Source organism: Aegilops tauschii, chromosome 3 (assembly GCF_002575655.3).
Source record: "Aegilops tauschii subsp. strangulata cultivar AL8/78 chromosome 3, Aet v6.0, whole genome shotgun sequence".
NCBI classification, from domain to species: domain Eukaryota; kingdom Viridiplantae; phylum Streptophyta; class Magnoliopsida; order Poales; family Poaceae; genus Aegilops; species Aegilops tauschii.
Genome location: NC_053037.3, coordinates 626,819,396 through 626,891,484, shown reverse-complemented (window position 1 = coordinate 626,891,484; position 72,089 = coordinate 626,819,396). Strand labels below are relative to the sequence as shown.

The following is a 72,089-nucleotide window of genomic DNA, read 5'->3' as shown; positions in this document are numbered from 1 at the left end:
TTTGTTACACACTTGTAACTAGAAATTGACTTGGACCTTGCTGCCTTTTTCTTCCACTTGATCTGAACCCTCTAGTCTTGTTGCTAGCTAGCATGCCCTGCGACTGACGATTGTTCAGAGAACTCTATCTGCACTTTGTGTTATGATTTTGGATACACAATTTATGAAGAAAGATTTGCAGTTTTGGCAGAGTTGGTTGATCTTACATGTTTGTTTGTACCATATTTCTCTTCACTCATTTATGACTATCTTGAACCTTTTGATGGGCCTTGTTATTAAAACAAGGCAAGCTAGTAGTGGGATTACACTTCTTTAGCTTAGTAGATAACTGGATATTGCTTGTGTGGAATAAGATGAACATCATTCTGCATAGTCTTTTGCTTTAAGCTTCTTTGGCATGCAAATTAGCTCGCATGTGTTGGCAGTTCTTTTTTTTTTAGTTTTGTCGAGATGAAGAGCTACTAGCTGTGAAACGCAAGGAAGAGGAAGGTTTGTTCTCAAACTCAAGGCGGAGGCATCACCAAGGGAGGCAACTAGGCTGGCTGTCCGCAACCAGGCACATGGGACCTGGATGGAGCTGCCCCTGACAATGGCCGTTCCTTGGTGTATGTAATCAAGGGCCTGTCTGTTGCATTAGGCGCCGGGCCCGGAGTAGCGCCGGCGCAGGGGAAGGGAAGGGGGCGCTCAGGGTATCACAGGGGAAGAGCCGTTTGACTTCTAGTGGTTTGGTTTACAAGGTTGGCTTGCATGCCCGTGCGTGGGGTTTGAGTTAGACTAGGAAAACAAACATGTTGTATCCGTATAGGTTTGTGAAGCTTGTGTCGGCTTACTGCAGGAATATATAGTTGCCTGAGTTATATAACATCGTGAAAAAGAGAAAAGAAATAAAGAAGAGAAGGCACGTCATCTGCCTTTGGCTGAATTTTTGGACCCATGTTTTGATGTGATATTTGAAACATATTTTTTAGGAAATTGCATGATATTTGAATTTTTTCTTTTGAGAAACAATCTTTCACGTGTGATATTTAAATATATTTTTTGAGTCACACGTGTGATATTTGATGTGATCGATCCGTTGACGAATCCGAACACCTTTTGAGGCCCATTGAGCCGGGCCCATGAGTAAATTATTAGGGTTTGGTTCCTCTACTATGTTCCCTCCTATATATAGATCGTGAATTGAGCAATCAATCAACCTATCGTCCACAGGAGAAGAAGAAACGATGGCCAAGAAGAAGAAGGGGAAGTCCAGACGTGCAGCGCAGGGGGCGCCGTCGGACGGCGAGACAGCGATCGGCAGAAATAAGATGCAGACGGGAACTGATCCGCCTTGTGCTATCATCAAGCATCGCATCCCCGAGCACTACGTGCGGTTCATCCTGGACCAGACGAGCGAGGCGCCCATGGAAGAGGAGGAGATCTCGTACCTACGGAGGAACCCGTCCCTGCTCCCTGGCTGCTCCGTCGACGAGGTGGCCGCCCGGCACAAGAGGATTGACGACGGCTTCGAGCGCTTCCAGACCCAGGTCCGCGACCAGTGGTTCGTCAAAGGGTACGTCGAGGTGGACTACGACTACGTCGGGCACATAGCAGCGGCGGAGGAGGAGGACAGGGCGCTCTGGCAGGAGCTGAGGAGGAAGCGAGGCATGCCTAACCTCAAGTACGCCGACCCCAACGATCCCGTATACGCCGGCTTCTACGATGCCTAGGCCCTGGTTAGATAGGTTCATCTGTCATGGCGTACTTTGGGCCGATTTCGTTAGGGTTCATAGCTATATTATAGGGTAGTGGTACTAGGAAGATTAGGGGTGATTTAGTTTTTTATGTTTGCAGCTAGGGAAGATTAGGATGTCATGGTGTATTTGTTTCATGCATGCAATTAATTATGACTAGGGATGTGTATGATAGGAAAGCAACACTGGAGTTGGCTTCTATCTGGGATCAAACTATATTTCTTGGTTATCCAACAAACACAAGGTTTTAGCTATCTCGTCATGTGAGGCAGGGTGAGTATATTTCTAACTGCTGCTGCAGCAGCAGCTGCATGTACTGGCGTCATCATCCAGCCATCGTCACCAAACGGTCGTAGCGCCGCCGGATTTGAGACTCGCCCCCGCCCCACCACGTCATGAGTCATCATACCTTCCCTGGTCATCGTCCTGCGCTGGAACCCAGCACCACCTCCTCCCACCATTTACCACCTGGTCATGGGCAACCCGCCCGAGCTGCAGCAACGGATCAGGGACAACCTTATTGGATTTCTACCTCCAGAGGGACGGTACTATTCAATCAACTCACATGTTTGTCTATGTAGTATTGATGGCCGCACTACAATATGATCAATGATACTTATGACATATCTAGATGTGCTTTAGCAAAACTGTTTATACAAATAGTACAATGCGCTTAATAAGAATTGAACCTACAGTTTTCATGTCAAATCTTTGAAAGTTTTTATATTTGTTGACATAGGGAGTACCTTTTAAGTATTAAACCTAGGACCCTGATAAGTGTCACACGTGTGGCACGAAACAATTTCGCCCTGACGTTTTTTGATGGCTACATTAGTTACCCGAGGATGAACTTTTTTTTTTAGGAAACACTACTAGGAAAAGGGCTATAGGTGAAATGGCCACTAATGACGCACCAGACATGTGGTGCGCTACTACTATATAGCAGTGGCGCACCATGTGCTGGTGCGCCATTAGTGTGAAAGACACTAATGGCGCACCAGACACACGGTGCGCCACTAGTAACAATTTTTTTATTATTACTTTTCCAAACATACTAATGGCGCACCAGGGCACAGTGCGCCATTACTAGTTCTAACTAGTAATGGCGCACCAGCCTCATAGTGCGCCACTACTATATATTTTTATTTTATTTTTGCAAAACTACTAATGATGCACCAGTGTATAGTGCGCCATTACTAGTGGCGCACTGTGCCCTGGTGCGCCATTAATGTATATTTTTTATTTTCTTTTTTTGCGAAACTACTAATGGCGCATCACCAGCAGGTGCGCCATTAGTAACCAGGGACCAGCTAGATATTTTGGACAGCCACACCTACCCACTCACTTTCCCCACTTCATTCTCTCCACCTCCTTCTCCAAGCTTGTCTCAGCTGCCTCCTCCTCCTCACCTCATTTGCACCATAAATTCATCCAAATTAAGTGGTTAAATTACCTTTTTTTGATAGGTAAGTAAGGGGGAAGCTATCTTTATGTTGTTCTCCTCCAACAACGTGCACATGCACTTTTTATGGCCTAGCTAGATCTATGTATGTTTGTGGTGTTGCATATGTTTGTGGTGTTGCATATATGTTTGTGTTTGCAGGTACCGGTATTTGAAATGCGATAGTTGCCAATATTTTGCCGGAATGTTGATTCATTTCCGTTTCGGCGAGAATTTTGGCACTATGCATTCTTTTTGGTCCTATTTTTAGGGAAAGTCATGCCAAATTTTTTCTTGGTTTTAAAATATCGTTTTGCTCTACCCCGTAGGCGAGCATGGTCCGCACGATGACCGAAGGCATCGTGAATAGGTTTTTGAGCTCCGCGAAGGCCGAGATGCTTCAAAAGAACGAGACGGAGATAAGATGTCCGTGTCGAAGATGCAAGCTGAAGAGCCTTATTGCGGACCCGGATTCCGGGCAGGTGTGGGACCACCTGCTCTTGCGTGGTTTCATGGATGGCTATCGGTGGCAAGGTGATGAAGATGACTATGAAGTCGTCCATGGGGGCCGGGTAAGAAATGAGGAAGGGCAGCAAGACAACCACCGCGGCTCGGGCGGGCGAGAAGACGAAGAATCTCCAGGACATGATCACGACGGTGATGCTGTACACGGTCATCATGTAGAAGATGCCGGACATGATGATGAGGAAGATGCCGAAGCAGACGAAGGGCATGATCATGAAGATGAAGATGCCGGCGGAGCAGACGACGATGGACCATCGATGGGCTGGGTGCAGGACCCTCATATTCAAGAGCTGCTTCTCAAGCAGACGGATAACGCAAGAGCTGCCGCCCGAGAGAAAGCCAAGCTGGATCAACTAGAGATAGACGCGGTTACTCCATTGTATGAAGGATGGTGGCCCGAGGATACCCGCCTGAAAGTAACGCTCATGGCTCTGTAGATGAAGGTAAAACACAAAATGACCGACACATGCTTCGACGAGAACATGTCATTCTGGCACGAATGTCTTCCCAAGGGGAACAAGTGCCCGGCCAGTTTCGAGGAGGCGAAGAAAATCGTGTGTCCTCTGGATTTACCGCACGTGAAATACCATGTGTGCATGAACAATTGCATCATTTATCGGGACGAGCACGCGGAGTCTACCATATGTCCGGTGTGCGGCGTCACTCGATACAAGAAGAGGAAGAAAGCTCCTCGAAAAGTTGTGTGGTACTTTCCGATCACTCCTCGTCTGCAGCGGTATTTCGCGGACCCTAAGGTAGGAAAGCTCCTGCGTTGGCACGCGGATAGGGAGGAGAAGAAGCGAGAAGATGACGCAAATGATCCGGAGATAAATAAAAAAGACAAGATGCTGAGTCACCCTAAGGATGGGAGCGAGTGGCAAGCGTTGAACTTCGAACACCCAGAATTTGGGAAGGATCCCAGGAACATCGTGCTGGGCGCGAGCACCGATGGAGTCAATCCATTTGGCAGCCAGAGAAGCACACATAGCACCTGGCCTGTGTTTGTGTGGATGTACAACCTTCCCCCTGGTTGTGCATGAAGAGGAAGTACATTCACACGAGTATGCTAATTGAAGGGCCGAAACAACCAGGGAACGACATCAATCTGTATCTGGGGCTGCTGAAAGAGGAGCTAGATACGCTGTGGAAAACGCCAGCCAATACGTGGGACGCCGCAGAGAAAGAATATTTCCCTATGAGAGCCGCACTGCTCATGACGGTGCACGACTATCTCAGTTACGGATATCTCGCGGGGCAGGTGGTCCACGGATTTTCTGGATGCGTCAGGTGCATGGATGACACAACGTATCGCCAGCTAGATAGAGATCCCGGGTCTTCGAAAACCGTGTTCATGGGACATCGAAGGTGGCTTCGCTATGATGACCCATGGAGAAAACGCAAGGATCTGTTCGATGGTGAAACCGAACCCCGAAGACGCCCGCGTACAAGGAGCGGCGAGCTGTTGAAAAATTGGAAAGATTGCCCACTGCCGGGAAAGAAGCAAAAGGCGCCAGAGCCGGGAAAGAAGCGAAAGGCGCCGGAGCCGCTGCTGAAGGTATGGAAAACGAGGTCTGTTTTCTGGGACTTGCCGTACTGGAAGATCCACCGTGTGCCTCACAGCCTTGATGTCATGCATATCACGAAGAACGTGTGTGAGAGTCTGGTTGGTACCCTGCTCAACATGCCAGAGAGGACCAAAGATGTGCCGAAAGCAAGGGCAGACTTGAAATCAATGGGCATCAGGGAGGAGCTTCACGCTAATGATGATGATGATGATGAGGCGAAGCAGGACACGGAAAGTCGTCGCAAAGGCAAAAAGGCCAAGAAGACCGGAAATGACTTCCCTCCCGCGTGCTTCACTCTAAGTCAGGAGGAGATCGATCAGTTTTTCACCTGCCTCGTAGGAGTAAAACTTCCTTACGGTTACGCGGGGAAGATAAGCAGATACCTAGACTTAGCGAAGCAGAAGTTCAGCGGGATGAAGTCTCACGACTGTCACGTGCTGATGACGCAGATACTTCCAGTTGCAATCCATGGGATCATGGACGCGCACGTCCGTGAAACGCTATTTGGCCTATGCAACTTTTTCGACGTCATCTCTCGGAAGTCAGTTGGCGTGAGGAAACTCAGAAGGCTACAGGAAGAGATCGTGGTGATACTATGCGAGCTTGAGATGTACTTCCCGCCCGCATTCTTCGACTTTATGGTGCATCTGCTGGTCCATATCGTGGAGGATATCATCCAACTCGGGCCGACGTTCCTGCACAGTATGATGCCGTTCGAAAGGATGAATGGTGTCATCAAAGGATACGTTCGCAACATCTCATGTCCAGAGGGAAGCATAGCCAGGGGCTTTCTGACCGAAGAGTGCATCTCCTACTGCACGAATTATCTAGGCATCGAGAACCCCGTTGGTCTGCCCATCAACAGGCACCTCGGTAGGCTCGCTGGATGGGGTCACCGTGAGGGTCGCCGCGAAATGCATGTCGACTTCGAGGGTCGACTCGCCGACTTTGAAAGAGCAAACCTAGTCGCGCTACAACACATAGACGTGGTCGATCCTTGGGTGGTAGAGCACAAAACCTTTATTGAGAAGACGTACAATGACCGAGGCCAACAGAGGACGGACGGAGATATAATCAAAGAGCACAACTCATGTTTCACGCGTTGGTTCAAGCAGAAGCTTCTGTCGTACCCTTTACATGAGGATTCTTCCGCGGAAGAACAACTCATATTCGCTTTGTCACAGGGCGCCGAGCACAACCTGATAACGTATGAGGCGTACAATATCAACGGCTACACATTCTACACCGAGGACAAGGACATGAAGAGCGATGGTTATCAGAACTCCGGGGCAACGATGGAATCCTACACCGGTAACGACAAGGACAAATACTACGGAAGGATCGAGGAGATCTGGGAGCTGAGCTACGCTGGAGAGAAGGTCCCGATGTTCCGTGTCAGATGGGCCAAGAGCGTCATAAAAGAAGACCGGTATTTCAGCACCATGGTTATACCCGAAGCCAAATCAAAGACCACAGGCGCGAACATCACCGCGAAAAATGAGCCATGGGTACTGGCTTCCCAAGTGGACCAATGCTTCTTCATTACCGACCCGTCAAAGCCCAGTCGTGTTGTCGTGAGGAGAGGCAAAAGGAAGATCATCGGAATGGATGGAGTCGCCAATGAGCAAGACTTCGACAAGTACGGCGACCCGAAGATGGAACATGACGACGACGATGAAGTATCAGCATACACCACAAGAAGAAGCAGGACCACCCTACCTAAAGGACGTCCGTTCAAGAGAAGAACTCCATTTACGAAAAATAAGGGCAAGAAGATTGTGAACAGATAGCCAGCTAAGATCGATTGTATTTAAATTGTAGCCTTCATTTCTCGATTGTAATCGTAGTCTGAATTTGTTAATATTTTTTGAACTCATGAATATTTATAAATTTCATGGGCACTTTTTGAATTCATGAATATTTTTTGAAATTTTGATGATATTTTTTCATATTCATAAATGTTTTACCAATTCACAAATGAATGCAACTAAAAATCCAAAAAAAATATTGATGATATTTTTAAATAACAAATTTGATGATATTTTCAAATAACAAATTTGATGATATCTTCAATTAAAAATAAAAAAACAAATTTGATGATATTTAAAATAAAACAAATTTGATGATATGTTCTGTTCTAGTCCTCATGAAAATAATAAATTTGATAAAAAAACAAATTATTAGATGCAACAAAAAATAATGAAAAAAAGGTTACTAATGGCGCACCAGAGGAGGGTGCACCATTGCTATCAGAAAAAAAGAGTTACTAATGGCGCACCAGAGGGGGGTGCGCCATTGCTATCAGAAAAAAAAGTTACTAATGCCGCACCCCTAGATGGTGCGCCATTACTAACCTTCCCCCTTGTGTGTGTTGTCCATCTCGCGTTCGTCCTTCTCTCCCAATCTCACATCTCTCCGACCCACTGCGCCGCCGCCCCTACTGCACCGTCGCCCCTACTACGCCGCCGCCCGTAAGCCCCCCTCCTCCTCTGCCCGTCCTCCTCCGCCCGTAAGCCCCCTCCCCATCTCCGACTGCATCGCCTCCCGCGGCGGCAACATCCACAACGTCGACGTGTTCGTCCCCGACGACGCCCCCGCGTCCACCAGGAGAGGAGGCCCGAGCACCTCGCGACCTCCCCGCCGTCTATCCCCGCCTCCCCCAAGCTCGCCGTCTCCGCCCTCCGTCGTCTCCGCTCCGGCCACCACCTCATCGTGGTCAGGTAATCTTCATTGCCCTCCTCCCTCTGCCTCTCTTCCTCCTCTCCTCCCTCCCGGCCATGCCCTCTTCTTCTCTCTTTTGCTAGGTTTAGGTCAAATCCCTCTTGAATTTAGGTCAAATTAGGTTCAAATCCCTCTGAAGTTAGTATGTAAAGCTCACTGTTCTGAAGTTCTGATCAGTTGAGTACCTCAATAAGCAATAATACAAGCTTCCATACAAGCCAACAAGCCAAGAAGATACCTGCTACTACTATAGTGTTGATTCTGAATTTGTGGAGAGAGGAGTGCATTCAGAGAAGAGAAGAGAATACAAATGAATTGGCTTGTTTATGTCAAATACAAACGAATTGCTATTTGTGGAGTTTAGGCTCCTTTGAATCAAGGCAGCAATGTCAAATGAGCTCCTCTTCTTTCTACTCCTTACCTAGACATAAACTTGGCAAGTTTTAGCGACAAGAATACAAATGATAGTCACTGCAGCTGCACATGATCTCTGCTAGTTATAGAAATTCATTGCTTGTCCTATGTTTTCTGTCAGGGTATTGTTCAGGAAGCTTGCTTGAGTTTGTGTCCTTTAATTTGTAAATCTGCAGTTCTAGCCACTGTTTGTAGTTCTAGCCACTCCTTGCTGTTAGTTCCTCAAGGAGTTTTGCACAAAATTAGCTCAAAAAGTTGCATCTGGCTTTTACAAAGTTGTTTTGGCTTAAGAGGATAAGTTGTTGTATTTACTGTCATAAAGTTCAGCAAGAACAGGGCATCAACAGTGCTACTCTAGTATCTAGTTGGGGAGGGACAAATGGACAGGGCATCACTGTAGCTGTACTGCACAACAAACTATTAGTCTTAGGATTAACACTCCTCATATGATATGTCAGGATTTTTTTAAATGGCTTCTTGCAGTTTTGAAAATTCAGTTTATTCGGTTACTGGAAATTCAGTTAATTCAGTTAGGCACACAAATTTCAGAACTTTTGTGTGCCCTAGTACTTGGTGTTTGTAGAAAACCAGGAGTGTCAATGTGACTAGAATTCACTTGCTCTTATATGGGTGAAACTTCAGTTGTTTTTAGGCTAGTGCAGGGTGTTGCTTTATTCTGTCATCATTTGTAACTATGTCACAAATAAATTGTTCCATCTTCTGTATTTGACAAGTAATGACTGTTGATAAGCTGAGGCATGGATTAAGTTGTTTCTTTGCTGTAACATACTGTATATCACTCCACAATGAAATAGAGTACATATTGATGTGCTTTGTAAAACTTGTTCATGTACTGAACTACTAATGCCTTGTGATGCTCTGAATTACTTGTGATGCCTCTGAATTACTTGTGATCCCATTGAGAAAGACTTGTAAAGATGATGATCATCTTTTACAGAAAACAATTTCTGTAAACACGCCAGTAACTTTGCTAGTTTGCTGGGTTTTGTCTCCGACCATCGTGTCGTGATGATTTTGCAGGTACCCCGAGAGGCCCTTGAGTTTGCTGGAATGTCGATTAACTTCCATTCCGGCAAATTCGGGTACTCCATATGTCCTATTTTCAGCAAAGGTCATGCTGAAATTTTCCGTGAATTTTAGCATGACTTTGCTGAAAATAGGACATATGGGGTACTTGTGACTAATGCATGGGCCGGGGTCTTAGTACTTAATTAAGTAGGATCAACTGCCCCTTTATTCTTGCTGCATTAAACCATATGTGGCAATAGAGCCAAGTGATTAGGCCCAACTTAGAATTCTCCTTCCCAGCTTAGCTTTTAGGGTGCCTCGGTGTCGATGAGAACCTAAATGATGTACGCTTAGGCATTTAGGGTGCCTCGGCGTCGACAAACCCTAAATGATAAAAGCTTAGCTTTTAGGATGCCTCGGTGTCGACAAACCCTAAATGATGAGACCATGATCTTGTTCCCTGACAATAACCAACTTTTTGACCAAACTTTTTTCCTATTTAGAGCGAAACATGGCCCACAACGATGAGGCCGGCGGTTCGGGCGGCAAGCAATTCTGGGAGCTGTCCCAGGAGCTGGAGGAAGAACCTCTCTGCTATGAGGACGCCGCGGAAGACACCGATCCTGACTACACAACCCCTAGTGGCGTCGGGGATGACACCACTGATGGTGCCGCTGAGGATGCCACCACTGATGATGGCGGCGCACGCACAGATGGCAGCCAACCGAAGAGGCAACGGAAGGACCGGCGCCCGAGCGTGCTCGGCACCGTCAAGGAGGAATTTACTGAAGTGAACTCCGACGGGCATCCAACAGCGCCCAAACAAGTAGTCAAGGGGTACTCGGTTCAGCTCGGGTGCATTCTCTGGAGCACCGTCTGGATCAACACCGAGAACCTAAGGCATAAGGACCGAGGGAATTTGCGCAGCCTCCTCTTCACGAAGCTGCACGAATGATACAAGTTCCCCGCTGACTTTGCAAACACACGCCTTTCAGGGAATAAAGTGAACAGTGCCGCCCTCACGAGGATGAGCACGGCCCTGTCTACTTGTAGAAGCACGGTGAAGGCAATGATTGAAAAAGGTGATAGTTATGAGAAGATCAAGGCGAAATATCCTTTGATCAGCGAAGATGACTACAAGGAGTTCAAGATCAAGTGCGAGAGCAGCGCAACCTCCGAATCAAGTCAGCGGTGGAAAGAAATGCGGCAGTTGAACTTAGGGGTCCACCAACTCGGTCCCGGCGGTTACAGAGTGGCGGAGCCTATATGGGACAAGGAGGACGCGGAGCGTGCCGAGCAAGGCCTACCGCCCCGCTTCGAGAAATTCCGTGACAAGCAGACCAGGAACTTTGTGAGGGCCCGGTACAAGGAGGACCCGGTAACAAAGGAGCTTACCACGGATCCGAAGACCATGGCGCTTGAGCTTGTTCTGGTAAGGAATACACCCCCGCGTAATTAGCTCCATATGGTTGCATTCTAATTAATGAAGCCAAATTTCTAAATGGTTCACATTCCTTCCGCGGGAGGCTGAAAGCAGTAGCACGGGGTCGTCTCAGAGCTCCCCTTTTGACACCCCTTTAAATAGGGCGTTGAACGTAATGAAAAACAAGGATAAGCTCAGTAAGCCGTCGTCAGCTGGTCGTGTGGCCGGCAAAGGCTTGTCCACAAAATGGTCGTCATACTATACCGCTGGTGGGCGAAAGGAGAAAAAGACCAGCTCGGAAAGCCAGTCGCGCGAGGTTCAAGAACTCAAGGCACAAGTGGCGCGGATTCCGGAGATTGTCCAAGAGCAAGTGCAACAACAACTGGGAACGACGCTCACCGCCATGGTGCCTACCTTGACTCAGGGGCTGACGACGTGGATTGCGGGCGGCCAACAGGGGCCTCCCCCGGTTCCCAGCTTCACGGCCAGCAACTCGCACAACGCGCAGACGGCGCCATTGGTGTCTCTGGCGGAGGCGGTATTCGTGTCTCCGGCGCCGGCACGGGCATTGGAGCTTAATGCACCCGGGTGTACGCCGGCCGGCACCTCGCCAGCAAGCGGCCCCTCCGTCAGTTGCACGCCCGCCGTTGGCGGTGCCTCGACATTAGCCGAGCTCGACGGCATCACGGTAACTAAGCCTCTCGGCCGATGACTTCATCTCCTTGCTTTTGACTGGGCATCCCTGACGCCCTACATGTTTTCGCAGGGCGCCGCCGACATTCCTTGCACTCTCCTGCACTTCGTGGGCGGCGAGTTGGTCGATGTCGCCAAGGGCAGAATCGTTCAACCGGGCAACCGCGTGTTCCACGGTAATCCGATGCCACCCACCTTGTATAGGGTTGAACTGGTTCGGGTGCTGCCAGGCTGCGACGAGTTGTTACCTCCGATTCGACCCGCTGGAGCCGACGAAGATGATGTGATGACCCTCAGCGCCTGCGTAAGCTGGCCCCTGCTTTGGCCGAAGAGCCAGATTCGTTTGGGGGCGGGGGACACCACCCCACAGACAAGACCGCCAGTCGTGCCAGCGCCAAGCCATGGCAAGAACGCCGCAACGCTACCGGACATGCCGGACATCCCTATGGCACAGGATCCGGACATGCATATGGCACAGGATCCGGACGACGACGACAACGACGACGGTACATTTACCAACGTCGATAAGTACTTTGCCGAACATGGGTATGGTGACGAGTTCTGCGGGCCTCCTTCTCAAGAACCCAACCCTGAAAAAGACGACCGCGATCTAGCTGGTACGGCGGAGAAACCCAATTGCAACAGGCGTCGTCTGGTGTTCAGTTCTCAGGAGACGCCTCCAGCTGCCGCCTTCACGGAGCCTCAGATAGCTGAGGTGCGAAATATTATCAGCCCCAACACGCTCAAGAAGGCGGTCTGTGAGCAGAACTCGATCCCATTACAGCCGATCAGGAAGAAGGGACGGAAACGAAAGACTAACAAGGGCGCCGGTGCGAGCCAGCCGGCACCGAGTACGATCCGTGCTCAGGACGGGCCACCTTCACCTAAGGATATCTCGAGGAGGGTGCATGTGGCGGGTAGGGCGATGCTACCGACAAATATTGCAACCGGTGCTATGCGGAGTCTGCATGACAGTGTTCTTTCTTTGGAGAAGCGGTGTCTCAGAGAGAATGATGTGGCATACCCGGTTTTCGTGGCCAAGGTGCCAGAGGGCAAGGGCTTTGTGGATAGCGCCGTCGGGGGTACGATCGTCCTGCGGTTTGATAACATCTTTGCTATGTTTAACCTTCATCCGCTGCACTACACCTTCGTTCGGCTGTTTTCGCTGAGTATGGAGATGCGGATCATTAGAGACAAGACCCCGGACATTGTGATAGTCGACCCCTTCTACATGCGTGCCAAGATCTTGGGCAGCGCTGGGGACCGGCAAGTCGCGAGTTCACACCTCGAAGGCGTCATTCTGGCAAACCCAGATAAGGATAACTTCCTCGTGCCTTACTTTCCCGAGTAAGTCATCCCCTAACCGCCCCGTAACATATGATTTTTTAGATTTCGATCGTTCTTTTTTTTTCTAACATTTCGGGTTCTGTGCAGTGGCACACATTGCACACTCATCCTCTTAAGCCCGAAATATTCCATGGCCACGTATTTCGACCCGGACCGTGACTCCAAGATAGACTACACAAATATCAAGAAAGTTCTTGATGATGCTCTCCCCGGCTACGCCGCATCTGGAGGCACCTTCAAGAGGCCAGCTCGTAGGTACGGCAGGCACGTGTTCACCCACAATACGACGTTCCCCTGCGTCAAGCAGCCGCCTGGCAGTCAGAAGGATGCCTACTACGCCCTCCATCACATGCGGGCGATCGTACGGGGCCATAATCACCTTCTGCTACCAAATAATCTCAAAGATTGGGCCGCAAGCTTGGCGGCAATCCAGGACGCGGACATCCGACAAGAATTCTTTCACATCCAGTCGGAGTTTGCAGAAATCATCCATCAAGATGTCCTTCGTACCTCGGGGCAGTTCTACCTCAAATATCAACCGTCCAACAGTGAGATAGACACAACGCTACAAATGCAGGCTGACAACGCCCGCGAATTCATGACCATCACGACAGACGGCGGCTTCATCCACGCTCCGGTCCCATGAGTCGAGTCGAAAGTAGTGATGCTATGTGTAGTTCTGAAACATCGATTAGCTCATGTTGTAATTAAACTTTAATGAACTTGTATGTCTCTTTGGTTTGGACAGTCGTTCAACTTAGATGTAATCGATGCTATTTATTAGTAGGACCATGAATCGTGCTATTAATGTCTTGCTTTTCTCTTCCGATCCTTTTGTTGCATACTTATATATTGCTTATGTATTGTCTGTTGTTTGGCTAGTGCATAGAGATGCCGTCGTATGTCGTGTACAAGGGTAAGGTTCCCGGAGTCTACGATGACTGGGAGGAGTGTCGGAGACAGGTTCACCGTTTCAGCGGTAACAGTTACAAAGGGTACACCACTAGGGCGGAGGCGGAATCTAGATACGCGCGCTATCTAGCGGGTGAGAGGAGGGAGCGTTGGAGGAACCGGATGAAGACCAGTTTCATCGCGATGATGCTCATCGTGACGACCGCAGCTCTCTTCTATGTGATGGTAGTTTAGATGATCGATATCGACTTGTAATGTGAAGACAAACTCGCTACTCGCGGTCTCGAGACTTGTAATGTTCTATCTTTGTTCGGTCTTTTGAATTCGGAGACTAATATGATGAATTGTATTCGGAGACTAATCTTCTATTGTATTCGATGAATCTGCTATTGCTGTGTGGTGCTGTCTATATTCTGTCCAATAATATATTTTGTAACCTGTGCAAATATCAGAAAAGAAAAAAAATAATCCCTAATATTCAGACTAATGGCGCATCACCCCAACGTGCGCCATTAGTATGCCAAAGGATACTAATGGCGCATCACCCCACAGTGCGCCATTAGTATGGCAAAGCACATGTGTAAATATCGCCCCAGGGAGGCACACTAATGGCGCATGTTAGTCTATACTAATGGCGGACGGCGTGATGCGCCATTAGTATACCAGATACTAATGGCACACCAGTGATGCGCCATTAGTATTTAATACTAGTGGCGTGGTACTAGTGGCGCACCAGTAGTGCGCCATTAGTAGGCAAAACTGGTGCGCCACTAGTAGGCCTTTTCCTAGTAGTGAAAGCCTTCATGGCGTACTTTATTTCACTTGCATACAAAGAGATACATTATTTAATACATCAAAAACAATAAAACTAGAAGGGGTATCATCCCAAAAGACAGTAGAGTTTGAAATACTAGCATGCCTAGCTAAATTGTGCGCCACATGATTTGCTTCCCGGTTGCAGTGTTGCAAAGAAATATCACCAATCCAATGAGCTATTTGAAAACAGTTTGCAAGTATGGCCGCGTAAGGACTCCAAACCTTGATTGTGCCATTGAAAGCTTGAACATGTTCCAAGGAATCCGATTCTACAATGACTGGAATACACCCCAAGTCTTCAATGAGGTTTAAGCCATGTTGTAGTGCTTTAGCTTCTACTGTTGCTACATCTAACAGGTGGTGAAGAGGCCAACATGCACCAGCTATGGTCTCACCCTTATCATTTCGAATAACTGCTCCTGCACCTCCTCCGTCATCACTCCTAAGAGCAGCATCTACATTCAGCTTGTGCACATCATTTGGTGGTTTTATTCAAGTGATGTCTTCTTTCTTGCTACCTGAATGAATGCCCGCAAAATTGCTTACTAGAGCTTGAATTGTAAAAGATGTGCGAGGCAGCTGGGCTACAAGTCCACCCTTAACAAACTCCCGCCGCTGCCACCATACATACCATGCCCCAACTACAAACAGCTCTTTAAGACCAACATGACCAAGAATTGGTGATTTGTTACTAGTCCGACTCAGCAGCTCTTCCAACACAACGGATCTGGATCTATATATATGTGACGCTTCTTCAATAATTTCCAAAAGACCCAGGGCAGCCTAGACTTGCTTCACTCGTGCACAAGCAAACACAAGTGTAAAATGTCCTCCGGACCAATAGAACATACTGGACATTTTGGAGAAGTAGGGATGTGCCTATTTGCAAGCAGTGATAGTCCAGCGCCAGAATTTTCACTTTGCTAATGGAACTATCCCATGGAGAGCCTTCCACGCACAAAAAATCACTTTACTCGGTACCTGCAACTTCCATAGAATTTCCCAAACTAGGTTCTATGATGATGTACCTTGACCATCAGTATGGGTGGCAACTTTAGTTGTGAAGCATGGAAACTTCATTTGACTTATTTTGCGACTTAACGAAAATAAGTCAAATCTAGTAGGCTTTTAGACATTAGTTAAAAGCCTACTATATTTGACTTATTTTTGTTAAGTCGCAAAAGAAAGATTTCTGCCACATAAATCAGGAATGTGATGTTATAGATAACAACATTACCACTTGACGTATAGTCACAACATTACTTTCTCGAGTCTCTTAGTGTGGACCCGACCCTAGTGTTGTATGAAGCGATCGTGGATCCACTGTAAACGGGCGGCACCTTCCCTACACACCCGCTTTCACTCCTCGGTCAACTCCTCTGTGTCGCCGGGGAGGCATGGCATGTTGTACGGGTCGAGGGGGTCCTTTCTCGGCATGTCCAGGATATAACTCTCATATCGTTGGGATTTCATCGTGTTCTTGTTGGTTTCATCGGCAAGAAGGTCACATTCCCCAATTTTATCCAACTAGGCGCAACACCGACAGAGGATGTTGCCATTTCGCAGGATGCCGAGCCAGACACTACAATTCACAACTGAAACTGGTCGAAGGTAATCTACTGTGATAGTATGATTCAAACATGAGAATAGCTTCACCCACAAATTGGAGATGGGAGATGTCCCTAGCAATCAAGTGGTGTATAATACCCGTTAAGTGCCGCAAGCTTGGCCTTGTCAAGCATAAAGGACAAGGTGTCGCCTTGTTTTAGCCGCCTTTTGTTTATGAAGAAAAGGGTTGTTGGAGATTGTAGTCTGTCTGCTCTAGACCGGTTGCATCACATAGTGGATCCACGTCACATGAACACCTTAGGGAAAGATCTCTTTCGACAGAAACAATGAAGGCACCTCGTGGATGATTTCGTGGAGCGATAGGATCGCAAAGTGGTGATACCTAGCGGTAATACACCCACCACCAAGCTGCTTCGTGATTCATGTTGTTGCAGGTCCAATTGCATGACCTCCCTTTTTTACCTCATGTTTATACCAACTCGATGATGGGTCCCACTCACTCCCATGTATGGTCCCCTCTCTCTTCCCACTTCCACATACAACTAGTACACATGCACAGTGGGAATAGGACATATGTAGTCTCTCTCCTCTCTCACAATAAATCCACCATTTTATTCCACATTTGCTAATTAAATCATTCATATCTTCTAAACCATAATTTCATTTCTGAAACTTCTACATATTTGAAATCCTGGTGCCAAGACCTTTAGAACAAGACCAATTTTTCATATATTTCAAACAGGTTTAAATTTTAACATTTCAATTAATTTATCCCACTCAGTCTATTTCAAGGTGTGAAACATATTATCTTTACTATAAAGGGGAGTTGATAGTGCTGGCTCCACCCCCTCACAATTTGTTATATCGGACCAACGTAACTAGATTTAGCCAACCCATCTATTTAAATCGGTTTTTATCTACCAAATGAGATCAATCTACGGCATACTTGGTAACATCTTTATGGGAAGGAATCAATACCAATGAATCTTTGATCAATTTCTAAAGGTCAAATCAATATAAATCAGCCTTATCACTTTACAGTTATTTGGTAACACAAGGCAACATTTACAAAAACAAATCACTGGTGGTCTGTGCTCGGGCGTCGCCAATACGAGCTCCGCTGCCTCCTTTCCATGCAATCTTGTCAAAGGAAAGGACCCTATGGCGATGCCCCGGACTATTCGTGTGGTAGGCGCCGGATATCTTGAAAGGTGGGTCACACATATTTCTGAAGACCCCGGGGTAAAAAGGAAGAAAACGATAGAATATCGGAAATAGTCGATGCCAAAGTAGGGAGACTGAAAGAAGACTTGGAGAGGGATTTACATGCCAAAGAAAAAGCGATGGCAAAAGCCCAAATTACCAAAATGTGGTCGATATAGTTGAAGCCATGCCAAAGAATCGTATCAGGGCATCCAAATCCAGCACTATCAACCCAAATCTTCTCGGCGCTGGACAACATGAACCTGCATAGGGAGTCGTAGACTGAGCAAGCACCTCATAGTAGCCCATCCGGGCCAGAGAATGTCAACAACTGATATAGACGCCCTTACGGTAATCATTATCGCCGCCTCTACATGCACACACCTTTTTTCATGGTATGATTTTCTTGTTCCAATCTCTAACATTGACGAGGCAAACTTGTTTCACCCTCAAAGACCCTGTGGACTCTCCTAGTCGTGGTAAACGACCAACTAGCGGAGGTTGCAGCAGGTATTATCGTTGTCCCCAAAGAGAAAATTATGCACAATGTTTTGTTGCCGGACAACTTAAATAGGGTGGAAGTGTTTTTGTTTTTTCGAGGTTTCAAATATGTGATTCCTCTTGATTAGCCTCAATGGGCAGATGAGGGAACACACTATAGCCTTATACACTGTAACAGTTGGCAAATTAGGTGGCTAAGACACATATCCTTTTGGGGGCACACTCCCCGCACCAAACACCCTCGCCGCCGATGCTCCGTACAAATGCCCATTCATTGGGACCAACTCCTTTGGGCCAGTATAGTGAAGGAGTTCCAAATCAGGACAACATGGTGGCAAACGACGTGGCCGCTAACAATGATGATGTCGTTGTCTACTACAGTGAGTTTCAACACAAAGATTTCAATTTTTATTTGAATGATGAAATGTGGGATGAAGGCATGACTATTGCAGTGACTAACCCTAGTGTTGCTAAGAGTCTGTTTAACACATCGCGAACAGATGATACTCAAGGTGCTCAACATTCATGCAAGCTGATGGTGACCCGACACACCTTGAAAGGGTCGGTCCGAGAAGTTCTCACATGTACCCCAGCTCCTCAGCCCCAAAAAAGGAGGAAGACGCGGTCTCATAAGACGGATTACACGAACATGATAGATGCTGGGAGTCAGCTAGCGGTTTAGAAGAGACAGAAACCGGTTGAGTAGAAGATTGAGGATAGTCCTGCTGTGTCCCCAGGTTGTATACGGTTGTTTATGAACTTTTTGGACACGTACGGGTCCATACAAATATAAAATCACCCATTTTAATACGACACACAACAGAATAAAATCAATTTACAATAACATCCAAAATTAGTGACCACATACATTCTCACATGCAATTCAGGATAATATTTTTATTACTGGCTCACATCATAGCCCATTGTTTTACATCATGGCAAAGAGTAATGCTAGACGCAGAGGAGGCAAGAACAATTAGTATAATAAGGTCTGACGGGCTTGCAATCTGCTTGCTTGACGAGTTTCCCATATATAGATATGCATGTACTCAGGCAAGTATAAAATGCGCACAGAGTGGCCCCATAAGCAATTTGCGTTTTGCAATTTTCTGTACACAAGAAGATAAATCATTGAAAGAAGTTCAAATTGAAGAAGTTACAAAGAAACTCGTGCATGTCAACTACCAATATTACTATCCTCCAATCGGCAGGAAAATAGGTACATGAAAATCCATTTCGTACCAGCATAAGTGGAATTTCTTAGCAGCAGAAGCACCATAAGACAAAGAAGAATTGGTTTCCGCTCCATAATATCACTCACAAACTTCTTCTCGGTTGTTTTTTAGGTCCGGAAGATGCCGGTTATATTTGTAGGCTTGTAGCTAGAGAACATTTACTCCATGTTCAATCAAATAAGATCACAAAGATTTCCGTATCAGTGTCTTAAATTTGTACAAGTCATTCTATCTTCATGATGACATCCATTTACTGTTATCCTATACTTTGTCTATATCTATGCTTATATATATTTGGGAGATACTCTAAACTATGCACCACTATATGTGACTGGATCAAATCTATGGTATTAAATAAAGAAATCTCCTATAATTTGATGAGTCTTATTAATACTAATACAGAGAGGTGTACCTTGCTGGTTCTGGGCCGTAGTTTAACATAGAGACGTGTGATTATACAGAGATGTGTAATTATAGGAAAGCATTAGGGCATCTTCAATGCTGACTCCCAAATTTACTCCCTCATCCGTCCGCGGACAGGGAGCCGGCCATTCAATGTTGTCCGCATATGTCAGGTTACATTTTGGAAAAAAAAATAAACAAATCTTATGCCTATTTGAATGCACCTGACAATAACATTCATATTTGGATGATTTTTACATAAAAATGGACACTTTTCACCTAAATCAGAGCAAATTCATTACATTTAGACATGTTTCAATTAGACAAGACTCTCAAGCTAGACTAAAATGACCGCCACACCCATTTCCTATCTCCGGCTGGCCATGAGCCGCAAAAAATGAAGCCCCGCCTCCTCCACAGCAATGACACCTGGGAACTAAAGTTATCCGCCTCCTCCACGGCCAGAGCTGGCGGTGTCCTCGTCATCCTCACTGTTGCCAAACACCTCATCCACCACGTCACCCACCTCCTTGTAGGCGGCTTGTAAATCTACCTGATATTGGATATACCTCAAGAGATCGCGGCGGATTTCACGGGCGGTGTGGTAGGCGTCGCCCGGTGCCTCCTGCTCGGCCATTTACACGCTCGGCCCTATGGCCGTGCCGGCGGTGAGTAGTACTTCTGTGCGCCAGTTCTCGTCGAGGAGGCGGAGGTTGTAGGCCTGGTCGGCCTGCGCTTGCCGGAACGCGGCCTCCCGACTATGCAGTACCATGTCCTTGTGGTGGGCACGGGCCTCACCCATGGTGATGCCGACACGAAACGACGAGGAGGGTGGTGCCAACTCGTCCTCGGCTGCGTCCTTCAATTGGACGTCCGCAGTGCCGACCTCTGTCTGCTTGCCTGCCTGGTTGCAATGACGGCGATCTCTTTTTTCTGCTCAGACGTGAGGCTATTCCAGACGGCACTGGAGCTCGAGGAAGGCATGGTGCAGAGAGGAGGAAGGGAGCGGAGGATGATGGATGCGGCTATGGTCAGGCCTGCGGTTTATTGTTGGGGAACGTAGTAATTTCAAAAAAATTCCTACGCACACGCAAGATCATGGTGATGCATAGCAACGAGAGGGGAGAGTGTTGTCCACGTACCCTCGTGGACCGAAAGCGGAAGCGTTAGCACAACGCGGTTGATGTAGTCGTACGTCTTCACGATCCAACCGATCAAGTACCGAACGCACGGCACCTCCGAGTTCAGCACACGTTCAGCCCGATGACGTCCCTCGAACTCCGATCCAGCCGAGTGTTGAGGGAGAGTTTCATCAGCATGACGGCGTGGTGACGATGATGATGTTCTACCGACGCAGGGCTTCGCCTAAGCACCGCTACAGTATTATCGAGGTGGACTATGGTGGAGGGGGGCACCGCACACCGCTAAAAGATCAAATCAATTGTTGTGTCTCCAAGGGGTGCCCCCCTCCCCGTATATAAAGGAGTGGAGGAGGGGGAGGGCCGGCCCTCTCTATGGCGCACCCTAGGGGAGTCCTACTCCCACCGGGAGTAGGATTCCCCCTTTCCTAGTAGAACTAGGAGCCCTTCCAAGTAGTAGGAGTAGGAGAGAAGGAAAGGGAAAAGAGAAGAGAAGGAAGGAGGGGGCGCCGCCCCTCCCCCTAGTCCAATTCGGACTAAGCATTGGGGGGGCGCGCAGCCTCCCCTCCCTCTTTCCCCTAAAGCCCAGTAAGGCCCATATACTCCCCGGCGAATTCCCGTAACTCTCCGGTACTCTGAAAAATACCCGAATCACTCGGAACCTTTCCGATGTCCGAATATAGTCGTCCAATATATTGATCTTTACGTCTCGACCATTTCGAGACTCCTCGTCATGCCCCTGATCTCATCCGGGACTCCGAACTACCTTCGGTACATCAAAACACATATACTCATAATATAACCGTCATCGAACTTTAAGCGTGCGGACCCTACGGGTTCGAGAACTATGTAGACATGACCAAGACACGTCTCCAGTCAATAACCAATAGCGGAACCTGGATGCTCATATTGGCTCCTACATATTCTACGAAGATCTTTATCGGTCAAATCGCATAACAACATACGTTGTTCACTTTGTCATCGGTATGTTACTTGCCCGAGATTCGATCGTCGGTATTTTAATACCTAGTTCAATCTCGTTACCGGCAAGTCTCTTTACTCGTTCCGTAATACATCATCTCGCAACTAACTCATTAGTTGCAATGCTTGCAAGGCTTATAGTGATGTGCATTACCGAGTGGGCCCAGAGATACCTCTCCGACAATCGGAGTGACAAATCCTAATCTCGAAATACGCCAACCCAACAAGTACCTTTGGAGACACCTGTAGAGCACCTTTATAATCACCCAGTTACGTTGTGATGTTTGGTAGCACACAAAGTGTTCCTCCGGTAAACGGGAGTTGCATAATCTCATAGTCATAGGAACATGTATAACTCATGAAGAAAGCAATAGCAGAATACTAAACGATCGTGTGCTAAGCTAACGGAATGGGTCAAGTCAATCACATCATTCTCCTAATGATGTGATCCCGTTAATCAAATGACAAGTCATGTCTATGGCTAGGAAACATAACCATCTTTGATCAACGAGCTAGTCAAGTAGAGGCATAACAGTGAAACTTTGTTTGTCTATGTATTCACACATGTATTACGTTTCCGGTTAATACAATTCTAGCATGAATAATAAACATTTATCATGAGAATAAGGAAATAAATAATAACTTTATTATTGCCTCTAGGGCATATTTCCTTCAGTCTCCCACTTGCACTAGAGTCAATAATCTAGTTCACATCGCCATGTGATTTAACACCAATAGTTCACATCACCATGTGATTAACACCCATAGTTCACATCGTCATGTGACCAACACCCAAAGGGTTTACTAGAGTCAATAATCTAGTTCACATTGCTATGTGATTAACACCCAAAGAGTACTAAGGTGTGATCATGTTTTGCTTGTGAGAGAAGTTTAGGCAACGGGTCTGCCACATTCAGATCCGTATGTATTTTGCAAATTTCCATGTCAACAATGCTCTGCATGGAGCTACTCTAGCTAATTGCTCCCACTTTCAATATGTATCCAGATTGAGACTTAGAGTCATCTGGATCAGTGTCAAAACTTGCATCGACGTAACCTTTACGACGAACCCTTTTTTCACCTCCATAATCGAGAAACATATCCTTATTCCACTAAGGATAATTTTGACCGCTGTCCAGTGATCTACTCCTAGATCACTATTGTACTCCCTTGCCAAAATCAGTCTAGGGTATACAATAGATCTGGTTCACAGCATGGCATACTTTATAGAACCTGTGGTTGAGGCATAGGGAATGAGTTTCATTCTCTTTCTATCTTCTGCCGTGGTTGGGCTTTGAGTCTTACTCAATTTCGCACCTTGAACACAGCCAAGAACTCTTTCTTTGGCTGTTCCATTTTGAACTACTTCAAAATCTTGTCAAGGTACGTACTCATTGAAAAAACTTATCAAGCGTCTTGATCTATCTCTATAGATCTTGATGCTCAATATGTAAGCAGCTTCACCGAGGTCTTTCTTTCAAAAATTCCTTTCAAACACTCCTTTATGCTTTGCAGAATAATTCTACATTATTTCCGATCAACAATATGTCATTCACATATACTCATCAGAAATGCTGTAGTGCTCCCACTCACTTCCTTGTAAATACAGGCTTCACCGCAAGTCTGTATAAAACTATATGCTTTGATCAACTTATCAAAGCGTATATTCCAACTCCGAGATGCTTGCACCAGTTCATAGATGGATCGCTGGAGTTTGCATATTTTGTTAGCACCTTTAGGATTGACAAAACCTTCTGGTTGCATCATATACAACTCTTCTTTAATAAATCCATTAAGGAATGTTGTTTTGTTTATCCATTTGCCAGATTTCATAAAATGTGGCAATTGCTAACATGATTCGGACAGACTTAAGCATAGATACGAGTGAGAAACTCTAATCGTAGTCAACACCGTGAACTTGTCGAAAACCTTTTGCGACAATTCTAGCTTTGTAGATAGTAACACTACTATCAGCGTCCGTCTTCCTCTTGAAGATCCATTTAATCTCAATGGCTCGCCGATCATTGGGCAAGTCAATCAAAGTCCATACTTTGTTCTCATACATGGATCCCATCTCAGATTTCATGGCTTCAAGCCATTTTGCGGAATCTGGGCTCATCATCGCCTCCTCATAGTTCGTAGGTTCGTCATGGTCAAATAACATGACCTTCAGAACAGGATTACCGTACCACTCTGGTGCGGATCTCACTCTAGTTGACCTAGGAGGTTCGGTAGTAACTTGATCTGAAGTTACATGATCATCATCATTAGCTTCCTCACTAATTGGTGTAGGTGTCACAGGAACCGGTTTCTGTGATGAACTACTTTCCAATAAGGGAGCAGGTACAGTTACCTCATCAAGTTCTACTTTCGTCCCACTCACTTCTTTCGAGAAAAACTCCTTCTCTAGAAAGGATCCATTCTTAGCAATGAATGTCTTGCCTTCGGCTCTGTGATAGAAGGTGTACCCAACTATCTCCTTTGGGTATCCTATGAAGACACATTTCTCCGACTTGGGTTTGAGCTTATCAGGATGAAACTTTTTCACATAAGCATCCACTAGTAGAAAAGGGGGCTTTTGTCCCGGTTGGTAAGGGCCTTTAGTCCCGGTTTTTGAACCGGGACTAAAGGGTCGTTACTAATGCCTCCCTCTTTAGTCCCGGTTCTTACACGAACCGGGACTAAAGGCCATCCACGTGGACGCAGCCTGGAGCTCCACCTTTAGTCCCGGTTGGTGTTACCAACCGGGACTAAAGGAAATTTTATGATATTTTTTTTAATTTTTTTTTGATTTTCAAATTTCTGAATTATTCTAACCTCTAATCTCTAATCACCACCCCTCATCACTGCTCAATTTATCCTCTAATCTCTAATCACCCCTCATCATTCCAAATCATCTAACTTCCCGGACGGTCACCCATCCTCTCACTACTCCAGCCTGAGCACGCTTAACTTCCGGGTTCTATTCTCCCTCGTTTCCAAGTCTGCACTTGTTGTTTTCCTGACAATAGTAAGATGTCAATTCTATTAACCCTCAGGAATTTAGCGTGAGCATGAAGTGACACATTTCACTGTTTGAGTTTGAAACTATTGTTTTAAAAAACAATAATTATTTAGTAACACTAATATTTCTGGAATAATTAGTTTGACCATTGTTTGACCACAGTTTGACCAGATTTGACCAAAATTCAAAAAAACTGAAATAATTATTTAGTAACACTAATATTCTACAATAATTAGTTTGACCATTGTTTGACCACTGTTTGACCACAGTTTGACCAGATTTGACCAAAATTCAAAAAAACTGAAATAATTATTTAGTAACACTAATATTCTAGAATAATTAGTTTGACCATTGTTTGACCACAGTTTGACCACAATTGGAATTTTTTTTAATTTTTTTGCCTCTCGATCTTAAAAGCCCCGTATCTTTTTTCTGTTAGGTTTTTGAGGATTTTGAAAATGTTTAACGGGGATCCCCCGGTTAAATTCGGATGTAACTTTTTGAGTAGATGATTATTCATATAAAAAACTTTTTCATCCGAGTTCGTATGCAAAAGTTATGCCCATTTTAAGAAATTCCAGAGAGATTTTGCAAATAAAGTCGAAATTCATATTTGTTAATTTTCCCAACAACTAGACCACATATCACATGGGAAACTTATTTTATTTTATTTTTTTGACATTTCCATCATTTTCTTTTGTTTTTTCTAAAACTGAAAAGGCGGTCCGGGGGGGGTAGAGTTTGAAAATGGGCCCTTTAGTACCGGTTCGTGCCATGAACCGGTACGAATGCCTCAAAGCCCATTATTACCGGTTGGTGGCACCAACCGGGACTAAAGGACTAACCTTTAGTCCCGGTTGGTGCCACCAACCGGTACTAATGGGCATCGCACCCTTTAGTCCCGGTTCGTGGCACCAACCGGGACTAAAGGGCCCAGGTGAACCGGGACTAATGCCTTAGCCGCACGAACCGGGACCAATGCTCACATTAGTCCCGGTTCGTGACTGAACCGGGACTAATGTGAATATTGCACTGTGACGAAAGCCCTGTTTCGTACTAGTGATCGCAACCCCAAACTTTAAGAAACAACAACTTTGGTTTCTTGCCAAACCACAATTCATATCATCTCAACGGATTTAGATGGTGCCCTATTTAACATGAATGCAGCTGTCTCTAATGCATAACCCCAAAACGATAGTGGTAAATCGGTAAGAAATATCATAGATTGCACTATATCCAATAAAGTACGGTTATGACGTTCGGACACACCATTATGCTGTGGTGTTCCAGGTGGCATGAGTTTGTGAAACTATTCCACATTGTTTTAATTGAAGGTCAAACTCGTAACTCAAATATTTTCCTCCACGATCAGATAGTAGAAACTTTATTTTCTTGTTACGATGATTTTCTACTTCACTCTGAAATTCTTTGAACTTTTCAAATGTTTCAGACTTATGTTTCTTCAAGTAGATATACCCATATCTGCTCAAATCATCTGTGAAGGTCAGAAAATAATGATACTCGCCACGAGCCTCAACACTCATCGGACCTCATACATCAGTATGTATTATATCCAATAAGTCAGTTGCTAGCTCCATTGTTCCTGGAGAACGGAGTCTTAGTCATCTTTGCCCATGAGGCATGGTTTGCAAGCATCAACTGATTCATAATCAAGTGATTCCAAAAGCCCATCAGCATGGATTTTCTTCATGCGCTTTACACCAATATGACCTAAACAGTAGTGCCACAAATAAGGTGCACTATCATTATTAACTTTGCATCTTTTGTCTTCAATATTATGAATATGTGTATCACTACGATCGAGATCCAACAAACCATTTTCATTGGGTGTATAACCATAGAAGGTTTTATTCATGAAAATAGAATAACAATTATTATCTAACTTAAATGAATAAATGTATTGCAATAAACATGATCAAATCATATTCTTGCTCAACGCAAACACCAAATAACATTTATTTAGGTTCAACAGCAATCCCGAAAGTATAGGGAGTGTGCGATGATGATCATATCATTCTTGGAACTACTTCCAACACACATCGTCACTTCACCCTTAACTAGTCTCTGTTCATTCTGCAACTCTCGTTTCAAGTTACTACTCTTAGCAACTGAACTAGTATCAAATACCGAAGGGTTGCTATAAACACTAGTAAAGTACACATCAATAACATGTATATCCAATATACCTTTGTTCACCTTGCCATCCTTCTTATCCGCCAAACACTTGGGGTGGTTCCGCTTCTAGTGACCAGTCCCTTTGCAGTAGAAGCACTTAGTCTCAGGCTTAGGTCCAGATTTGGGCTTCTTCACTCGAGCAGCAGCTTGCTTGCCATTCTACTTGAAGTTCCCCTTCTTCCCCTTGCACTTTTCTTGAAACTAGTGGTCTTGTCAACCATCAACACTTGATGCTCTTCTTGATTTCTACCTTCGTCGATTTCAGCATCACGAAGAGCTTGGGAATCGTTTCCGTTATCCCTTGCATATTATAGTTCATCACGAAGTTCTACTAACTTGGTGATGGTGACTAGAGAATTCTGTCAATCACTATTTTATCTGGAAGATTAACTCCCACTTGATTCAAGCGATTGTAGTACCCAGACAATCTGGGCACATGCTCACTGCTTGAGCTATTCTCCTCCATCTTTTAGCTATAAAACTTGTTGGAGACCTCATATCTCTCAACTCGGGTATTTGCTTGAAATATTAACTTCAACTCCTGGAACATCTCATATGGTCCATGACGTTCAAAACGTCTTTGAAGTCCCGATTCTAAGCCGTTTAAGCATGGTGCACTAAACTATCAAGTAGTCATCATATTGAGCTAGCCAAACGTTCATAACGTCTGCATCTACTCCTGCAATAGGTCTGTCACCTAGCGGTGCATGAAGGACATAATTCTTCTGTGCAGCAATGAGGATAATCCTCAGATTACGGATCCAATCCGCATCATTGCTACTAACATCTTTCAACTCAGTTTTCTCTAGGAACATATCAAAATAAAACATGGGAGCTAAACGCGAGCTATTGATCTACAACATAGATATGCTAATACTACCAGGACTAAGTTCATGATAAATTAAAGTTCAATTAATCATATTACTTAAGAACTCCAACTTAGATAGACATCCCTCTAATCCTCCAAGTGATCACGTGATCCATATCAACGAAACCATAACCGATCATCACGTGAAATGGAGTAGCTTTCAATGGTGAACATCACTATGTTGATCATATCTACTATATGATTCACGCTCGACCTTTCGGTCTCAGTGTTCCGAGGCCATATCTGCATATGCTAGGCTCGTCAAGTTTAACCTGAGTATTCTGCGCGTGCAAAACTGGCTTGCACCCGTTGTAGATGGACGTAGAGCTTATCACACCCGATCATCATGTGGTGTCTGGGCACGACGAACTTTGGCAACGGTGCATACTCAGGGAGAACACTTTTATCTTGAAATTTAGTGAGAGATCATCTTATAATGCTACTGTCAATCAAAGCAAGATAAGATGCATAAAAGATAAACATCACATGCAATCAATATAAGTGATATGATATGGCCATCATCATCTTGTGCTTGTGATCTCCATCTCCGAAGCACCGTCATGATCACCATCGTCACCAGCGCGACACCTTGATCTCCATCGTAGCATCGTTGTCGTCTCGCCAACTTATGCTTCTATGACTATCGCTACCGCTTAGTGATAAAGTAAAGCATTACAGGGCGTTTGTATTGCATACAATAAAGCGAAAACCATATGGCTCCTGCCAGTTGCCGATAACTCGGTTACAAAACATGATCATCTCATACAATAAAATATAGTATCATTCCTTGACCATATCACATCACAACATGCCCTGCAAAAACAAGTTAGACGTCCTCTACTTTGTTGTTGCAAGTTTTACGTGGCTGCTACGGGCTGAGCAAGAACCGTTCTTACCTACGCATCAAAACCACAACGGTAGTTCGTCAAGTTAGTGATGTTTTAACCTTCTCAAGGACCGGGCGTAGCCACACTCGTTTCAACTAAATTTGGAGAAACTGACACCCGCCAGCCACCTGTGTGCAAAGCACGTCGGTAGAACCAGTCTCGCGTAAGCGTACGCGTAATGTCGGTCCGGGCCGCTTCATCCAACAATACCGCCGAACCAAAGTGTGACATGCTGGTAAGCAGTATGACTTGTATCGCCCACAACTCACTTGTGTTCTACTCGTGCATATAACATCAACGCATAAAACCTGGCTCTGATGTCACTGTTGGGGAACGTAATAATTTCAAAAAAATCCTACGCACACGCAAGATCATGGTGACGCATAGCAACGAGAGGGGAGAGTGTTGTCCACGTACCCTCATAGACCGAAAGTGGAAGCGTTAGCACAACGCGGTTGATGTAGTCATACGTCTTCATGATCCAACCGATCAAGTACCGAACGCACGGCACCTCCGAGTTCAGCACACGTTCAGCCCGATGACGTCCCTCGAACTCCGATCCAGCCGAGTGTTGAGGGAGAGTTTCATCAGCACGACGACGCGGTGACGATGATGATGTTCTACCGACGCAGGGCTTCGCCCAAGCACCGCTACAGTATTATCGAGGTGGACTATGGTGGAGGGGGGCACCGCACACGGCTAAAAGATCAAATCAATTGTTGTGTCTCCAAGGGGTGCCCCCTCCCTGTATATAAAGGAGTGGAGGAGGGGGAGGGCCGGCCCTCTCTATGGCGCGCCCTAGGTGAGTCCTACTCCCACCGGGAGTAGGATTCCCCCTTTCCTAGTAGAACTAGGAGCCCTTCCAAGTAGTAGGAGTAGGAGAGAAGCAAAGGGAAAAGAGAAGAGAAGGAAGGAGGGGGCGCCGCCCCTCCCCCTAGTCCAATTCGGACTAAGCATTGGGGGGCGCGCAGCCTCCCCTCTCTCTTTCCCCTACAGCCCAATAAGGCCCATATACTCCCCGGCGAATTCCCGTAACTCTCCGGTACTCTGAAAAATACCCGAATCACTCGGAACCTTTCTGATGTTCGAATATAGTCGTCCAATATATCGATCTTTACGTCTCGACCATTTCGAGACAACTCGTCATGTCCCCGATCACATCCGGGACTCCGAACTACCTTCGGTACACCAAAACACATAAACTCATAATATAACCGTCATCGAACTTTAAGCGTGCAGACCCTACGGGTTCGAAAACTATGTAGACATGACCGAGACACGTCTCCGGACCAATAGCGGAACCTGGATGCTCATATTGGCTCCTACATATTCTACGAAGATCTTTATCGGTCAAACCGCATAAAAACATACGTTGTTCCCTTTGTCATCGGTATGTTACTTGCCCGAGATTCGATCGTCGGTATCTTAATACCTAGTTCAATCTCGTTACTGGCAAGTCTCTTTACTCGTTCCGTAATACATCATCCCGCAACTAACTCATTAGTTGCAATGCTTGCAAGGCTTATAGTGATGTGCATTACCGAGTGGGCCCAGAGATTCCTCTCTGACAATCGGAGTGACAAATCCTAATCTCGAAATACGCCAACCCAACAAGTACCTTTGGAGACACATGTGGAGCACCTTTATAATCACCCAGTTACGTTGTGACGTTTGGTAGCACACAAAGTGTTCCTCCGGTAAACGGGAGTTGCATAATCTCATAGTCATAGGAACATGTATAAGTCATGAAGAAAGCAATAGCAGAATACTAAACGATCGTGTGCTAAGCTAACGGAATTTGTCAAGTCAATCACATCATTCTCCTAATGATGTGATCCCGTTAATCAAATAACAACTCATGTCTATGGCTAGGAAACATAACCATCTTTGATCAACGAGCTAGTCAAGTAGAGGCATACTAGTGAAACTCTGTTTGTCTATGTATTCACACATGTATTACGTTTCCGGTTAATACAATTCTAGCATGAATAATAAATATTTATCATGAGAATAAGGAAATAAATAATAACTTTATTGCCTCTAGGGCATATTTCCTTCATTTATATGGCGGGAGATGGCAGCGCAATCGGTGACGTCATCAATAGTGGGCGGCAAACATACGTACGGGTGGCGCCGGCTCGCCGTTCCTCAGCAGCCACATGGATGTTTAATGTAGGCAGGTGGACGGACGGATTGTTGTTTGAACGCGTTGCAGCCGCATGCACCGGGAAGTAACGATGGCGGCGCTCTCAGTTGGAGAGCCATTTCAATGCATGTGCATTGTGAGAGGTCGCGTTGCTCTAAGCCGGCATGAATGCGGCACTAGTGCTCTGGAGCAGAGCTGGCCTTTTCAGGTGGCAACACGTGTATGTGGGTGTATTTTTTGTGTGGGCCAGGGTAGTCATGAGCAAGACGGCCCCATGTACTGAGGAATTCTCTCCTATAGACTGTAAATCTATAATTCTGGAATAAAGCACTTCTATGGGCGCAAAAGAAAAATAATAATAATAATAATAATAACATTTTGGGGACGATGGAATACACTAGAGAGGCTCCAGTTTGCTTGTTCCCGTAATAAATTAAAAGAGGGGCTCATGTTTTTCATAAATGAAAAATCTAACGCCCACACGTGTGGCATCTTGCATATCGCCCACACGTCTCCTTTACCACTCATTTTGCCATATGTGTACAGATGACATCAGCAGGGATCTTTTTGATTTTCGGCTTAAAAATGTTTTATCTCCTAATTAAAGAATTGAATTAAAAATCCGTTTTTACCATTAAATCCGTCTCGACGAGATCTTCAAAACTAGACTTCATGTTGATATGTTTTGATGTAATTTTGTTTTGCCCAAAAGTTGCCATGGTGGTTAAACTGAAGTTGCCATGTGGCAATTTCAGTTTGTAGAGCATGGCAATTTTAGTATTTTGATGATGACAACTCCAGTATTATGACCATGAAAATTATTTTTTGTATGAACCATGATAATTTTAAGTGCATGTATCATGGCAATTTTAGTTTATGGTTCATGGCAAGTCTAGTTTCTTAATTCCCTATTTTATAAATGTCAAAATTTACTTTTAAATGTAGAAGAAAATAGCTGAAATATATCATGGCAATTTCAGTGTAAACATCATGGCAATCATGTGCATTAGACATGACAACTTTTAACCCAAAAAAAATTTCATCGAAATATATTAATATGAGATCTAGGTTCGAAGACCTCGGCGCGTGAGATTTAATGGTGAAAATGGATCTTCAATCAGATTTTTCATTTAAGAGATAAAACATTTTAAAAACTGAAATCCAAACAGATTCCCGTATGCATGCATGCGGTGATGTGGCGTCGTCTGTATGTTATAGGCCGTGTGGGCGGGTTTCGCTCCCACCACACGTGTGGGCGTTAGCATTGTCCTTTCAGAAAACATACCACGGTTCGTACGACGAAGGTTGTTAAGTTCTTTACGCTATTCCTCGAAAATATGAAAGAAAGGTGGAAGAACAGAAATCATACTCGGCGGGGACCCGCTCCCACTCCTAGGGTTCCCCCTCGCGTCTCCGCCACCGTCAGCCACCCTCCCCTCCCGCGCCTCCGGCGCAGGCCGCGCTCGCCGCCCCGCGCCCTGGCTCCCTCCCCCCTCCCGGCCCGCCCCCCGCGTCGCTTCCCCGAGCGAGGCGACCGGGGGCCCCTCTCCCCGCCCCCAGCGCCCCCTCCCCTTCCTCTTCTCCCGCCGTCGCCGGCCTGCGCCAACGGGCCCTGCCCACGTGGTGTTTGCGGTGGCGGCAGTCTTCCCTTCCCCGCGCGCGGTGCCATGGCTCGGGTGGTGGCGTCCCGCGGCGGTGCTCCTCGGTCGACAGTGGTTCCGTGGCGACGGCTGCTCAAGGTAGCGCGGCTCTGGGCGGCCTAGAGGCGGCGGCGCGGCCACTTGGCGGCTGGCTGGCGCAGTGGATGGTGGTGGCGCCCTCCTGGCCAAAATCTGGGGCCTTTTGGGCCCCATCTGGGTTTGGGCGGGCCTGACTCGATCTCACCTGCGGCGGCTCCGGCGGGGGAGGTGGTGGCGCGGCTTGTGCGGGAGGTTGTGGAGACGGCGGCACGTCTACTACAGCGCGGCGACGAGTGCTTCACGAGCCCCTTTTGGGCTCGACCGGACCTCGAGGGCCTGGTACGCTCCCCTTGCCACGTCCGGTCGGTGACCGCCGATGGCGGTGGAGGTTGTCTCCTCCGGCGTGGCTTTTGTCGCTGCCGCTCCTCGTTCCTGGCTGCTCCCTCTCGACCTTGTCAGTCTCGCTTCGATAACCATGGTGAGGCGGCGGTGATGATCGCTAGACCGTGGTGGCGCACGTTCGTGGGTGGCATGTCTGGTGGAGCGCGTCGGACCGTTCGAGGATGTGGGTGTTGGCCGATGGGAGAAATCCATGCCGGCTCGCCAGCACCGACGCGGTGACGCCCGTGGGCGCTACCGTTCCTTCCTGAAGGGCAACGGGTATTCCCCTACCCCACGCCCCTCCGTGTACCGCGGGAAACCCTAGGACCTGTCCAGGCAGCAGCATTGTCGTCGTCGTGTTCCTTCCTGAAGGTGCTGCTTGGTATGCGAAGGTTCGAGGTGCTTGGAGCGAGGTGGTATATCTATGGTGGGCGCAAGCGGTTTCGGGTTATCATCGTTTCCATCAATCCGACGCTGTTAACATTGTTTTCCCTCTTCTTTCTCTTTTGTTTTTTTGGGCATGCTTGTGCTGTTTGCCCCAGCATTAGACACTTTGTTGTACCCGGCGGTTGCTATATCTATATACTGGGGTGAAAGCCTATTTCGTAGTATGAAAGAAAGGTTGTCCAGAAATCTTGCATTTGCAAAATCGGTCGAGATCTCCGTACGTATACCATGTACATTCAGTTCCGATAGCAAAACGATGAAGCGACCAACACACGTTTCTTTTTCCTTTTTTTTCTTTTTTCTTTTTGCTGAGTTGACCAATGACCAACACACATCTCGGTCTACCAGATGCCGCTGTCAGCCGGGAAGAACACGTATCAAGTACTACGAACAAATATTTATGAGATGAAACCATAAATATCAATCTGCGAAAAATATCGATGCGCGTACAAGTACTGGATTTGCCCTTCGATTGAAAAGTACGAGTACTTCTTTGGTTATACTTATATAGTATTAATATAAAATCTCGATGGAGATGGAGGCCACTCTCACGCCTCCTACGATGGATAAGAAGACGGAGAAGATGGTGTCTGAGAAGACGATGGGACGTATGAATCACGTCGCTGCACGGGCTTCATTCACGCCATGGAGGACCTGACGGACTTGCATGCTGCCGGAGCCATTTCCCGTTGCCAGAGGGTGTACGACATCTTGGTGAAGCTCCAGAGCCGGGTCCGCACTGATCTGTGACAAAAGGGCTACGTCCAGCTGGACGGTGGCTTCCTCGCCGAATACGCTGCGGTTGCTGAAGAGTTGAGGAACGTCATACTCACATGGGCAGCCGGCGCCGACGGACAGCTGCCTGTTTTGTAGTTTCATCATCTTCCTCTACAGAACCACATACCAGATTTGATCTGTCTGTTAGGAGCTAATTTAGCTACAGTTTCGTTCTAAAATTGTTAGGTGGTTCGTTCGTGGGTATGGATTCTGTTTCCCATCTGAGCTACTGCATGTTCTTGTTTTAACTTGTATGGATTCTGTTTCCCGTCATGTGTGGGCTACATAAAGCTGCAGCCTCTTCATGCTAGGTTAGGGCTTGGTTAGGTCGATGCAGATAAATGCCGCCTTGCCGTCTACCGGGATCTCGACCTCCGCCTTTTTCCGATTTTGTGGTAAATCTCCCTCGAGCTCGGGGTAATATTTCACTCTGTTTCTTTCAGATTGAACTGGACCAGCTGGCGCCGTGTACGGCTGGGTCTCTTTCGTGGATGAGTTTGTGTCGTAGTGCTGCTCACGTACGGCTAGGGGTTTTGATTTCGCTGCTACATATATTTAAATCGGCCGAGATCGACCCTCCTATTTAGATCGAGATAGATCAATCCTCCTACCGAGCCGATCAATACCGTACCATCAAAATCCACCGGAGTCTAGGGGAGGAGCAATGGCCGACAATGACGGTTCTGCTCCGCAGCAGCATGCAGTGCTGCAGACATCGTCAATGGACACGGCGATCCAGATTGACGTCCAAGCACCGCGGAACAGGAATCCGAGCCGCCGGCCGAGACAGCAACCGGCAAGAAGCAACGGCTTCCCAACGTCGACATCAGTTACATCCTGGCCATGCCGACGGAGAAGCCGGAGTACCCAGACATGCCCTCCTACCTCTGCGAGGAAAGCATGGCGGAGTTCCTGGGCGTGACAGAGGAGTGGCTCGAGGAGCAAGGCAGCTGTACAGGGAAGGCGTCCTCCGGTCCCAGAGGATCCACGACCCGGGTCCGCCACGAGTGGCTTCAGAAGGGCTATGTCGAGATGGACGACGACTACTTCACTGGCAGGGCCGAGTTCCAGGAAGAGGCCTGGGCAATGTGGGAAGAGACCATGCGCTTGCTCGATCTATGAAGATTCGCGTGTCATCTAATTCAATCATGGTGACCTATATTATTTGAGGGAAAACGTTTGGGGCCGGGGCACCGGCCGAAACATTGGGCCGGTCTCCCTCTTCCTCGCGCAGCTCGCAGCTCCCCCACATCTCGCGCAGCTCGCCGGGGCGCGCGCCGCCCTCTTCTTCTGCCCTCTCCTCCCCACCCCTTCCCCATCCCTTCCCCCTCCCCCCCCCCCCCCCCCCCCCCCCGCCCCCCGGTCGCAGCGCCACGCGCTCCCCTCCCCGCTCGAAGCTCGCCGGCGACCATCCCATCTCGCCGGCGACCGAGGGGCGGTGACAACGGGAGATGCTGCAACCGGTGCTACGGGGTGCTACCACGGCGACGCCTCCCTCGCATGCATCGGAGCTCTGCCTACCTCGCCGGACCCGTCCACGCCGGAGCTGTAACCAGCCATGGCAGAACTACCCCCCCACGGTGAATTTTTTGCTGGAACCGGTTGTAGCGAATTCAATCGCTGGTGGTAGCAAAAAGCTACTACGGTTGCAGCAAAACGGCGTCATCGTCATCACGGGGTCGCAGCTGAGATAAGAGGTTTGAAGCTTTTTTCAATGCGGTTGTAACTTTTATAACTGCCGGTTGCAACTTTTTCGTTTTCCGTCCATGGCTTTGTTTCCACGGTTGAAACTTTTTTTATAGTCGGATGAAGCTTTTTTTACGCTAGATGAAGCTTTTTCTGTCACCGGTTGTAACTTTTCTTGGTCATCAATAGCTGCAGCGGTATGCTCGTTGAAGCTATTTTCGTAGCCAGTTGAAGCTTTTCCTATCGCTAGTTGTAGCTTTTTTCGTCGTAGGTTGCAGCACTGGGCATCTTCCTGGGGCTTGATTTTTTTTGTTGCAAGCGGGGGATGAGCGTCCGCGGAGCACACCGGTGAGCACGCCGGTGAGCTCCGGTCGTCGCCATCGGAGCTACAATGGTTGCCACGGAAGCTACAGCCGCATGGGATGGGCTGTTGCATGGGCGACCAGGGCGGCCGGCGACGAGAACGGCCGCCGAGGGCTGGGACCGGCGACCAGGGCGGCCGGCGACGAGAACGGCCGCCGAGGGCTGGGACCGGCGACCAGGGCGGCCGGCGAAGACGGGCGGCGATCAGAGACAGGGAGGACAGGCGAGGGGGGCGGCAACGAGGGGAAAACGCGTGCGGTCGTCCGCGCTCGCGAGAGGGAGACGACGTCCTGGTTGGATAAGGATCCAACGGATCAGAACGGGCAATCTGACGGCTAGGGTTGGACCGGCCGAAGCGTTCGGCCGGTGCGCCGGCGCCTAGCATCGCCCTTATTTGAGTAATGAGACCCCCGTAAACTTACGTGAGGTTTTTACTTGATGTGGAGGTAGTTAATTGGATGAGGATTAGTGGTTGGGGCCCACCCTGGTTGAAATCGGAGAGGGGGGGATTATAGTGTTATTAACTGACGGGTCTTCTCCATCACATCATTGTTCTAATGATGTGATCCCGTTCATCAAATGACAACACATATCTATGCTTAGAAAACTTAAGCATCTTTGATTAACGAGCTAGTCTAGTAAAGGCTTATTAGGGACACTGTGTTTTGTCTATGTATTCACACATATACCAAGTTTCCGGTTAATACAATTCTATCATGAATAATAAACATTTATCATGATATGAGGAAATATAAAATAACAACTTTATTATTGCGCTAGGGCATATTTCCTTCGGTTGTATCCATTTATTTATGCAAAATCAAAAATCTTTGACTCACCAGGACAAAAAGGCCGAAGATGCTTACTGAAATGTGGCGACAAGTTGTATTGATTTATTTATGATGCCCTATAAAGTAAGAGGTACTTCTCCTTTCCGGTTTAAAGAGCTCATCACAGAAAACATATATTTTCATTACATTAGGCTCGCTTTGAGTCTAACTGAGTTAAAGTACTTTGAATCTCACACCATATTTAATTAATAGAAATGAGAGGGAGGAAATTAGTGTCATGCATGCATCTTATTCTACATGCATCATGCAACTCCAATTAAAAAGAGTGTGCAGCTTATTGTTGCAGGAGTCGAACATGTGTGAAATATTTTATTAGACAGTTTTGTATCCATAAAACTCCATCCACTAATTATCTATCTTTGTTGATGAGATTTTAGATTTGAGCCCTCTAAACCACACGGGGGAATGCTACAAGAGAAGAAAAGAGAAGAATTCTAGGACATCCGCATCAAAGAACATGCAGCGTGGCAGAAAGAAGACAAAGGGGTTTACTGAGATGCGACAACAACTCAATTGACATGCACGGTCCAGCTCCTCGGGCACCAAAACGTTCGTAATAAATACAAGAAGCAAAAAAAAACCACATCACTTTCGTTTTGGCAAAAAAGAAGATAGAAAAAAGAGTAAAGAAGAAGAGCAAAGAGAGGTAGGCTGGTCCTGTTGGAGCCGTATCCGGTTGGGTTCCTTTGTGGTCAGACTCCTGTTTCATGTCACATCTAAACTGATCTCCATTCTATTTGTGGAGTAAATTGCAAGGCACACGTTGTGACGAATCAGTACCAGTAGTCATTTTTTTTGCCATGCAGTGCCAACTCTAAGCCTAAGTGTTGCAAAACGGTCTGACAGCCGTATAAGCTCGTATTGACCACGTATCTGACCGACCCGGCCCACTTGTCAGGTGCCACGGTGGCCTACCCGCGCGCACCCGCACCCGCTCGGTAACTCGTCCCAGCCTGCTTGGTCGCACCAAGTAGCTTGGTCCGGTCCGGTCGAACCCGTACACGACGAACCCTGGTTTCCTCTCCCCCCCCCCCCCTCGTCTTCCTCTCCCCTCTCAGGCGATGGCGGCGGCGACTCCCGGCGGCGTCGACGGCGCGGGCGGGTACGGGGACCTTCCTGGCCTCGGCCCCGATGACCACTTAGGTCTGGACGACGTCGACGGCTCCAGTTCATACTACTCCAGCGCAGACGACGAGGATTTGGAGGAGGAGGCCGCGCTGTCAATGGAGGACAGGGTGAAGCTGGCAGAGATATGGGTGGCCCACCCTACCAGTAGCCATCAGTGGACCAGTGGAGCTGCTGGCGGCGTGCTGTAAGTCGTTCTCTTCTCTGCTTCTGCTTCTTTCTGTATATTCCAAAACAGGGTGCTAGGGTTAGTGTTGCTCATGACAGTATAAATTTGTGCTGTCAATTGTAGTTTGGATGATGCTGTTTGGGATGTTCGGATTCATTTTGATGCACAACACAATCTGGATAGGAAGATATGCAGTTCAGATGTTACATTTCTGAACTTATATGCACTGATGCACACACAAGGTTATTCTTTCTCTGATGAACTGTATCACATGAAGAATTTAGGCAGAGGAGAGGAAAGAGAGCATGGGTTAGAGTTAATTGACACAAACATCAAACTGCAGCAACTTAAGAAGGAATATGAGCATAGTTTAGTTCTGAATTTGCTAGTGAGGGCAACAGCACCTTTTGTATGTTAGATAGAAGCAGATTTAGTGAGATCAAACTACAGCAATGTCTGTCAGAGGAGAGAAGAAAATTTAGCAACTATATTGTATAGACCACCTGTTGTTTATGATTTTAGTGAGCCTGCAGTTCTTGCTGTTGATCAACAAGGTGTTGTTTTTCATAGTCAGTGCACGCAAGAGAGCATAAATTTCAGTAAGGAGAAGCTCAAAGCTGTAATGGAAGAAGAGGCAGTGCTAGAGGAGGGACATAATAACAATTATGACTCTGAGGCTGCTGCATATGACAGTGATAACAATCCTTTTTGCATGGAGAAGTACAGGATAATTGAAGACACAGAGATAATTGAGGGGAATAGACTAGCAGAGCAAGAAGTTGAAGATGAAGATTCAGATGAAGATGATGAGGATTCAGAAGAGGAACAATTATATTATGAGGGTGACACTGAGGTTGAGGACTTGTTTGAGATGGAGGAGGAGGAGGAGCAGGAGAAGGAGAAAGAGGATGAGGTCAATGTTGTTGCAACAGAAGAAGCACCAATTCAAAAACCTCCAAGAAAGAGGAAGAAGCTGGCAGTTAGGAGAGGCCCTACTACTAGGACACATTCAAGTGTGTTGGAGGAAGTGCAACCTGATTTCATTCCTTCATCAGATGAAGAAGATGATGGGTTGTTGTTTGAGGATGATGATGATGGACATGAGCCAATGTCCTTTGTTCTACCTAAAGGGAGGAAGAGTAGGGCCAAGAAAAGAAAACCAAGGATCTGGTACAATGACAAACTTGAGCAACCACATCAACAGTTATGTCTGTACATGTGCTTCAAGAATCAGCATCAATTCAGAGATGCTTTGTTGAGCTTGCACATCACACAGGCCAGAGACTTCAGGTATCATAGGAATTCAGACCAAAGGATCATTGCCTGTTGTAAGCAAGAGCACTGCCAGTTTTGCATAGTTGCTGCAGTTATCAAAGGGGGGAAGACTTTTGCTATTAAGAAAATGAGGCTGGAGCACACTTGCCCTAGCAGCACTGAGTCATCAAGGATCAGTGCCAAGTGGCTTGCAAAGACCTATGAGTCATTGTTCAGGTCTGATCCAACCACCAGCATACACACTTTAATTGACAACTGCAATGAGAAGTATGGTGTTGATGTGCCAAGGGACATGGCCTATAGGGCCAAAAACCTTGCTGTAGAAGTTGTGCTAGGAGAGCACAAGATTCAGTATCCCAGACTTAGGGATTATGCTCAGACCATCATGGATACAAACCCTGGTAGTAGAGTTATAGTTGCAACAGTTACTCCAAGACCAACTACAAAAATACCACATTCAGGACCAAGGTTTCATGCTATGTTCTTCTGCATAAATGGAGCAAGGGAGGTATTTCTCAATGGATGCAGACCATTCATTGGTTAGTAATGCTTTATACTTCTTTCTCAATGAATGTAGTGGTGCTTTATAGTTCTTAATACTTAAATATATAGTTTAGTAATGCTTTGTAGAAGTTTAAATTGTTCTTTGGTTGCAACAACAGGTGTTGATGGATGCTTTATTAAGCTCACCACTGGTGCTCAAATCCTAGCTGCCACTGGAAGAGATGGGAATAATAATATTTTCCCACTTGCATTTGCTGTTGTTGGACAAGAGGACACAGCTAACTGGTGTTGGTTTCTACACCAACTGAAGATATGTCTAGGAGGAGAAGTTGGCAAATTTGGGCCTTATACTATCATGTCTGATAGACAGAAGGTATGCATGCATCTTTCTGTTATGTTATTGCTTTTGTGTTCTTCTGCATTAGCATGTTATGTTCTAGATGTAATAGTACATCAGCTAAGTCTGCTATGTGAACAGGGGTTACTAAATGCAGTAAACCAAGTTTTTCCAAACTGTCATCAAAGATTTTGCCTTAGACACCTCTATGCAAATTTCCAGAATGCTGGGTTTAGGGGGGAAGATCTTAAGAAATGCATGGATAATGCCAGCTATGCTTACAACCAGCACAAGTTTAACATTGCCATGAATGACTTGAAAAATGAGAGTGAGGAAGCTTGGAAGTGGCTAAGTGGAATACCTAAGCACACATGGGCTAGGCATGCTTTTGACACTAACTGCAAGACAGACTTGGTTGTTAACAACCTGTCTGTGGTGTTCAACAAGTACATCCTAGATTTTAGGAAAAAACCTATTAGGACTATGATTGATGGTATCAAGGATAAGCAGATGGTGAGGTGGCATAATAACAGAGAGAGGGGAAAGGCATCTTTGTGGGAGATCACACCACATTATGCTGAGAAGCTTGAGGTGGAAAAGGAAAGGGCCAGATTCTGCAAACCTATTCAAGATGGTGTAAATCTTTGGCAAGTGACCAGTGGGCAGCAAACACATGCTGTAAACTTGGAACTCTATACATGTGGCTGCAGAAAGTGGGACCTGTCTGGCATACCATGCAACCATGCAATATCAGCAATTAACAAGGCAAAAAGATTTCCAGAGAACTATGTCTGCAAATTCTTCAAAAAACCTTTTTACCTTGCTGCATATGAACCAATGATATATTCAGTTCCTGGTGAACATGATTGGACAAGGACAAGTGGACCAGACATAGAGCCACCCAAATTTCATGTGAAGAAGGGAAGAAGGAAAGAGAAGAGAATAAAGGGCAAATTTGAGGTTCCAAAACCCAAGGACAGTTCAAGAATGGCCACTATAACATGCAGCAACTGTGGGCTCCAAGGCCATAGGTACACCAACTGCAAGCAACAGTTGAGACCAGAGTTGGCTTTGAGGAAAAACAAGCATGTGGTAAACTCCTGTGAATTGTACTTGCTATTTGGTCTTCTTTCCTTCTATGTTTTTTGTGCTAAACCTAAACCCTAAACTATCATGTTTCCTTGTATCTTTGCAAGGCACCTGCAAGATCAAGGAATGAAGATACTCCATCAGGATCACAGCAGCCACCAGCAAGGTATGCTTCTGCAAGAACTACTTCTGCAAGATCTGCTAGTGCAAGATCTGCTAGTGCTAGATCTGCTACTGCTAGATCTGCTTCAACAACTGCTAGAGGGTCAGCTAGTGCAAGTGCAAGATTTGCAAGGCCTTTCACTGCCCCAAGATTTGCTGAAGGAGCTTCATCTTCTGGTCCTTCTACTTCTGGTGCTCCTTCAAGTGCCACAGGGAATTATACTCGTTTGATGTCGTACTTTACTGCCAGTGGTAACTTATGAGTGATAGAATGTTGCTACTTTAGTCTGAGTGGTGCTACAAAACTGATGTATGTTCTAATGGATTGCTAAGTTGAGTCTGATGTGAACTAAGTTGAGTCTTATATGAACTGCAATATTTGGTCATTTGGCACTTGTGAACAACTCAATGCTTTTTGTGTTGTTCATTTGGCATTTCTGAAACAACTCAATGCTCATTTGGCTTTTGTGAACAACTCAATGCACATGTGTCAAGAAACCATGCATGTACTGGATGATACTGCCACAATGGCCACATACTTCATTACTAAGATGAACATACCAAATATTGTTTACGAAGACACTAACTAGTAACACCTGACACTAACTTGCAAAGATCAACCTGACCACAACTGACACTAACTTGCATCTCTCCTTAACAAGGATCAACCTGACACTAACTTACAAGGATCAACCTGACCACTACTAGCATCTTCAGTGCCAAAACAAGCTTGAGTCTAAACCACTGACACTAACTGCAGCAGCATCTTACTGCACCAGCACCTAGCTCTGCAGCAGCATCTTGGCTGACACTAAACCTACCACAAAGACAAGAAAAAGAAAGACAACATTCTGATATTTGGCCTTCAGTGCATCTAGCTCTGCATTTTTCTCCCTGAGCTGATCTTCCAAAGCCACCACCTCTCTTCCTCTTTGAGCTTCAGGCAGAGCCACAACGGCACTGTCATCTTCAAACACACCAACACTTGATTCACCTCTCAGCCTACGCACTTCATCTCGCAAATCTCCAATCAAATCACTCAAAAACTTAGGCAGAGGATCATCACGCCATTCATGGAAGCCACAACCACCATGCTGTACCAACAGAAATCAGGGTTTGAGAGGGGAGAAGATCTAATGAACAGAAAATATAACTAAAATGAAACTTACCATAGCATCCACGCAGGCGTAGTACCGCTTGCCTGGGTTCTGGCGGCTCCATGAGATCCATCTCGGCGCCTTCCTACGCGGCCTGCACCAGCAGAGCTTCTCCGGCTCATACGCCATCGGGCTCTCACGGTAGGGCACCGGCGACCTCGATTCGTCCCCTCTCCTTCCAGAAGCTCGACGGAAGCTGGGAGCCTGAGAACGACCCAAAGACCACGACATCGTCATTGACTTGGACGCAGCGGCGGCGGTGGCGGACGCGGCGGTCTGCGCGGCGAGCGGCGGCGGCGGCGGCTGGAGAGACGAGGGCGATGAGGCGAGGAGAGTGACAGAGTGCGGCTGGCTCCGGTTGGGTTCGACCGGACCCGGCTACATGGAGCGACCGAGACGGGTGCGAGAGTTACCGAGCGGGTGCGCGCGGGTATGCCACCGTGGCACCTGACAAGTGGGCCGGGTCGGTCAGATACGTGGTCAATACGAGCTTATACGGCTAACAGACCGTTTTGCAACACTTAGGCTTAGAGTTGGCACTGCATGGCAAAAAAATGACTAGTGGTACTGATTCGTCACAACGTGCCGAAGTGTGGTAGTGCCTTGCAATTAACTCCTGTTTGTGGCCTATTTTTTTTCTAATTATTTTTATTTTGTTGTTGCTGTATTATATATTTATAAGAGCTTAGATGTGATATTCTTAAAAAACATCTAGACGTGAATTAGACAAACTGTTTGATTTTCTATATAGACTGAGCCAGATCGATCCTCCTGCCCAATCGATCTATACCTGCAAAATCCACCGGAGCAGAGGAGCAATGGCCGACAGGGATGATTTCTGCGAGGAGGTTGCTGCTCCTCCGCAGCATGCAGCGGTGGAGCCGTCGTCATTGGAGACGGCGGGTGCAACCAGCAAGAAGCAACGGCTTTCCCATGAGTACGTGAGTTACATACTGACCATGCCTATAGAGCAGAAGCTCTAGCACCCAGACAACTCGCCCTCGTACCTCCGCGGCCACAACCTAGCGGAGCTCCTGGATGTGACGGAGGAGTGGCTGGAGCAGAAGAGGCTGGCGTACAGGGAATGGGCCGCCCGCGACCAGAGGACCCATGCTGACTGGGTGTAGTTTCAGAACCGCGTCCGCGACGAGTTGCTTGAGAAGGGCTACATGAAGGTGGACGAAGACGACTTCACCAACATCGCCGGGATCGAGGAAGAGGCGAGCGCAAGGTGGGAAGAGGTGAAGAAGAAACTAGACCCGGGTCTCACATTATTCTCGGACTTAGCTGACGCCTATGAGAAGCAGGCGATGCACTTCCTTGGTCAGTGAAGAAAGCCTACAATCAAAGTGCACCTTAGCTACATTTCAGTCAGCTGAAATTTCACTTTTAGGTCAGTCAATTTTGTGGCCATTAGATATTTCTCTGAGATTCGTGCTGTGTTTTTTTCCTGATTTGTGTAGTTTGTTGCGTGGGCTTGTTTCTTTTTTTGACTGACCCCTTATTTGGGTCAGTCGATTTCCTTCTGGGCCGAAGCCCATAACTGTGCGATTCAGCGCTCCTTTCTCTCCCTTCATTTTCTTAATATTTTTTTCTGTTATGTGTTTTTGCTTTTGTTTTTCTGTTTCTCTTTGTTAGTTAGTTTTATTTTTATTCAGTGGATATTTTTGGAATGTTGGGTGAGTGTAATGTACACACATAAATAACTTGCAGTATGTGAGAAAATTACACTACTATTGATTATTGTTTGTGTACTAAAAAGTGTAATTTAGGAGCAAAGTTGTTTGCAAGTTTTGCAAACTTTTTTGTTATCTTTTAATGGGTTATAATAATGCTACTAATTCATTCTTCCATATTTTAATTAATTTATTTTCTTCTTCTTAAAGGGTAATACTAATGACACTATTTTTTTCTTCTTTAGGAAATTTATTATTTTGATTTTGTTTTAGTTTCTATTTAATTTTTATTCTTCTTAAAGGGTAATACCAATGTTAATAATTCATTCTTCCTTAGAAAACCTCATTGTTTTGATTGTGTTCTATTTTGAATTTCTTTTTATTTTTTTCTTAAAGAGTAATACATAAGCCACTAATTCATTCTTTCTTGAAAACTTTTGTATTTCGGTTTTTTAGAATTATTTTATTTTCTTTAATATTTAATGATAATACCAATGCCACAAGGACATTTATTATCAGGAAACTTCCTTTTTGTAAAACTTGCACTATTATATTCTTATTCTTGCATATTATAAAAATGCCAACTTCTGTGCAAATTGTTTGCAAATTATTTCATTATTTGTTTTCTTATTTTCAGTTCCTTTGTTCTTAACGGGAAACCAATGACACTAATTCATTGTTTCTTAGAAAACTTCACTATTTTAATTTTGTTTAAGTTTTTATTTCATTTTCTTTATTCTTTAAGTGTAATACCAATACCGCTAATTCACTCCTACTTAAGAAACTTTTTGTGAAATTTTACTATTTTGTGCTTATTCTTGCATATTATAAAAAAGCGCAATGTGTATTCAAACCGCGTGCAAATTTTATCATTATTGTTTTTTACCTTTCTTTCTTCATAAATGGTAATACCGATACAACTAATTAATTATTTTGATCCGGAGAAATAGACACACCATGGATCAAATACCAGTGCCAGTAATTCATTCTTTCTTTAGAAAATTTTCCTTTTGCGAAGAACTTCACTATTATGTGTTTATTCTTGCATATTATAACAAAGCGCAATTTATGTGCAAATTGTGTGCAAATTTTGACATTATTTTGTTTTAGATTTTTATATCATTTTCTTTCCTATTTAAGGGTATTTTGCTTAAATTTTTTATTTATGTTTTCTGTTTCTATGGGTTTTTGTTTTTCCCTTTTCTTTTCTTTATTGGTTATTTTTGTTTTTTGTGGGATTTTGGCTGAGTGTAATTATATACAAACAAACACTATATATATAATATGTGCCAAACTTTCATGATTATATGATTATTTTAGCAAATTGTGATAAAGTGCAATTTCGGTGAAAAGATGTGCGCAAGTTTTTTTAGTTCTCTTTCTTCTTAAAGGAAACACATTATTTCAGTTACACTCTTGGGAAATTATAGTAGAATGCAAAAAATGCACTATTATATGCTTATTCTTTGCATATTTCAAAAGGTGTAATATCAATGCATATTGTGTGCAAGTTTGAAAGTTTTTTCTTTTTCATTTTCTTTCTTCTTAAAGGATTTCATTCTTTCCTAGAAAACTTCATTATTTTAATTATTTTAGTTTTATTTCTAAAAGTGTAATACCAATGCCACAAGTGTTTTACTGTGTTTGTTCATTCATTCTAGACTGTACGTAGTCCCTATTGAACTATTCAAATCGTCTTATATTTATGTACACCTTGTATTTATGTATGAAGGCAACAGTTCACAAGTGTACGTGCATGCATGAGTAGGCTGTAGCATGCACTCCTAACTTAAAATTTCAATTTAAGTAAAGGATGGAAAAGGTAAAGAAAAAAAGGGTGTAATGAAGGATGCACCTTACGTTGGAGGCATGCTTGACTGAAACATGTTTGGGTCAGTCGACTGATGAATTTTTTTTTCAGTCAGTTGACTTGTAGCCAGTCCCATCAGAGTGCTTCAATCCGACTTTCTGAGATGATCGTCTTGTCTGCTTTCTTTGTCCATATCACTATCTAGCTAGCGATCTACCTACATTAGTGTGTTGTGTTGGTTGCAGCTAAGTTACGCCCATCTATCATATCCATGGTACTGAACCATCCATAATCCATATATCAATTATATAAGAGTTATCTATGTCGCTGAACCATAATCCATGCATGTATCTATCTATGTTATCAGTACTCCAAATGTAAGGTGTGTTTAGTGATCATTACGCTAGACATAGTGGGAGTAACTTAGTTAGTAACCGGAAACCGGTACACCTGGACCTGACACTCCGGCCACTCGTCGTATATATACTCCTCGCGTAGCACTTCTTTGCCATCGATGATCTATGCACCTTCATCGTCACATGAGTCGATGATATGCAACATATATAGTTGAGCAACAGAAAGAGACAGACTTGGCAAAAATAGAAGCAACATATCATAAGCATAAATAACAAAGTTGATCGTATCCAAAATGCCCTAATTAGAGTGATCGTCGCTAGTCGAGGAGGACGGTTTAATTACATCACAAATAAAGTTTCGTCATGCATAACTCAAAGTTTCGTCATACAGAAAGTATGGACTAAACGGACACATTATCATATATCGACAATCACTCCAACATGTAGTGCCATCCCTCCCCTCTCTCTCTCTCTCTCACACACACACATTATTTTCTCTAACGCTTCTCTGCCAGGACAGAACCCAATTAAATTGCAAAGGAACTCCATTTCTCTAACCCTTCTCACCTAATGCTCTAAAATAAATTTTTCCTCTAACCTAGCGAACCTAGTTAACCTAGCTTGTTAACCTAACAAACCTAATTAACCTAGCTATTTAACCTAGTTAGTTAACCTAGCTTGTTAACCTAACGAACCTAATTAACCTAGCTATTTAACCTAGTTAGTTAACCTAGCTAGTTAACCTAGTTTACCTAGATAATTAACCTAATTAAAGTAGTTAACCTAGCTAGTTCTCTGTCAAAGCCCTAACTAAATTTTGCACTAACCTAGTTAGTTAACCTAGCTAGTTAACCTAGTTTACCTAGATAATTAACCTAATTAAAGTAGTTAACCTAGCTAGTTCTCTGTCAAAGCCCTAACTAAATTTTTGCACTAACCTAGATAATTAACCTAATTAAACTAGTTAACCAAACTAGTTTTCTGTCAAAGGCCTAACTAAAATTTTGCACTAACCAAGATAATTAACCTAATTAAACTAGTTAACCTAGCTAGCTAGTTCTCTGTCCAATGTTTGTGCTATGCATGAGAGAGAGAAAAGGAGGGGTGAGGGCTTACAGAGGATGGCTCTGGTCGTGGCGAGGGAGGCAGGGGCGTCTCCGGTGACGGCGAGGGAGGCAGTTGTGGCGAGGGAGGTAGGGCGTCGAGGGTGGCTCCGCTGACGCCGAGGGCGGCTTCGGTGGCGTTGATGAGGCCGCGCGGCTCCGGTGGCGTCGATGGCGCGCAGCTCTGGTGGCTCCGCGGGCGTTGACGTCGGCAGGAAACGGCGGCGAACTAGGGCGACGGCGAATTGGGGAGACGGCGGTGAAGTGGGGCGAGAGATTTGGGGAAGAACTTGTGGCCGGGGGAACCACTTTTGGGTTAAGTCAAACTTAGCGGTAGCGCGTTTCTGTAAAAGCGCTATAGCTAAGTTAGCTATAGCACTTTTCAGTAAACGCGCTACTGCTATAGCTACGTATTTTCCTTTTCTTTTCTTATTTCCTTTTCTCTTTCTATAGCGGGGGCCTAAACAAGCGCTACTGCCACGTTATCTACAGCGCCTCTGATGAACAGACGCTACTGCTATTCCTTTCTCCTTTTTCCCTTTTTCATTTATTTTTATTTACATTTTATTTTTTCCTTTCTCCTTTTTTTATTTCTTTCATTTTCATTTACTTTTCTATTTGTTTTTCATTTAATTTTCTTTTCATTAGCAGTAGCGCGTTTCGCAGTAAACGCGCTGCTAAAATAAACTTAGCGGTAGCGCTCTTTCTAGAAGACCGCTACTACTATATGTAGCCTATCGGCTTAGTAGTGAGAATTTTAGTAGTAGTGCTTTTAATAGTAGTCGCGCGTTTGTGTCTGCAGCGTGTTTATCCTGCACGCGCTACTGCTATTTAGTAGTAGCGCCCTTTTTTAACAAGCGCTAATGCTAAAGTTCTGTGTATAAGGTTTTCCCTAGTAGTGATACTGAGCGTACTGAACCACAAGTTAGTAGTGATCGTCAATTGTGAAGACTTGATGATTATCATATATAACCAAATCTTGCTAGCCCGCCTGTCGTATGTTTGTTTTACCAACAGATAGCACTTTTGTCTTTCTCATCCTTCCTCTCTTAATTTCAGTGATTGCTAAATAATATTTGTTCTGATGGTCTAATAGTTTTTTCTGCTTAGGCACATATATGGTCCAATCTGCTGCTATCCTCCTCTTGTTACTTAAGATTTTTTTCCTATGAGGTCGGTTACTATTTAAGCATAATCAGGGTGAACCTAATAAATTTATGATAACTCTGAAGTTTAAAATGTGTTTACGCGCCTGCCTAAGAGTATCATGCCAATTGCTTGAGCAGCAGGCAATGATAATTATTCTCCTAAGATGATACTGAGTTTCAGCAATGTAGACCCATTTGTTCATTTCCAATCATTGGTTCAGAGATTGATAGATGTTCAATTCTCCGACCAACCGGATTCGACGCAATGGAAATTAGCTAAGAATGGGGTATTTACGGTAAAATCTTTCTATATGGATTTGATTAATTCTGGCAATCTCGAGATCATTGCATATTTGGAAGATTAAGGTTCCTTTGCGCATTAAAATTTTTATGTGCTTTGTCCACAAGCAAGTAATTCTCACCAAGGATAACTTAATCAAAAGGCGATGGGTAGGTAGTTCACGGTGTTGCTTTTGTGATCATGACGAAACAATACAACATTTATTTCTTGAATGCCCACTCGCCAAATTGCTTTGGAGAACGATACATATAGCCTTCAACATTAATCCTCCAGTTGACATTGCATCGTTGTTTGGAACGTGGTTAACTGGGTTTGAACATACTACTGCGGCTCGTATTCGGGTTGGAATATGTGCGCTTCTGTGGGCTATATGGAACTGTAGGAATGATTTGATATTTAACAGACAACACAATCTAACTTTCTTGCAGGTCATCTTCAGAGCTACCGCTTGGATCCGTACGTGGTCCTCACTCACTCCTATGGAATCCAGGAAGCCTTTGGTTACTGGGTGCAACCAGTGGGAGATGGTAGCACGGGCTATATTCAACCGGTTCGGATGGTGGTCGCATAACAGGATAGGAGTCTAGGGAGCTTATCCTTCATATTGCCATACCGGTTGTGATTTTCAGCATGTATTTTTATTTTTGCTTCGCTCTACTTGCGAGCTGTAATACTTTGATTACTTTATGCTATTTCGCGAACTTTCAATAAGATGGCTGCATGCATTATTATGATGTAGAGGCCGGGGGTACGCCTCCATTTCCAAAAAAAATAATCCAATATTTGGTGCTTTTGCAGATATGGAATATTGTTGCAATTGCTGAGATAATGGATGCAACACTAATTTTACCAGTTCTGGAGTAGGACCATATGGAAAGACCAGACGTAAGTGCTATTTTCTCTTGTAAAAACTTGTTTTACTTGTCTATCTCCCATTGGTATACATGTCTTTAATTGATAGTTTATTACACAGAGTTTCCTTTACTTAATTTAAAAAAAATCATGATGAACTACAAATAGTGTCCTACTAGAATATTGGGAAAAAGGAAGTACTACATATTTACGGTGGTTTGTTCTTGGGATGTACCAACGAAACTATAATGCATGTATTCAAGACCTATGGTCGTCTTGTCATAAACTAGGGAATAGGTCTACTCATTATATTGTATATACATGCATGTGACGTGTCAGGCTGGAACCATAACAAAAGAAGCAAAGACCTGCTGAGATCCCATCCATGACTTCTACATATTTCTAAGCGACCCCGTAGTAACCTCCGCATACGCTAGATCTGGCTCCTCACCCAATTGATACTACTTTCTTAACAAGAATCGATAACACCCAGCGACCCATATTTATATGCAACTATTATACTTGCCGGCAACTATAAGCTTGGCTAGATGATGTGGCAAGACTATATAGCCAGCAGCTGGTTATACCATTAACCATGCTCTCGGGTTTTTGCCCTGTGATGCACGAGACGATCATGGGCCTATACAACGGGTTTCCTAGTAATGCGTCGAACTTGCTATAAATACCCACGGCCGGCCTTCATGTGTTCTTCACACACCACTAGAGATCACCTACACGGTCTCTTCACTTAGGCACCATTAGTTGGTCCCAACCTCCACACTACATCTCCCATGGCCAATTTGGAGATCACTCATTATGAGGGTGCACTCGTGGAGAACACTAAGAGCATCTCCAGCCGTTCGGGCCCCCAGGGCGCCGAAAAACTGCGCCCTGGGGCGAGCCGGCGCTAGTTCGGCCCCTGAAGGCGGCCTCGCTCCCAGCCACGGCCCCAGGCGCCCCCCAGCCTTGGCAAATTCAAACGTAGTTCATTCCCGCGCCCAAAAATAAACGCCACAATCCGGCGATCAAGCGGTGATCGGCGATCGATGAAAAGTTCGGCGTACAAAAATCAAAAGAGAAACGCGCATCAGACGGCGATGTCGGCCTCCGGCGTCGGCGTGCGCGGGCTTGAACAGTTGGCGGGCGCACACGGCGAAGAGAGACGGGAGACCGGCATGGCATACCTGATCCTCAATGCTTGCGCCGCTCTCCGGGCGAGCGGCCACCTCCTCGACGACACCATGCCATTTGTTGCATGCCCCTGGATGCGCCCCCAATGGTTCGCCATCGCCTTCGACCCGCGCTGCATGTAGACGCCTTTGAAGTAGGGGTCGACGAGCTTGCGCTCGTCGAATTCGGCCTTGATGCGCGCCCAGTACGTGTCGATGCTCTGGTTCGCGCCGGTGGTCGGGTCGAGGCAGACGACTTTCCATGCCTCGGCGAGGCATTCCTCCTCCTTGGACGCCCACTTGATGCGCGGCTCGGCTGACCTGGCCGTCCGCTTCTTCTTCTTGCGCCTCCTCGCCGGCTCCTCCTCGTCCTCGTCCTCCTCCTCGTCCTCTTCCTCCTGCTCCTCCTACTCCTCGTCGCCGTAGACGTAGCCGAGCTCGCCGTCCATGCCACCGCTGAGATCCACCGCCTCATCCGCGGTGAACCCGGGAGACGCGGCGGCCGCGGCCGATCCTTCCGCGATGATGTCATCCATGTTGGTCTCGGTCTCGTCGGCGTCGCCGAGGTGCGAGAAGGGCAGTGCGCAATGGCAGAGAGGGGGCGTCGGGGAGGACGCGTACGCGGGCAGCGAGTAGTTGTATGGAGGGTACTGCACGCCGGTGAAGGCGGGCGAGGGCGTGCGCTGGGCCGGGTGTCCATGGGGGAACGTGACATTTGGGTTGAACCCACCGTGCACGTCCCCGTCGGCGTAGCCCGGCGATCCCCATGGCTGCGGCGTCGGAGACCCGACACCTTGCTGGCCCGAGGGCGCGTACGGCGCGTGGTTCCCGGGGGATTCATCATCCCCGCGCGTGCCGCCTCGGCCTCGGCCTGGTCCGCGGAAGCGGCAGCGGCAGCGGCACCCGCAGCCACGCGTGCCGCGTTGTCACGGGCCTTCTTGGCGAGGGCCCTGTTCCGCCGGTCGGCGGTGACGGCCTCCCGTCGCTGTACTTCTACCCTCCAATCGGCGTTTGTCATGCTCGGCGGCTTGGACGGCGGCGCCCTCGGCTTCCTCTACTTCGGTTCGACGACGGAGTCAGCCGCGGCGTGGGGGACGACGTACTTCTTTGGTGCCATGGCGGCCGGCTGGGAGGCGAGCGGGAGAGAGAATGGCGGGAGAAAAGGAGAAAATGGGAGGGAACTGGGAGAAAAGCAGGCAGAAACGGCGGGAAGAGGCGCTCGACTCGACGGCAGGGCGGACCCACGCGCGCCTTTTCGCTTGTGCCGGCGCCCAGGCGCCCCCAGGGCGCCGGGTTCTGCCTGGGTCCGCCGGCACCAGATTCGGCCCGCGCCGGCGAAAAACGGGCTTCTGGGGGGGCGACTGGGCCGTTTTTTCGGCGCCGGCGCGGCAAAAACGCCTGGGGAGGGCCTGTTGGGGGCGCGGCTGGAGATGCTCTAAGATCAGCTTCCGCAACTTGTACTTGCGCCGGCTCTCTTCTGCGCCAGACAAAAACCAGTTAGTGCTAATAGACGGCTATGGTTCAACTAATCTAGGCCTGACTGCCGCCAACAACTGGTCAATATATGATGGCGCTGGTTCGGATGCAAAGCTGGTTGCCCGTGCACAAGGTCTGCAGACCAACGTTGCAGGCAACTGGTACAATTCATTATTCATGGTGTTTGAGATTGAGAGGTAAGTATATATGCAGATTAGTATATTTTGCAATAATTTGTTCTGCCTTGGGTAATAATACAGTTAATTAATTCAGGTTCAAGGGGTCCACGCTTGAGATAATGGGAGCAACTGTTGAGAGCGATGGTGAGTGGGCAATTGTCGGCGGGACCGGTGGCTTCGCAATGGCGCGTGGTATCATCCAGAGGAAAGTACATGAAAAGAGAGCAGATGGAGAAATACTGGAGCTTACCATCGATGCATTCTACCGCACGAAAATGAAGGTCAGCATACTATTCCATTATGTTCTGGTTAACTTGCACTTCCACACTATATACTACTACTCGTGTGACTGCGCGAATGCACAGTCAGATTGATTTCGACAACTGATCAACTTTGGTGAGAATTTTTTTTCCTGTTTTCTACTGACTAACATGGGAAATTCAACATAGTTCGTAGTTAGTACCATAGTATAATAGATGGTTTCAAAATTGGTATCCAGCCCTATATTTATGTTCCACAATTTTTGTCATGTTCTATGCGTCTAGTGCAAGATGTCTAGAACGACGTGTTGGATCCACAGCAAGATGTCTGACGACTCCGTTGTGGCAATTATCAACGGAGAGGTCGTCCTCACCAAGGCCAACCAGAGTGATGAACGCCAGGCAAGGATATCTGTCTATCTATCTGTTTGACACGAAAAAGGAAAGATTGTGCTCGTACAAAAAGATAGAGGTTTCGTACAAGTGTCTCCCTTGACCCGGGGTACAAAGTGTTGCGGGCATGCCAGTGTACATAGTACACAAATACAAAGAAGAAGAAGAAAGGAAAAAGATGAGGCCTGCTGGCGCGGCCAATGGATCAAGCGATCATGGTCTCCTAGTTCCCGGGGGCCTCGGAAAGCCCCAGGTTAATTACTCCCGCGGATAGTACCGCGGGACATGGCCTTTGCTCCGGCCACACCCGCCTACGCTGTCTTGCCTCGTCTGCCTTGAGCGGCGCCGATGTGGTTGTTGAAGTAGCATGCATGGTTGGGCTTGGCTTGGACGTCGTCGATGACGTTGTAGATTCGCCTGGAGTGCGAGGGATATGCCCCGCAGGAGTAGATGTTGAAAGGAGAAAAAGAAATGGATGGACGTGCGACACATGGAGTGCGCACACCCGTCGATGACCGCATACACCGCCGCCAAATAGCGGAGGAAGTCGCCACCTGGTGCCGTCCGACGTGGCCGGCGGCGGTAGATGGGCCGCCCGCCAATGAGCGTGGCACCGACACGGAGTGCCGAGCCCGTCTCAGCGACGTATGCGTACGAACCGGGAGCCGCTAGACATGAGCAGACCCGGCACGTGTGACATGTGTTCGTGCCGACGAAGAGGGAGGCTGCGAGATACGCCTAAGCGTGTCCTGACCCCAACCGGATGATGTCTCCGCCGCCATAGTTACGACGAGTCATCGTGACTCGTCGAGCGCCGCGCCGCCTCCATGGTTACGAGACAGCGGCGAAGGAAACCTCGCGATGCGGCGAAGCCTCGGCCAAGCGTCGGCGAATGGGTGTAGGTAGAAGGGGTGGCGCACTAGATGGCGCCGAGTCAAGATGTGTGTCGACCAGTCCCGACCAGCACATGGCGCCTCCATGGACTGGTGAGACGGGGCGTGTAAGGCCTCGTGATGCGGTGGTGCCTCGCCCAGGCGCCGCCGAAGGTGTAAGTAGAAGGGGGCGCAGTAGTGTGCGCCGAGTCGAACGCACTAGAGTGCGCCACATCGAACGATGTGTGCCACCGAGTCCCGGGACGATGGTGTTGCTGCCAGACTCGGCGACGGAGGGTGTGCGGGAGACCGCGCACAGTCGACGGCCCCGGTACGTCATCCTCATGTGCGGAGAGTGCGCCGGGGGCGCGCGTGGGAGGCAGCCCCGTCTTCGTGGTAGTTGTCGTCGTGCGCGGAGAGTGCGTCGAGGGCGCCCAGCCCTGGCATGTCGTCGCTGATGGTGTGTCCGGCATGGAGGGACCGCCGGGGGCTGCACACGAAGGGCAATGCCGGCGCGTCGTCGCCGGTGGTGAGTCCGGCATGAAGGGGTCGCCGGGGGCTGCACATGAAGGACAACCCCGACGTGTCGTCGCCAGTGATGAGTCCGGCGTGAAGGGGTCGCCGGGGGCTGCACGCGAAAGGCAAACCCGACGCGTCATCGTCAGTGATGAGTCCGGCGTGAAGGGGTCGCCGGGGGCTGCACATGAATGGCAACCCCGGCGCGTCGTCGTCGGTGGTGAGTCCGGCGTCAAGGGGTTGCCGGAGGCTGCACATGAATGGCAACCCCGGCGCGTCGTCGCCGGTGGTGAGTCCGGCATGAAGAGGTCGCCGGGGGCTGCACATGAAGGACAACCCCGACGTGTCGTCGCCAGTGATGAGTCGGGCGTAAAGGGGTCGCCGGGGGCTGCACGCGAAAGGCAAACCCGGCGCGTCATCGTCAGTGATGAGTCCGGCATGAAGGGGTCGCCGGGGGCTGCACACGAATGGCAACCCCGGCGCGTCGTCGCCGGTGGTGAGTCCGGCGTCAAGGGGTCGCCAGGGGCTGCACACGAATGACAACCCCGGCGCGTCGTCGCCGGTGGTGAGTCCGGCGTCAAGGGGTCGCCGGAGGCTGCACATGAATGGCAACCCCGGCGCGTCGTCGCCGGCGGTGAGTCCGGCATGAAGGGGTCGCCGGTGATGAGTCCGGCGTGAAGGGGTCACCGGGGGCTGCACATGAAAGACAACCCCGGCATCGTCGTCTTCAAAGCAGGCCGGCGTGTGGGGATCACCGGTGTTGAGTGCGCCAGGAGTATGCGAGAACGGTAACACCCACACCCAATCTTCACGAGCATCAAGGGCCATCTCCAGCGGTCGGCCTCGTCCCCGGCCGTGCTCCGGGCGCCATCGCGAGAGATGCAGATAGAGGCAAGAGATGGGATAGGAAGGAAAGATTAGTTCCGGTCCTCACCTCTCCTCTGCTGCGTCCGCGTGAGGGATGGATCTCCTGGATGATGTGAGCCCCCTCGCCTCCTGCGTGCGTGAGTTGTGCCCCCTCTGTGGATGAATGATGTGGTGGTATTTATAGGCAAGTTGGAGAAGAGGTAGGGCGTCGGGCCGCGGCGCCGTTCCGATTTTCCTGGACCGGATATGGATGAAATGCTGTTTATCAACGTGCCATCGCTCCAGCCCCTCCTCCAACTAGATGGTTTTCTTGATCGGTTGCAACAGGTCTGGCTGTACGCACTACTTGCCCGAGGAGTTTTGAGGCTGTTTAAATCTTCCTTCGTGACTTCTTGGCACGTACGTCTACACACAAGGGAAGTAATCATCCTCGCTCGTACGTGCCTGGGCATATGACTGCGGGTGGACTCTGCTGGGACGGCCATCGCGTATTTGAGTACGTACGCGTACGTGCCGGCCGGCCTGGCGCTTATTTGGGTATGTGCGTGTGTAGCCGGACGGTGCACTTGTGCGTACACGTATGATGCATGGTACATACACAATGCCATGCTACCATCCTATATATACTTGGCCAAACACGCATGCATGGGTGGGTACCTCGAGGAACACGCGCACGCATGCACCACTCCATCGGATGCTACAATACACACGGCTGTGCGTGGCATTGCACTCTTTTTTTTTCATTCTCTATCATGCCGTGCATAAATACTTTGGGCATAGTTCGGACAAAACCGCGTCAAACACTATGTTTCCACAAACCGGTGTACAGTGTATTGATATGGGATCCTCTGTTTTCCTTCATGTAGCTCTGGTGGAAGCACCTTATATACGAGGATGGCCTAAAGGATGAGTGTGGCAACCCAGGGTTTGTGCTGGTGAACAAAGGCACAGGAGATGCATTGAAGCACCCTCCTATGGACCCCAGTCGCTGGGTAAGCCATTTTCTTTCAGATACTGGTTGTTGTGTTCAATGAGATATGCCTCTTCATTTCTTCCGGTCCATATCAGATCGGAACCATCAAGTTCGATCCAGCGCATCTGGACGAGTCAATCCAGTGGGCTGAGAGCGGGGACCTGGGTGCTGGTTTTCGCCAAATCTACAGGATCAACAAAAGCGACTACCACTTCAACGCGTATGGCGGGTTGCACAAGAGGGCACACGGCTCCAACTCTATCCGGCGAATGGACAAATTTATAACAATGAGCTTTGGAAGATCGCCCCCGTAGAGTGACGCGCCATGGCTTTACTGATCAGTTTGGTTGCACTGTTTCATCAAATTATCTTGTCCGTTTTCAAGTTAAATGTCTTGTTGGCCAGGAGTGTCTGTTTCATTTTTATTTTCACATCGGAAACTGTGGCGCTTGACAACCATATCTTGTTCCCTACTTTCCATTGTCTTTATTTTACGCTCATCTTCCATCTCAATAAATTCAGTGCATTCTTGATCTCCATGGTACTATATTCACGTTTTACCATGTACTTGGCCGTTGAATTTTCAACATGAAACGTTCCATCATGAGCTTCCACAGAAAAAAACATTCCCAAACTTCATTGCCAAGCCCGGCCGCTTTACGCGGCCGCGCGTGCTCAAGGCGCAGCTTGCAACACAGAGCTGGCGCAGCTGGACGCGGACATGGCTACACGTGCACTAGCGGCACAGGCGGGCGAGGACGAGAATGACAACGCCGCCAGTTGCGCGTCCGACGCGCCGCGGTCCAACTTTCGGGTGCGCATGTGGCAGGTGGATAGTGATGGACAATCCGCGCCCATCATCAACCTCACGTCCACGGGCACCGGCGACGAACAAGTCATGGACTCCTCTAAGGATGAGTAGAGGATGGGAGGCAGAATGGCATAGTGTGCCGGTCCTTCTCCCATGTTCTACTCTGCTTGAAATATATTGTGCAGAGATAAGGAGTGGAGATAGAATAGTTTAAATATACTACGGCTTGTCTTGTATTTCAAGTCTCACCCACGATGTAGTCTATATATACCCTACGAGGGTCACATCAATACATCACAAAACAACATAATATTTAGCCATCCTATAATTTTCACATACTATTTCTCACCGGTGACCGCACCTTCACTACACGGGTCTTCAATCCCGACGCGGCTCATGGTGGTAGCAGATGGAGAACATGGTCGTCGATGCAGAAGATAAAGGAAGTGGACAATGGGCACCGCCATAGGATAGATTCAGGGTCTAGCCGCCTTTTTTAATGAAAAAAGTCCAAATTGTAATACATGTGCCCCGGATTATATGAAAATCCACCGTGTTTGCATAAATTACATCTGATTTCTTCACAACATATGTGTGTAGCATTGGATGGCCGGCACCCGCGTCCGTGTACACGGACTAATCCCCCTGTCCGTGTACGAATGTGGGAGCAAATTTGTGGGTCAGCGTTGGAGGCAACTCCAACGTACAGATCCAAACGGACCTGAATTTTATCCATTTGGGTCGGCGGACAGACGGATATGGCCGATGTAACCAACGCGGAGGACCTATTCGAGCAGACAGATACGGATGAAAAATATCAGACGAAGGGAGCGCCAGCGGCCGTGGTGCCACGGCTGCCGGGCCATCTCCCGCAGAGAATGTATCCTGTGCACCGATCCCATTTGTGCACCCAATGCACCAGCAGATTCATGACCCTTGGATGAAAAAGTAATGGATCAGATTTTGGTCAAAAGTTGGACTATACCATTTTTACAGACACAACCTCGCAGTTTGTACAAACTAATCCGCACTCCACAGCACACACCCCTATATAAAAATCTGTACGTGTATTTTTCTGTCCGAACACAAAATGGTTCATATATTCTGAACCGGATGTTCGATTGAAGATCCGTTTGAACTGTAATTTTTGTTTTGGCGAGATCTTTGAAATAAGATCAATGTTGAATATGTTTCGGAAAATTATTGTTTTTTGCTTCTTTGAAGCTTGACTTGGAATTTGATGTACTGGAAAAATGTGAACATAGGACACACATTTGAGAAAGATGCAGATATTCCTCATCGTAAAATTATAAAACGTGTAAATATTTCAGTCAAGTTTCGAGTTAAATTTCAAAGCAACAAAATATTGATTTCGATTCAAAGATCTCATCAAGTAAAGAAGGTAGTCAAAATGGTTCTGAAATCAGACATTTAGTTCAAAAAATATGACCCCTTTTAGTTTGAAGCAAAAAAGTAAACACACAGATTTATTTTGATCGGAGTGTGTTCTATGCAGTGCGGGTTAATTTGTACACACTGCAAGGTTATCTCTGCAAAAAAGGTATAGTACTACTTTTGCAAAATCCGGTCCATTACCTTTTCATCTAAGGGTCCTGAATCTACCGGTGCATTGGGTGCACAGATTGGATCGGTGCACAGGATACATTCTCATCTCCCGCAACCCCGCGCCTGGTGCCCAAGGGAGGCCGCTGCGCTCCTGTTGCCTGAGGGAGGAAGAGTACTAGCTATGATACTTTCGTTACGGGCGGCCTAACCATAACAAAAGAAACAAAGACCTACTGAGATCGCATCGATGACTTGAGTTATTTCTAAGAGACCCCATAGTACCGTCCGCATACACTAGATATAGCTGATAGACTGGTAGCACCCACCATTGCCGCGCGCCTTTCACGTGCAGCTGATGCTGCAACCAATGAGTGCATTGGGAGTCACCTCCTCTGCCCATCATCGTCAGATCCGAGGCCAAAGCCACTCCACTTGCCTCGTGAAGACTGCTATTTGCCACTGGCCATCAGCGTGAGATCCGAGGCCACTCCACTTGCTTGTTCCCAGACGTGTCCAAAGCCACTCCACTGGCCACAAGTCTGCACTATAGATAGTTTCAAATTGGTATCCAACCAACCGTATATTGATGTTCCACAATTTTGGTCATGTTCTATGCGTACAAGATGTCTAGAACGACGTGTTGGATCAACTGCAACCTGTCTGAAGACTACAGCCTAGCAATCATGAACGCAGAGGTGTACAACCGTCAGGCAAGGATAATCTTTGGACCTCAATAAGTCCCGAACGTTCGGAATTTAAGCATGTCATCCCGAACGTTTTTTTGATGGCAACTTTAGTTACTGTGAGGTGGCAACTTTAGTTGTTAACACATGGCAACTTTGTTCCAGTTAGATTTTTGTCAGAAAATTGCCATGATTGTCAACATCGCCTTAACTAAAGTTGCCATGAAAAGAGTTCGGATTAGCATGCTTAAAATCGAACGTTCAGAATTTATCTATTCTGTAATCTTTCTATGTTCCGGCAAACCGGTGTACAATGCATTGACATCTGATCCCCTGTTTTACTACCTGTAGCCCTGGTGGAAGCACCTTATGTATGGTGGTGGTCTCAGGGAGGAGGTAGGCAACCCAGGATTTGTGCTGGTGAACAAGCGAACAGGAGAAGCATTGAAGCACCCTTTGCACCCCGTTGGCCTGGTAAGCCATTTTCTTTGAGATACCGGCTGTTGTTTGAGCACAAGTGAGAAATGTCTGTTTCATTTAATCTAGTCCATATTGTTGAAAATAGGAGCAAATTACTACGAGATTTTATCCGAATAAACAGTAAATAAATCATGACGACAATAACAGACATTAAACTAATCATGCAGACTAGCATAGTAGTAGAACTGATCAAATCTAGGGCACAGACTAGAACTAAGAATTCTAGCACGATCTCGAACAAGGAGAACAGGATCACATACGGTGAAGCGGGAGCGGGACCGCCAGCGTTGATGTTGTCGCTCATGTCATTGATGAGGAGGTCGCCGTGGTCGGGGAAGAAGTCGTCGTTGGCGAAGTCCTCACCGTTAGCAGTCGCGTGAGTGCGCTCCCCAAAAACCTGATCGCCCCTCTCCCGTACAGGATCACGAGAGGCGGGGTCCCGGAGACCTGTTGTCCTTTCACGTGGTGCACGCCGGAAGGAGGAATGGAGAAGACTTGCGTGGGCGGCGCAATGATCTGGAACGGTGGTGCGAAACCATACGAGGCGGTGGCAGCTAGGGTAGACGTCTGACTGACTATGTAATGCGCACCGGGTAAGTCGTGGAGAAAACCCCACGTCCAAGTAACAGCCACACGATCCAAAAGAATCAGAAACGGCTGAGTAATTAACGCATCCATTAATTATTAAATAATGACTTATTAATTATTCCCGAGCAGCAAAAATATAGACAACGTGCATAGCTTTGTCCTCAGTTCGGCTCATTCCCGCAACCCGCTCATACAAGTGGTAGAAGTTCTCACCTTATAAAGAGGTGCAACTCTCTCCGAACTTCCGGGACGGGACTAAACTTTACTCCCACTCACACCACTCACTAGCTATGCATGAATGGGCCAAGAGAATTTCAGAATTTTAGTTGGGCTTTGGGCCAAAGAACAATAACAAATTCCAACAATCCCCCACAAAGTCTCATTGGCACATCTCATCATTAAGTTCCAAAACATTGTCTATATACCGGTGCTCAGTGGAGACTGCAAAGTTTAACTTCCACTTAGAGGTTTATGCTACACTAGATCACAACTTGAATAGTGGACTATGCCTTGAACTACAAGTTTTCTGCGAGACTAGTTTCACACAAATTCTTGATCGATACTGGGCTGCCGCAAGGCTTCCCCGCAGGTGGAGCGTATATGTCATACTCCAAGGTCTTTCATGAATTTATTAGAGAACACCAAATTCTCACACACTGCGACGTTAACAGTCAAATTCATACAGGTGTGTTCCTCAGGAGATGCTCTGCAGGGCAACATCTCTGTTTAACCAAATAATCCACTTGGAACACATTAAGATAAGAATCAACCTGCCATGCAGATCAGGAGAGAATTGCATCTTCATGGAGTGGGATAATTAATATAGGGATACTCTCTCCCTGCTGACCAACAGCTTGTCTCCCACTTCTACTTCACGGGATCTCCGATCACATAGAGTGGGTTACCTCTATGGACAACTCATGCGGTGGGTCTCAAACCCATCTCCATCGATGCATTATCTATCACATTACGTGATAAACCCTTTGTGAAGGGATCTGCCAAGTTTTTCGACGTTTGGATATAATTCAACGTAATAACTCCGGAGTTCTTCAATTTTCTGACAGATTTTAATCTCCTCTTCACATGCCTTGAGGACTTCATATTATTCTTAGAATTGTTTAGCTTGACGATCACAGTTTGATTATCACAGTTCATCGGGATAGGGAGGTATTGGTTTTTCAACCATAGGTAAGTCCATCAAGAGCTCACGAAGTCACACTGCTTCAACAGAGGCAGTGTCTAATGATGTGAGTTCTACTTCCATAGTTGACCTTGTTACGATGGTCTGCTTGCAAGACTTCCAGGAAACATCATTACCACCAAGTGTAAAAACATAACCACTCGTGGCCTTAATCTCATCAGCATGAGATATTCAATTTGAGTCACTATAACCCTCCAGTACCCTCGGGTACCCGGTGTAGTCAATCTCGTAGCTCGTAGTGCCTTTCAAATAGCGCATAACTCTATCAAATGCATGCCAATGATCATCTCCCGGATTTGATACAAACCGGCTCAAATAGTGCCTTTCAAATAGCAAACGAGATGTCAGGCCTCGTGGCACTCGCCAAGAACATAAGCGAGCCAATAATCTGAGAATATCTCAATTGATCTCTAGCAATCTGTCAATTCTTTCGAAGCAACACACTAGCATCATATGGAGTTGGAGAAGGCTGGCAGTCGCTATACCCAAAACGACTCAAGACCTTTTCCACATAGTGAGACTGAAGCAGTGTAATCCCACCATTCTCATCTCTCAACAACTTGATATTTAAGATGACATCAACTACTCCTAGATCATTCATCTCAAAACATTGAGATAAGAAATCCTTAACCTCCTTGATTAAATCAAGTTTGGGTCAGTACGTCGTCGATATACAGACAAAGAATAACTCCTTCGCCCCCATCATGGCAATAGTACACACACTTGTCAACATCGTTTACTACAAAGCCTGCGGCAGTTAATGTTCTTTCGAACTTCTCATGCCACTCCTTAGGAGCTTGTTTAAGGCCATATAAAGACTTTAATAACTTGCACACCTTTCCTTCCTGACCAGGTACTACAAAACCAACGGGCTGATCCATGTCCATTTCCTCCAACTCTCCATTGAGGAAAGCAGTATTCAGGTCCATTTCATGAGCGAGAAGGTCGGGTGAGGCAGCCAGTGATAGTAGAACCAGAATAGTGGTCAGTCTAGCAACATGTGAGTAAGTATAAAAATAGTCTTCACCTTCTTTCTGGGTATAACCCTTAGCCACAAGACATGCCTTGTACTTTTAAATCGTACCATCAGGTCTAAGATTTTTCTTGAACACCCACTTACATCCTACAGATTTGCACCCATAAGGACGATTAGTGATTTCCCAGGTTCCGTTAGCTAAGATGGAATCCATCTCGCCGCGGACAGCTTCCTTCCAATAGTGAGCATCAGAAGATGCATAGGCTTCTGAAATAGTCATGGGTGTGTCATCCACGAGGTACACAATGAAATCATCACCAAAGGACTTTGCGGTCCTCTGTCTCTTACTCCTTATAGGAGTTCATTGTCATCTCCAACAGGATTCTCAATGTGTTCCATCGCAATGGTGGGTTCAGGAATTACAACAAATTCCTCACTAGATGGAGTAGGTATCTCCTGATTTGATGAACTCGACATATCCTTCATAGGAAATATGTCCTCAAAGGAAGTTGCATCATTCGACTCCATAATTTTACCAACATGCATGCCGGATACCTCAGATTTTATTATCAAAAGTCTATAGCCAATGCTTTGAAAATCATAGCCAAGAAGAACACAATCCAAGGTTTTTGGTCCAAGCTTGCGCTTTTTTGGAATTGGTATATTAACTTTCGCCAAACAACCCCAAGTATGTAGGTAGGAGAGTTTCAAAAATTTCCTTTCCCATTCCTCAAATGGAATCATGGTCTTATGCTTTGTGGGAACTCGGTTTAGGACATGACATGCAGTCATTAGCGCCTCCCCCATGCCTTGGAGAGACCCGATGTGTCTAACATGGCGTTAACCAAATCAGTTAGAGTTTGGTTCTTTCTTTCGGCCACCCCATTTGACAGAGGTGAGTAGGGAGGCGTCCTGTCGTGGATTATACCATTTTTCGCACAAAACAGATCAAATTCATTGGAAAAATATTCTCCACCACGATCAGACCTAGGTTGTTTAATTTTTCGATCAAGTTGGTTCTCTGCTTCGACTTTATAGTTTTTTAAGAAATTTAAAGCCTTGTCTTTTGATTTCAGAAGATACGCATAACAATATCTAGTGGAGTCATCAATCAATTTTATGAAGTATTTCTTTCCACCTTTTGTCAACACGTTGTTCATCTCACAAATATGAGAATGTATAAGCTCTAGTGGCGCCAAGTGTCTTGCCTCTGCAGTCTTATGGGACTTGCGTGGTTGCTTAGCTTGCACTACTACAAAAACAGCTATAGCCAATATGGACACTAATGGCGCACTGTACATGTGGTGCGCCATTACTAAATACTAATGGCGCACCATGTGTTGGTGCGCCATTAGTGTTTGCACACTAATGGCGCACCACATCCACGGTGCGCCATTAGTAAAAAAAATTTCTTTAAATTTTTTTAAAACTACTAATGGCGCACCGTGGGATGGTGCGCCATTACTATTTCAACTAGTAATGGCGCACCACTCCCACGGTGCGCCATTAGTAATTATGTTTCAAAAAAAATTTCAATTTTTTTTAAACTACTAATGGCGCACCGTGGGAAGGGGTGCCATTACTAGTTCCCATGCATTCCCCCGAATGCACACCCCCCCGGACCGCCTTTTCAGTTTGAAAAAAATAAAAGAAAATGATAGAAATGTCAAAAAAATAAAAGAAAATAAGATTCCCATGTGATATGTGGTCTAGTTGTTAGCAAAATTTACAAATATGAATTTTTGACTTTTTTGCAAAATCTCTCGAGAATTTTTAAAAATGGGCATAACTTTTGCATACGAACTCGGATGAAAAAGTTTTTTATATGAAAAATCATCTACTCGAAAAGTTACATCCGAATTTAACTGGGGGAACCCGGTTAAACATTTTCAAAATCCTCAAAAACCTAACAGAAAAAAAGATACGGGGCTTTTAAGATCTGGAGAGGCAAAAAAATTCAAAAAAAATCAAACTTACTAATGGCGCACCTGCCCATGGTGCGCCATTACTATCTTCCCGCCTTTAAAATTCAAAATAAATTGAAAAAATAAAAAAAGTTACTAATGGCGCACCTGCCCATGGTGCGCCATTAGTATCTTCCTGCCTTCAAAATTCAAAATAAATCAAAAAAATAGTAATGGCGCACCTGCCCACGGTGCGCCATTACTATGCCGTATATATGGCTGGGCATGTCCTCTCCTCCTTACCTCTTCATTCTTCTCCTCCACTCCACCTCTCCTCCACTTCATCTCCTCCTCTCCTCCACTCCATCTTCCCTTCTCTCCTCCACCATACTACCCTCCTCCTCTCCGGCGACCTCCTCCTCGTCCTCTCCGGCGACCTCCTCCTCCTCTCCGGCGACCTCCTCCTCCCTCCTCTCCTCCCCTCCCCTCCCCTCACGGTTTCTCCTCCCTCCTCTCCGGTGAGCTCCTCCTCCCTCCTCTCCGGTGAGCTCCTCCTCCCTCCTCTCCAGTGAGCTCCTCCTCCCTCCTCTCCGGTGAGCTCCTCCTCCCTCCTCTCCGGTGAGCTCCTCCTCCCTCCTCTCCGGTGAGCTCCTCCTCCCTCCTCTCCGGTGAGCTCCTACTCCCTCCTCTCCGGTGAGCTCCTCCTCCCTCCTCTCCTCCCATCCCCTCATGGTTTCTCCTTCCTCCTCTCCGATGCTCTCGTGAACTCCTCTCCGGCGACCTCCTCCTCCTCTCCGGCGATGTAGGCGAGCACCTCTCTGGTGACCTCCTCCTCCTCCTCTCCGGCGAACTCCTCTCCGGAAAAAGAACACGGCTACAAGATCCAAAAACAGGAACAAAATTTGAAATAATATCATGCAAAAAAACGAGCAAAAAATGGGCAAAAAAATCGCGATCCAGATCCAAATTCAAAAGTCAAAAATAGCAATGGCGCACGATGGGGGTTAGACGGTGCGCCACTACTATTTTCCCGCCTTCAAAATTCAAAAATACTAATGGCGCACCGTGGCCTATACTAATGGCGCACCAGTGGCCTATACTAATGGCGCACCATGGCATATACTAATGGCGCACCAGTGGTGCGCCACTAGTATACCAGATACTAATGGCGCACCACTGGTGCGCCATTAGTAAAAAATACTAGTGGCGTGATGCTAGTGGCGCACCAGTAGTGCTCCATTAGTAGGCAAAACTGGTGTGCCACTAGTAAGCCTTTTTCTAGTAGTGTTCCACACACACTTGGCACTTGGATCCCTTAACAGTAGTGAATTTTGGACTTAAACTCATATTGTTGCTACCTCTTGAGCATGCGTTGGTTTTCCCTTGAAGAGGAAAGGGTGATGCAGCAAAGTAGCGTAAGTATTCCCTCAGTTTTTGAGAACCAAGGTATCAATCCAGTAGGAGGCCACACGCAAGTCCCTCGTACCTACACAAACAAATAAGAATATGCAACCAACGCGATAAAGGGGTTGTCAATCCCTTCACGGCCACTTGCAAAAGCGAGATCTGATAGAGATGATAAGATAATATTTTTGGTATTTTTATGATAAAGATTAAAAGTAAAGATTGCAAAATAAACGGCGAAAGAAATATCTAGTTGTCGGGAGATTAATATGATGGAAAATAGACCCGGGGGCCATAGGTTTCACTAGTGGATTCTCTCAAGATAGCATAAGTATTACGGTGGGTGAACAAATTACTGTCGAGCAATTGATAGAAAAGTGCATAATTATGAGAATATCTAGGCATGATCATGTATATAGGCATCACGTCCGTGACATGTAGACTGACTCCTGCCTGCATCTACTACTATTACTCCACACATCGACCGCTATCCAGCATGCATCTAGAGTATTATGTTCATAAGAACAGAGTAACGCATTTGGTAAGATGACATGATGTAGAGGGACAAACTCAAGCAATATGATATAAACCCCATCTTTTTATCCTCGATGGCAACAATACAATATGTGTCGTTTCCCCTACTGTCACTGGGATCGAGCACCGCATGATTGAACCCAAAGCTAAGCACTTCTCCCATTGCAAGAAAGATCAATCTAGTAGGCCAAACCAAACTGATAATTCGAAGAGACTTGCAAAGATAACCAATCATACATAAAAGAATTCGGAGAAAATTCAAATATTGTTCATAGATAATCTTGATTATAAACCCACAATTCATCGGATCTCGACAAACACACCGCAAAAAGAGTTACATCGAATAGATCTCCAAGAAGATCGAGGAGAACTTTGTATTTAGATCAAAAGAGAGAGAAGAAGCCATCTAGCTAATAACTATGGAATCGAAGGTCTGTGGTAAACTACTCACACATCATCGGAGAGGCCATGGTGTTGATGTAGAAGCCCTCCGTGATCGATTCCCCCTTCGGCGGAGCGCCGGAAAAGGCCCCAAGATGGGATCTCACGGGTACAGAAGGTTGCGGCGGTGGAATTAGGTTTTCGTGGTGCTCCTGGATAGTTTCGGGGTATGTAGGTATATATAGGAGGAAGAAGTAGGTCGGTGGAGCCACGAGGGGCGCACGAGGGTGGAGGGCGCGCCCAGGCGGGTAGGTGCGCCCCCGCCTCACGGCCTCCTCGATGATTTCTTGACGTCCACTCCAAGTCCTCTGGATCACGTTTGTTCCAAAAAGAACCCTCCTGAAGGTTTCATTCCGTTTGGACTCCGTTTGATATTTTTTTTCTGCGAAACACTGAAATAGGCAAAAAAACAATTTGCACTGGGCCTTGGGTTAATAGGTTAGTCCCAAAAATAATATAGAAGTGTATAAATAAGCCCATTAAACATCCAAAACAGAATATATAATAGCATGGAACAATAAAAAATTATAGATACGTTGGAGACGTATCAATTGTCTAGCCGCGTCATGCAACAAAATTTAATATGACAGAGTCATGAACGCCAAATATTAGACTCATTATCGTGGCAAACATGATTAATAACTTTAGTGCAAATATCTGACAAAGACTGATGGAACAAGCCTCCGCACTCACAGCCTTTTCCAACAAATTGTCCATACTTAGAAATTACAACTTTCTTGGACTCGAAAACCAACTTAAAACCATCTCGACATAAACAGGAACCGCTCACGAGATTTTTATTGATGGAGGGGACATGATGAAGGTTTTTCAGGTGCACGATCTTCCCCGAAGTAAACTCCAGATCGACCATACCGACACCTCGAACAATGGCATGTGACCCGTTCCCCGTCAACACGGGAGAAGTCCCTGCACAAACATGTACATTGGCACCGCTGTGTCAATTAACCAATCAGGAGATTGAAATACTGAAAGGATGGTAGGAAAAATGTTGTACCCAGATTCCTTCATATCAGCATCACCGATGACAACATTAGCGGACTTGCCGCTCTTCTCATGTTCACGCTCCTCAAAGCGGTTAGGACATCTCGGAGCCCACTGATTAGGATCACCACAAACATGGCATAGTCCCTTCTCCTTCTTATGAGAATTCTTCATGAAGTTGGTAGGATTTGACGGCTTGTTCTTTGCATCACACTTGCCTTTGCCCTGAGTTTTGTTCTTGTTGTTTTTCAACTTGTTGGGCTAGAAGTTCTTCTTCTGTACCATGTGGGCACTAGAAGCTCCCTCAGCAACTCGAGCACGTGTGTCTTTTTCTCTCGCCTTCTCTTCAACATCAAAAGTACCAATGAGATCCGAAACAAAAAACTCATGTCTTGTTTCAGGGAAGTAGCAAAATTGTTCGACAAAGGTAGAAGCTTGGCAATGATGCCTCCGGCAATAAATTTGTCCGGCAACAAACACTTCAAGTGTAGGAGATATGACCTAGAGGCAGTAATAACAGTTTGTTTGTATCTCCAAGTTTGTATCGAATGTTTGTGATCCATGTTATAACTGCAATGATTCTCGAGTCTACAATTACCACGAGGCTCAGAGGGAAACTCATATGCACGTGTGGTATAAGAAACGATAAAATGTATTCCTAGTTTGCCTCTAAGACTGGCTCAAGTATTGCAGAATGGTCCTGTTTTCCTGATCATGGGCATGACTATACCGGCGATTTTAAGGGCACAATGTTAGGAGAACACTTGTGTTGAATCGACCCGAATTGATGTTATGTTATGAGATACATTCGTCACAAGTTAATGGTTAATAACACAGAGATAGTTAATGTTTGCATAATTTCTTAGACCATGAGAGTATCGAGTTCCTTCGTACTTGCTTCGTGAACTTTGGGGTTTGTTAAACGTCATCCATAACTGGGTGGATATTACGGCGACTTACGGGTTCACGAAAAAGTATGGCAAGTAGCGAGATAGCTCAAGATTGGGGTTTGCTCCTCCGACGATGGAGAGATATTCTTGAGCCCTCTTGGTGTCACGGTATCGTCACAATGTGATTTGATCACATGGATGCCGGAACATGGAAACGAGAAAAGAGAACAAAACCGGTAACGAGGTAACTGGCATAGTGGACAAGTTGTTGATCCATGGGGATGCCGATAAATCTCACCTTGGGTGTTTGTAATATACCGTGAAGCAACAGGAATATCACACGACAACTGGAGGTTCACACGAATAATTATTGTTGTGGGTATAGGGGTCAATATGGGTGTCCAGGGCTCCGATGTTGATCATTGATTGGAAAGTGTTCCATACTTCACCGAACCTATAGGGACACACGCTTAAGGGTCATCTATATGCTGAATACTAGACATGGAGTCTGAGAGAAAGTCACCGGAAAGGTTTCGGAGACAACGGAAGCGTTCCGGAGAGAGAACACCGGAAATGTTTCGGTAAAACTGAAAAGTTATTTCAGCGTATACCATTAAGTCAAATTGGTTTCGGCACACGCCGGGAACTTCTTGGAGGGTATCAGAATTGTTCTCTGAACATTCGGGATTTTTTCGGGGAAATAACGGAAATGTTGCGGAGCTGCTGGAACCGTTTTGGTTGCTTTTTGCTGATGAAAATCATTGATCTATAAATGTTTCGATACGCATGAAAAATTATTTTAGTGGGTACTGGAATTATTCTAAGACCCACAAAAATATTTTCGGATTTAACAGACGAGAAAAAATGTCTTCATGAACAGTGAAAACGCATTCTTGTTTGCTTTTCGCTGATCAAAATCATTGATCCATAAATGTTTTGGAACGCGTCCAGAATTGTTTTAGTGTGTACAGGAAATGTTCTGTACCTATTGAAATAATTTCGGATTAAATGGACGCAGAAAAATGTTGTCATGAATAGTGAAAAAGCACTTTATGGTTAGCTTCTTTGGGAAGCCACCTTTGAGGGCATTTTGTTATTTTCAAGTCTCCTCTACCCCATGGGTTTGGCCTACAAATAGCAAGGTCTATGAATTTTTCTAACAATTCCATAAATTAGCTTATTGTACCAAGGCTTCTCTACCCCTTGGGCATTTTGGTAACTAAGACTTCATAAATTAGCTTATTGTCCCAAGGTCTTGTTGGGGAACGTAGTAACTTCAAAAAAATTCCTACGCACACGCAAGATCATGGTGATGCATAGCAACGAGAGGGGAGAGTGTGTCCACGTACCCTCGTAGAACGAAAGCAGAAGCGTTAGCACAACGCGGTTGATGTAGCCGTACGTCTTCACGATCGGACCGATCAAGTACCAAACGCACGACACCTCCGAGTTCAGCACACATTCAGCCCGATGATGTCCCTCGAACTCAGATCCAACCGAGTGTTGAGGGATAGTTTCGTCAGCACGACGGTGTGGTGACGATGATGATGTTCTACCGACGTAGGGCTTCGCCTAAGCACCGCTACGATATTATCGAGGTGGACTATGGTGGAGGGGGGCACCGCACACAGCTAAAAGATCAATGATCAATTGTTGTGTCTTTGGGGTGCCCCCTGCCCCCGTATATAAAGGAGCAAGGGGGGGAGAGGCGGCCGGCCAGGAGAGGGGAAAGAGGAGAGAGAGAGGAAGGAAAGGGGGGGGCGCCGCCCCCCATTCCTTGTGCAATTCGGACTAGAGGGGGAGGGGGCGCGCGGCCTGCCCTAGCCGCCTCTCCTCTTCTCCACTAAGGCCCATGTAGGCCCATTAAACCCCCGGGGGGTTCTGGTAACCTCCCGGTACTCCGGTATATATCCGATAACCCCCGGAACCATTTCGGTGTCCGAATATAGTCGTCCAATATATCAATCTTCATGTCTAGACCATTTTGAGACTCCTCGTCATGTCCATGATCACATCCGGGACTCCGAACTACCTTCAGTACATCAAAACACATAAACTCATAATATAATGTCATCGAAACTTTAAGCGTGCGGACCCTACGGGTTCGAGAACTATGTAGACATGACCGAGACACGTCTCCAGCCAATAACCAATAGCGGAACCTGGATGCTCATATTGGCTACCACATATTCTACGAAGATCTTTATCGGTCAAACCGCATAACAACATACGTTGTTCCCTTTGTCATCGGTATGTTACTTGCCCGAGATTCGATCGTCAGTATCTCAATACCTAGTTCAATCTCGTTACCGGCAAGTCTCTTTACTCGTTCCGTAATACATCATCCCGCAACTAACTCATTAGTTGCAATGCTTGCAAGGCTTAAGTGATGTGCATTACCGAGTGGGCCCAGAGATACCTCTCCGACAATCGGAGTGACAAATCCTAATCTCGAAATACGCCTACCCAACAAGTACCTTTGGAGACACCTGTAGAGCACCTTTATAATCACCCAGTTACGTTGTGATGTTTGGTAGCACACAAAGTGTTCCTCCGGTAAACGGGAGTTGCATAATCTCATAGTCATAAGAACATGTATAAGTCATGAAGAAAGCAATAGCAGAATACTTAACGATCGTGTGCTAAGCTAACAGAATGGGTCAAGTCAATCACATCATTCTCCTAATGATGTGATCCCGTTAATCAAATGACAACTCATTTCTATGGCTAGGAAACATAACCATCTTTGATCAACGAGCTAGTCAAGTAGAGGCATACTAGTGACACTGTTTGTCTATGTATTTACACAAGTATTATGTTTCCGGCTAATACAATTCTAGCATGAATAATAAACATTTATCATGATATAAGGAAATTAATAATAACTTTATTATTGCCTCTAGGGC

General features: G+C 46.4%; 1 long non-coding RNA gene across 1 annotated transcript; it reads right to left on the bottom strand.

Annotated features, from left to right (window-relative positions):
* Window positions 1-18,774: 18,774 nt before the first annotated feature.
* Window positions 18,775-19,876, bottom strand: LOC120976308 (uncharacterized). The gene is made up of 2 exons (XR_005771554.2): window positions 19,135-19,876; window positions 18,775-19,001 (listed from the first exon to the last, which is right to left on the bottom strand). It is a non-coding gene; the product is annotated as an uncharacterized lncRNA (long non-coding RNA).
* Window positions 19,877-72,089: the final 52,213 nt, after the last annotated feature.